Raw genomic sequence first — 72,089 nt, 5'->3', positions numbered from 1 at the left:
AAAAGAGAGAAGAATCAAATAGATGCAATAAAAAATGATAAAGGGGATATCACCACCGATCCCAAAGAAATACAAACTACCATCAGAGAATACTACAAACACCTCTACGCAAATAAACTAGAAAATCTAGAAGAAATGGATAAATTCCTGGACACATACACTCTCCCAAGACTAAACCAGAAGAAGTTGAATCTCTGAATAGACCAATAACAGGAGCTGAAATTGTGGCAATAATCAATAGCTTACCAACCAAAAAGAGTCCAGGACCAGATGGATTCACAGCCGAATTCTACCAGAGGTACAAGGAGGAACTGGTACCATTCCTTCTGAAATTATTCCAATCAATAGAAAAAGAGGGAATCCTCCCTAACTCATTTTATGAGGCCAGCATCATTCTGATACCAAAGCCAGGCAGAGACACAACAAAAAGAGAATTTTAGACCAATATCCTTGATGAACATTGATGCAAAAATCCTCAATAAAATACTGGCAAACTGAATCCAGCAGCACATCAAAAAGCTTATCCACCATGATCAAGTGGGCTGCATCCCTGGGATGCAAGGCTGGTTCAATATATGCAAATCAATAAATGTAATCCAGCATATAAATAGAGCCAAAGACAAAAACCACATGATTATCTCAATAGATGCAGAAAAAGCCTTTGACAAAATTCAACAACCCTTCATGCTAAAAACTCTCAATAAATTAGGTATTGATGGGATGTATTTCAAAATAATAAGAGCTATCTATGACAAACCCACAGCCAATATCGTACTGAATGGGAAAAAACTGGAAGCATTCCCTTTGAAAACTGGCACAAGACAGGGATGCCATCTCTCACCACTCCTATTCAACATAGTGTTGGAAGTTCTGGCCAGGGCAATTAGGCAGGACAAGGAAATAAAGGGTATTCAATTAGGAAAATAGGAAGTCAAATTGTCCCTGTTTGCAGACGACATGATTGTTTATCTAGAAAACCCCATTGTCTCAGCCCAAAATCTCCTTAAGCTGATAAGCAACTTCAGCAAAGTCTCAGGATACAAAATCAATGTGCAAAAATCACAAGCATTCTTATACACCAATAACAGACAAACAGAGAGCCAAATCATGAGTGAACTCCCATTCACAATTGCTTCAAAGAGAATAAAATACCTAGGAATCCGACTTACAAGGGATATGAAGGACCTCTTCAAGGAGAACTACAAACCACTGCTCAAGGAAATAAAAGAGGATACAAAGAAATGGAAGAACATTCCATGCTCATGGGTAGGAAGAATCAATATCGTGAAAATGGCCATACTGCCCAAGGTAATTTACAGATTCAATGCCGTCCCCATCAAGCTACCAATGACTTTCTTCACAGAATTGGAAAAAACTACTTTAAAGTTCATATGGAACCAAAAAAGAGCCCGCATCACCAAGTCAATCCTAAGCCAAAAGAACAAAGCTGGAGGCATCACACTACCTGACTTCAAACTATACTACAAGGCTACAGTAACCAAAACAGCATGGTACTGGTACCAAAACAGAGATATAGATCAATGGAACAGAACAGAGCTCTCAGAAATAACGCCGCATATCTACAACTATCTGATCTTTGACAAACGCAACAAAAACAAGCATTGGGGAAAGGATTCCCTATTTAATAAATGGTGCTGGGAAAACCGGCTAGCCATATGTAGAAAGCTGAAACTGGATCCCTTCCTTACACCTTATACAACAATCAATTCAATACCGTTTGACCCAGCCATCCCATTACTGGGTATATACCCGAAGGACTATAAATCATGCTTCTATAAAGACACATGCACACGTATGTTTATTGTGGCATTATTCACAATAGCAAAGACTTGGAACCAACCCAAATGTCCAACAATGATAGACTGGATTAAGAAAATGTGGCACATATACACCATGGAATACTATGCAGCCATAAAAAATGATGAGTTCATGTCCTTTGTAAGGACATGGATGAAATTGGAAATCATCATTCTCAGTAAACTATCACAAGAACAAAAAAACCAAACACCGCATATTCTCACTCATAGGTGTGAATTGAACAATGAGATCACATGGACACAGGAAGGGGAATATCACACTCTGGGGACTGTTGTGGGGTGGGGGGAGGGCTGAGGGATAGCATCGGGAGATATACCTAATGCTAGATGACGAGTTAGTGGGTACAGCGCCTCAGCATGGCACATGTATACATATGTAACTAACCTGCACAATGTGCACATGTACCCTAAAACTTAAAGTATAATTAAAAAAAAATAAAATAAAAAATAAAGTACATTTCATGCTTAGGTCAAAAAAAAAAAGAAATATAGGGAAATGAGTGTGGTATATTTAGAAGATAAAATATTTGAAGAAGAATTATGGGAAAAGACAGAAAAAAGAAGAAAGAATAAAACAGAGGGAAACTATGTAGCTGGTAGAGGTAAGAGTGACTGGGGGAAAGTGTTTGTGAAATACTCTTCTATAAAAGTTCGTCAAGACATCCACAACTGGTATATCTAAAAATCCCAATATACCTTAGATAGACATATAAATAAATAAAAAGAAGAAAAAATAATACTTGTGCTCTCATTATACGTAGAAGACAAAGACAAAAAAAGATTAACTGAAAGTAAGAACATAAATTAAACACCCAATTTAGTGAGTTATCTCTTGCATTTCACTGCAAGTCAACATGGAGAGCAAGAATAGTCTGGGAATATCTGTGTGAAAATAAAAAAAAAGGCTGATGGCAGGTCTAAACTTAGACTAAAGCCACCATCAGAAAGAGGAAATTCACCTTTTCTGTTAAATTAAAGTACTGTATATGAGAAAGATATTTAAAAATTCATGTAAGATGAGGAGCCAATCTTGGAAAGGTAGCATTTTGGAGGAAAGAAGGTTAAAAGTAAGGGAGAGATGGCCTCTGGGAAACTTCATAATGAAGGAGAAAGAAAAAATAAGGAAAGAAGAGTGAAATTTAAGATCTCCCTTATGAAAGAAAATAAACAAATTCAAGTATGCACTGCCTCTCACCTACCACCTTGCTACAGAAAAAAAAGAAAGAGAGAAGGAGGGAGAGAGAGAGAGGAAGAAAGGGAAGGAAGGAAAGAAAGAAAGAAGAAAGACTTTAATGATAATGGGGAAAAAATCCTCATGGTCCCCAGGCAAAAAAAAAAAAAAAAAAGATAAAAAACTTCACATGAATTAGAATGGCATACAGAGTTAGAGTGGCATAAAATTTATTAGACATTGCTAAACCACATTCAAAGTAAGAAATCAATGAAGCAGAAAATTTAAAATATCTCACAGAGAAAAAGTGGGAAACAAAGCTTTTCTATCTGCTCAAGACATTCAAGATATCCTTCACTTATTAATGTTATAAACAGCTTTAATCATACATGAGCTCAGGGAATTTTGTACACAAGAGTCCGTCTTGAGGGATCTATTAAAATGTGTGCATCCTCAAACTAAGTGGTGACTGGAAAAACTTCAGTAAATAGAGAGATGGTTAACATTTAATATTTTAATTGCAGATATAAGGCTAAATCACAAGTGGAGTGTTCATTTACTCGGGAAACAAAACCAAGATGAAACTACACATGTCAGAGATTTATTAGGGCTAAACACCCCTGAAGGATAAAATGGAGACATTTAGAAAAGACAGTGATACTCTTTACACACAATTCAGGTTTATGAATCACAAGATAAAGAAATGAGGGTTGAGTAGACTCAAATTTCTGCATGCTTCTCAAAAAGTTATGGCTAAGCCAACACGTTCTCAAACAAATTTCCTCATTAAAAGATTCTCACATTCCTCATATCGTAGGAGCATGCAGAAAGCCTTGATGTAATGTAAATTTGTGGTATATTCAGAAGGACAGTTGTTGAGACTATCAGTTAATAATGCTTCCTACTACAGGAGATCTGAGCTATGCAATTTTATGGCTTCCACTGTCCACTCTTTTCAGTATTGTTGTAGGACGTAGGATGAATGGCCCCACAAAGATGTCCCCAGAACCTACAAATGTGTTATATTACATGATAAAGAGACTTTGCAGCTGTAATTAATCAATCAGTTACCATAAAATAGAAAGATTCTCCTGGGCTATCTTCATTGTCTTAAACTAACGTTGCAAGGCCTTAACAGCAGAAAACTTTCTTTCACTGGAGGCAGAAGAGCTGTGGCAGAAGATGAAGTCAGAGAGATCTGAAGAATGAAAAGGACTGATATACCATTGTCAGTTTGAAGACAGAAGGAGCTACGTGATGAATAATGAAGATGGGCTTATGTAGCTGGGAAGGGCTCCTGTCTAAAATGAAAAGCATTTTAAAATGGTAAATTTCAAAGCAAATACATCAGTGATTATGTTAGCTTTAAGTGAACTAAAACTTCTAATTAAAAGACAAAATTAGTAAAAATTGACAGAAAACAATAGATTAATTAAAAGGTGTAGTAAAAGTAAATGAATAGAAAAAGATATGCAATGCAAACACTAACTAAAAGCAAGCTGTATTCATATTTGAGTAAGTAGCTTTTAAAGAAAAGAAGCATAAAATGACCTTAAAAGAAACATAATTATTTTAAAAATATAACTGAAGTAGTAACATGAACAATTTGTATGTGAGTAATACAAAAATGAGAAAATAAAAAGAAAAACATTTCAGAAGCAAAATGAAAAGCAGGCAAATCCATAATCACAAAAGAAAACATTAACACACATCGCTGAGTAAGTTATAAAACATGCAGACAAAAGTTTGAAATGATATATTTATAGAGTAATACCAATATAATTAAAAATTTGACATTATTGACATATATAAAACACTCTAACCACTGTAGATATACATTATTTATAAATATAAATAGAATATTTATCAAAATTGAATATTTGGGGGCAGAAAACAAATTTCAACAAAATTTATACAGAAAGAGTTATTTAGAGTATGTTCTCTGAATACATTGAAATTAACCTAAAATCATTAACAATAGTATAAACATACAATATGAAAATATATGGAAATTTAGTCTGAGGAACATAGAGAGGAAAAAAGAATAAAAAGCTAAACCATCTAAGATACTTGATTAGTTTGCTAGGACTGCCATAGCAAAGTGGCACAAACATAGAGGCTTAGCCTATAGAAAGGTATTGTCTCAGTTCTGGAGACTAGAAATCTAAGATCAAGTTGTCATCAGTGCCATCCTCCCTCTAAAGGCACTCAGGAAGGATCTTTTCCAGGCCTCTTTTAGCTTCTGTTCGTTTTTTGGCTTGTGGTAGCATAACTCCAATCTTTGCATGGTGTTCTCCCTGTGTGCTTGTTTCTGTGTCCGGCTTTTATAAGGACACTTATCATATTGGATTGGGGGCCCACCTACTCAAGTATAATCTCATCTTAACAAGTAACATCTGCTAAGGCTGTATTTCCAAGTAAGTTCATAGGTATAGGTACTGCGGGTTAGGATTGCACCATTTCTCTTCGAGGACACAATTCAACCTACAGCAGGCCTCTGGTGGAAAAAGTGAACATACAATAATAGGATAATCATGCCAATCAAGGAGATGAAAACTCTAACAAGATCTAAAGGAAATACCAGAAATCAGTAACACTGTAACAGTAATAAAGACTCTTTGGTGGACTCAGTAGTAGACTGGATATGAGAAAGTATAAGTGAGCTTGTAGATATGTCAATGGAAACATCCTAAACAAAAATGCAAAGAGAAAAATGAGAAAATAATCCAATATCCAAAAGCTGTAGGACAATTATAAAAATTGGAAATACAAGGAAGACAACAAAGAGAGAAAAGAACAGAAAATGTTGGAGGTTATAATGTCTAAGAATTTTCCAAAATTAGTAACAGATATCAAACCATATGTCCAGGAGGCTTAGAAAACAGCAGGATAAATACCAAAAACAAAACCAAGTAAAATAAAATAAAATTACACCCCCCCCCAAAAAAATTTAAAAAAAACGAAGAGAATATACAAAGAGAAGCCAGAGAAAAATAAAATACTTACCTGTAGAAGAAACAGGATAAAATTATCATTGGACTGCTCTGCCAAAACAATGTAAGCAAGACGTGAGTGTAATGACATATTAAGGAAAAAAACAAACACCAACTGATAATTCCGTACTCAGTGACTAAAAGTGAAAGAGAAATACTTTCTTAGACACACAAAAACTAGAGAATATGTTGCTAATAGACTTGCCTTGAAAGAAATTCTGAAAGTAGTTTTTCAGAAAGAAAAAAATAATATCATATCCATAAAATGAAAGGAAAAATACTAGAGATGGAATAAATGAAGGCAACATAAATTTTTTTCCTTATTTTTAATTGATCTAACATAACTGTTTTTCTCAAGATAAAAGTGGAACAATGTATTGGGCAAATATAGCTTCTGGACAAGTAACATGAATGACAACAATGAGAGATGGGTGGGCTGAATTGGGAATACTCTGGTTTAAGTTACACAAAATATACAGGAAACAATCGAGTTGTATTTGAAAATGGACTTAGATTAATTTCAAATGTACATTGTAAACTCAAATGCAGCTACTGAAAACCTTTTTAAAAAATAAGTATGCTAAAAGAGGAGAGAAAATGGAATAATATAAAATAACCAATTGAAACCAAAGGAAGCAACAATTAGAGGAAATTTTTTAAAAAGAAACAGAGCGCAAGTGCAACAAACCAAACAGTTACAAGTATGGTAGATTTTAATCCAACTATATCAATAATAACTGTGAATGTGAATGATTCAAACACACAAAATAAAAACCAGGGACTGAGAGAGTACATTCAAAAAAGCAAGCTCCAGCTATTTGTTGTCTGTAAGAGACCACATGAAATATCGAGACATAGATAAATTAAAAGTGTAGAGAAGCATATACAATGCTAACACTAATCAAAAGAATACTGAAGAAGCTATATTAACTTTAGAATTTAAAATTTCATAAAAAGCAATATTTTCAGAGACAAAAAAATAATTACATAATGATATAAGGGCTAATTCTATAAGAAGTCATAACAATTCCTAATGTATATTTGCATATGAACAGAGCATCAAAATACATAAAGAAAAATGATTAGAATTGCAAGGAGAAACAGACAAATTTACTATTATAGTTGGATACTTCGGCATACTCCTATTAATAATTCATATATTCCATAGGCAGAAGATTATTAAGAGCATAGTTGAATTAAAAAGTATCATCAATAACCCTCCAAAATTTATGTTGAAACAACTACCAATGTGGCAGTATTAAGAGGTAGAGATTTGAGAAGTCACTGAGTCATGAGGGCTCCACTCTCATGAATGGATTAATCCATTCAGTGATTAATGGATTCATTGGTTATCATGGAAGAGATTGGGACTGGTGGTTATATAAGAACAGGAAGAAAGACCTAACCTTGGTGCCCTGCAAAGTCCAAACCAGCAAGAAGGTCCTAACCAGATGTAGATCCTTGATCTTGGACTTCTTATCCTCCATAACTGGAAGAAATAAATTTCTTGTCTTTGTATGTTACCCAGTTTTAAGTATTCTGTTATATAAGGAACAGAAAACAGCTAAGACATCAATAATATTGACTTAATTAACTTTATAGAATACTTCATCAAACAAAGCAGGAAACACATTCTTCTTAAACTCACATGGCATATTCACCAAGACAGGCCAAATTCTGGGCCATAAAATCAGCTTTCCAATTTTAAGATAATATGAATCTTATAAAGTCTTCTCTCAGACCACAATGAAATTAAACTAGAAATCATTAACAGAACGTTAGCTAGAAAATTACAAATTTAGATGTGAAACAACACAATTTTAAATAACTCATAAATCACAGGAGAACACTCAAAAGAAATTTTAAAATATTTTAACAAAATGAAATAAAAGTATAAAAATGTGTGAGATGCCGTGAAGGTAGTACTTACATGGGAATTTATAACATTAAATGTATATATTTTTAAAAAGACATAAAAATCAATGATTTAAGTTTCTACCTTAAAGAACTAGAATAAGAAAAACATGATCCTTAAGGAAGCAAAAAACAATTACCAAAGTTAAAGCCAAAATTAATAAACTGAATACAGGGAACAATAGAGACACCCAAGAAAACCAATTGCTAATATGATAATTGAAACAGGGGCCGTCACTGCTGATTCTATACACATTAAAGGTTAATAAGGGAAGACTGTGAAAAACTTTGTGCCCATAAATTCGATAACTTGGGTGAAATGAATGAACTCCTGGAAAAATATGATGTAGGAAACCTCCAGGGATAAATTAATAATTTGAATAGGTTGACATCTATTAAATTGAATCAAAAATTAATAATCTTCCCATACTGAAAGTAATAGGAAAAGCTGGTTTAACTGGTGAATTTGACCATGCAGTTGAGGAACAAATAACACCAATTCTCTATAATCTCTTCCTGAAAACAGAAGCAGAGGAGAAACTTTATAACTCATTCTACAAGGCCAGCACTACACAAAGGCCAAAAGCAAATGAAGACGTCACAAGAAATAAATTATTACAACTAATTCATCTTCTGAACATAATTCAAAAATCCTCAATGAATATGAGAAAACGTAATCCAACAATGTATAAAAAATATACACTGCAGGCACATCAGATTTACTTTAGGTTTGGAAAGCTGGTTTAACATTAGAAAACTGGTTAATGTAATTCATCACATCAACAGAATAAAAAAGAAAAATTATATAATAATGTCAATTGATACAGAAAAGGTATTTGACAAAATTCAAAACTCATACATGATAAAACTCACAGTGAACTAGGAATAAAAGGGAATTTTCTCAACTTGATAAAGCCAAATAATTAACAAAAAAGAATGATAGAATTAATAAGTAATTTTAAAAGTTGGCAGAATATGAGGTTAATATAGAAAAGTCAATTTCTTCCTTCTATATCATCAGTGAGCAATTGTAGTATAAAATTAAACACACACCATTTACATTAGCACCATAAAAAGACATGTTTAGTTATAAATCTAATAAAAATATTTAAAAGATCTCTATGAGGAAAACTACAAAACTGATTAAATATATTCAGAAAAATGTAAATAAATGGAAAGACATTCCATGTTCAAGGATAGGAAGACTCAATACTTTTAAGATGTCATCTCTCACCAACTTGATCTATAGATCTATAGATACAGTAAATTCCCAATCAAACATAAAGCAAATGATTTTGTGAATATTGATAAAATAATAGATGGAAAGTCAAATGCTCAGGGTAGCCAATACAGTACTTCAGAAAAAGGCCAAATTTAGAGAACTTACACTACTCAACTTCATGATTTACTATAAGCTCCAGTAACCAAAAGAACATGGTTCTGAAAATAATGACAAACAGATCAATGGAAGGTAATAACAAGCCCACAAATAACCCAAACAAATTTAGTCAACTGATTATTGACCAAGGCATAAAGACAATTCAACAGAGAAAAGATAGTCATTTTCAACCAGTGGGCCTGAAACAACTGAACATCCACAAGCAACAAATGAACTTAGAAACAAATCTTAACACTTTTCACAAAAATTGATGTAAAGTGTAATATAGACTTAAATGTAAAATGCAAAACAGTAAAATTTCTAAAAGACAATATTAAAATTAACAACTTTTGCTCTGTAAAAGACACTGTTAAAGAATGAAAACATAAGCCACAAACTGGGGAAAAAATAGTTGCAAAACATATGTGATAAAGGAAATACTTAAAAATTATGTATACTCTTTAAAAAACCGAACAATAAGACAAAATGCTAATTAAAAAGTGGGCAAATTTCTGGACAGATAACTCACTAAAGAAGATAAACATGGCAAATAAACATATGAAAAAATATGTCATTAGGAAATTGCAAATTAAAACAACAATAAAATACCACTACCCATCTCTTAGAATGGCTAAAATCCAAAGCACTGACTAATACCAAATGGTGGCTAGTATGTGGAGTAACAGAAACTCTCATTTGTTGCTAATGAAAATGCAAAATATTACACCCACTTTGGAAGACAGATTGGCAGTTTCTTACAAAGATATTTATAGGCTTACCATATGATTCAGGAATTAAATTCCTAAGGTTTTTTTTTCTATTGAGTTAAAAGCTTAATGTCCACACAAAAACCTACGCACAAATGTTTATAGCAGTTTTTTTCATAATTGCCAACAACCAGAATCAATCAAAATGTCCTAAAAGATTAACAGATAAATTGATTATATTTATATAATGAAACATTATTCAGTTATAAAAAGAAATGATCAAAGTGCAACACGATATGGAGGACCTTTAAATACGTATTTCTAAATGAAAGAAGGCAGCCTGAAAAAGCTACACAGTGTATAGTTTAACAATATGACATTCCGGAGTAGGCAAAACTATAGAGACAAAAAAAAAATCAGTGGTTTTCATGGGTTTGAGGTAGGGAATGATCAGTGTTTATAAGGGTTTGAAGCAGGTATGAATAGGAGAAAAACAAAGGATTTTTAGGAGAGTGAAACTATTATACATGATACTGTAATGGTGGACACATGAGATGCATTTGTCAAAATCCATAAAACTGTACAACATGATGAGTAAATCCTTATGTAAACTATGAACTTGAGTTAATAAAAAGAAGAAACTTTATATTTGATTTGCATCAATAAATTTTGGTGAATGTAAAATAAATTGCATCTTCACTTTCAAGATGCCTAATATAAATTATTAGTTGCACATTACATCAGCTAAATTATGTAGGACTCCAAAAGAAACTAAAAACTAAAAATTTTGAAAAACCAATCAATATTAATGTTTCTAAGATATAGGCTACAAATTTTTTATATTTGTATTCAATTGATTAAGACTATATCTGTCTAAAATATTGATTTGATTATCTTGGAACCATATGTGTTGTGGGCTGAATTGTGATCCATGCTCAGATTTCAATATCCAGATGTTAAAAACCCTAACCACCAGTACATAAGACTATGTCTGTATTCTGACATAGAATATTTAAAGGGGTAATTAAATTAAAACGAGGTGACTAGGTTGGGCCCCAATCCAATATGACTCGTACCTTCATAAGAAGTGGAGATTAGGATGCACAGAGGGAACACCACCCAAAGATTATGAACTATGCTAAAAGAATATTTACTTCGATTTTTGTTTGCTCCATTGACAGGACTTAATCTAAATTGTGATTTTGTGTGTGCACTATGTCTGTTTGTATATGTTTGTGTAGGTGAGCTTATGTGTGTCTGCATGAGTGTATGTACATAGATATATGTATGCATATATAGATAGTGTGTGCATATATGTCTATATGCATGCACATGTGTATGAATGCCAACATATGGCTATACACATTTCTGTCTACATGTGGGCAAATATGTGTCTGAATGTTTTCATGCATGCACTTTTGTTTGCAGGTGTATGTGTGTGTATGAAAATATATGAATATATATGTGTGTGTACAGATGTATGCGTGTGAGGTGACCTCCTGAGCTCTAAGCATAGTTTTTAGCATGCAAAAATTTTTTGATTGAATGAAATAATGAGTATATGGTTTTCAATTTATTTTATTTTATTTTAGTCTCAAGTTTATTTTATTTTAGTCTCAATATATTTTCTATGTAATTCTGAAATATGTTTACATTGCTTTCATTAAAATAATAATTTTATTGTTTTATTCATACAAGGAATATGACTTTATTTGGAAGAAGTGAACAGGGTTTAAAGTCATATTTTTTCCTGTCCTCTGTTTTCTGTAATTTTTATACATAATATATCACATTTAGCTTAAGATAATACTATGTATTCCAAACATAATGTATGTTACATGACCTCTAACTGGTATTCAAGGTTAAAAAATTAAAACTTAGACTCCAATGAATGGTAGTACTGATGAAAGATCATAATTTTGTAAAGTTTTAGTGTTTGTACATAAACAATGATTGCAAAGCTTACAACCATTGTTCTTTCACTAAAATATGTAAAATAAATATTTTAATATATACTTTAAACATGTTTGCTTCATTTTTTCATGAGTTAAAAACTGATTTCTATTTTTTTTCATTTTTATTTTAAGTTCATGGGTACATGTGTGGATTTGTTATATAGGTAAACTTGTATCATGAAGGATTGTTGTACAGATTGCTTTGTCACACAGGTATTAAGCCTAGTACCCATTAGTTATTTTTCCTGAGCTTCTTCTTCCTCCCACCCTCCACCATCAGGTAGGTCCCAGTGTCTGTTGTTCCCCTCTATGTGTCTGTGTGTTTTCATCATTTAGCTCCCTCTTATAAGTGAGAACATGTGGTATTTGGTTTTCTGTTTCTGTGTTAGTTTGCTAAGGATAATGGACTCCAGCTCCACCCATGTTCTTGCAAAGGACATAATATTGTTCTTTTTTTGTGGCTGCATAGTATTCCATGATGTATATGCACCACATTTTCTCATCCAGTCTAGTACTGATGGGCATTTAGGTTGATTCCATGTCTTTGCTATTGTGAATAGTGCTGCAGTGAACATAAGCATGCATGTGTCTTTATGATAGATCAATTTATATTCCTTTGGGTATACACCCAGTAATGAGATTGCTGGGTCGAAGGGTAGTTCTGTGTTTAGCTCTTTGAGGAACCAACTCACTGATTTCCACAATGGTTGAACTAATATACACTCCAACAGTGTATAAGCATTCCTCTAACTCTGCAACCTCTTTAGGATCTGTTATTTTTTTTTTACTCTTTTTTTTTCTTACTTTTTCTTTCTTTTTTTTTCTTTTTTTAGATGGAGTCTCACTCTTTCCCAGGTTGGAGTGCAATGGCATGGTCTTGGCTTACTGAAACCTCTGCCTCCTGGGTTCAAGCGATTCTCCTGCCTCAGCCTCCTGAGTAGCTGGGACTACAGGAACCTGCCATCACATCTGGCTAATTTTTGTATTTTTTATAGAGACGGGGTTTCACTATGTTGGCCAGGCTGTCTCTAACTCCTGAACTCATGATCCACCCGCCTCAGCCTCCCAAAGTGCTGGGATTACAGGTGTGAACCAACATGCCCGGCCATTCTGACTGGTGTGAGATGGTATCTCATTGTCCTTTGGATTTGCATTTCTCTAATGATCAGTGATGTTGAGCTTTCTTTCATATTTTTGTTGACCACATATACGTCTTCTTTTGAAAAGTGTCTGTTTATGTTTCTTGCCCACTTTGTAAGGGAGTTGTTTGTCTGTGTGTGTGGTTTTTTTTTTTTTTTTTGTAAATTTGTTTAAGTTCCTTACAGATGCTAGATAGTAAACCTCTGTCAGATACATAGTTTGCAGAAATTTTCTCCCATTCTGTAGGTTGTCTGTTTACTCTGTTGATAGTTTCTTTTGTTGTGCAGAACTTAGTTAGTTTAGTTAGATCTCATTTGTCAATGTTTGCTTTTGTTGCAATTGCTTTTGGCATCTTCATTATAAAATTTTTTCCTGTTCCTATGTCCAGAGTGGTATTACCTAGTTGTCTTCCAAGGTTTTTAGAATTTTGGGTTTCACATTTTTCTTAATACACCTTAGGTTGGTTTTTGTATATGTGGCAAGAAAGGGGTCCACTTTGAATCTTCTGCATATGGGTAGCCAGTTACCCAGCAACATTTATTGAATAAGGATTCCTTTCCCCATTGCTTGTTTTTGTCAGCCTTGTTGAAAATCAGATGGTTATACGTGTGCAGCATTATTTCTGGCCTGTCTATTCTGTTCTATTGGTCTATGTGCCTGTTTTTGTATCACTACCATTGCTGTAGCCCTGTAGTATAGTTTGAAGTCAGGTAGCATAATGTCTCCAGCTTTGTTCTTTGTGCTTAGGATTGCTTTGAATTTTATTTGAGCTCTTTTTGGTTCAATATAAATTTTAAAATAGTTTTCTCTAGTTCTGTGAAGAATGTCTTTGGCAGTTTGATAGGAATAGCATTGAACCTATAAATTCCTTTGGGCAATATGGCCATTTTAATGATACTGATTCTTATCCATGCTCTTATCCATGAGCATGTTTTTCAATTTGTGGTGTCATCTCTGATTTCTTTGAGCAGGGTTTTGTAGTTCTCTTGGTAGAGATCTTTCACCTTGGTTAGCCGTATTCCTGGATATTTTATTCTTTTTGTGGCAATTGTAAATGACATTGTGTTCCTCATTTGGCTATTGGCTTGACTGTTGTTGGTGTATAGAACTACTAGTGATTTTTGTATCTTGATTTTGTATCCTGGGGTTTTCCTGAAGTTGTCTGTCAGATCAAGGAGCCTTTGGACAGAGACTATGGGTTTTTCTGGATACAGAATCAAGCATGTCATCTGCAAACAAAGAAAATTTGACTTCCTCTCTTCTTATTTAGATGCCTTTTATTTCTTTCTCTTGCCTGATTGCTCTGGCTGGGACGTCCAGTACTGTGTTGAATAGGAGAGGTGACAGAGGGTGATATGGTTTGGCTCTGTGTCACCACCCAAATCTCATCTCAAATTGTAACCCTCAAGTGTTGAGAGAGGGACCTGTAATCCCCATGTTTTGAGAGAGGGAGGTGATTGGATCATGGGAGTGTTCTTGTGACAGTGAGTGAGTTCTCATGAGATCTAAAGGTTTTATAAGTGTTTGGAAGTTCCTCCTTAATCCTAATTTGCTCTCCTGCCACCTTGTGAAGAAGGTGACTGCTTCCCCTTCCTCCACAGTTGTAAGTTTCCTGAGGCATCCCCAGCCATGCATAATTGTGAGTCAATTAAGCCTCTTTTCTTTATAAATTACCCAGTCTCATGCAAGTTCTTTATAGCAGTGTGAAAATAGATCAATGCAGAGGGCATCCTTCACTTGCTCTGGTTTTCAAGGGGAATGCTTCCATCTTTTGCCCACTCATTTTGATGTTGGCGAGGGTTCATCATAAATGGCTCTTATTATTTTGAGGTATGTTCCTTTAATACCTGGTTTATTCAGAGTTTTCAACATGAAGGGGTATTGAATTGTATGAAAAGCCTTTTCTGGATCAATTGAGATAATTATGTGGCCTTTGCCTTAATTCTGTTTATAATATGTTCAACCAACCTCAAATTCCAGGGATAAAGCCTACTTGATCATAGCGGATAAGCTTTTTGATGTGCTGCTGGATTTGGTTTACCAGTATTTTGTTGAGGATTTTTGCCTGGATATTCATCAAGGATATTAGTCTGAAGTTCTCTTTTTTGTATTGTGTCTTTGCCAGGTTTTGGTATCAGGATGATGCTAGTCTCATAGAATGAGTTAGGGAGGAGTCCCTCCTCCTCAGTTTTTTTGGAATAATTTTAGTAGGAATAGTACCAGCTCTTCTTTGTACATCTGGTATGATTCGGCTGTGACTCCATCTGGTCCTAGGCTTTTCTTTGTTGGTAGGCTGTTCATTATTGATTCAATTTTGGAGTTTGCTATTAGTCTCTTTAGGGATTCAATTTCTTCCTTGTTCAGACTTGGGAGGGTGTTTGTGTCCAGGAATTTATCCATTTCTTCTAGATTTTCTAGTTTGTATGCATGGAGGTTTTCCTAATATTTTCTGATGGTTATTAGTATTTCTGTGTGGTGAATTTCTTTGTCATTATCATCTCTGTTTTCTTTATTATTCTAGCTAGAAGTCTATCATTTTATTAACTTTTTCAAAAAAAGACAATTCCTGGATGCATTAATCTTTTTGAAAATTTCAGTAGTTATTGGGGTACAGGTGGTTTTTGGTTTCTGGTTACATGGATAACTTCTTTAGTAGTGATTTTTTTTACTATTATACTTTAAGTTCTAGGGCACACGTGCACAACATGCAGGTTTGTTACTATACATGTGCCATGTTGGCGTGCTGCACCCATTAACTCGTCATTTACATTAGGTATATCTCCTAATGCTATCCCTCCCTCCTCCCCCCACCCCATGACAGGCCCCAGTGTGTGATGTTCCCCTTCCTGTGTCCAAGTGTTCTCATTGTTCAATTCCCACCTATGAGTGAGAACATGCGGTGTTTGGGTTTTTGTCCTTGCGATAGTTTGCTGAGAATGAGGGTTTCCAGCTTCATCCATGTCCCTACAAAGGACATGAACTCATCATTTTTTATGGCTGCATAGTATTCCATGGTGTATATGTGCCACATTTTCTTAATCCAGTCTATCACTGATGGACATTTGGGTTGGTTCCAAGTCTTTGCTATTGTGAACAGTGCTGCAATAAACATACGTGTGCATGTGGCTTTATAGCAGCATGATTTATAATCCTTTGGGTATATACCCAGTAATAGGATGGCTGGGTCAAATGGTATTTCTAGTTCTAGATCCTTGTGGAATCACCACTGTCTTCCACAATGGTTGAACTAGTTTACAGTCCCACCAGCAGTGTAAAAGTGTTCCTATTTCTCCACATCCTCTCCAGCACCTGTTGTTTCCTGACTTTTTAATGATTGCCATTCTTACTGGTGTGAGATGGTATCTCATTGTGGTTTTGATTTGCATTTCTCTGATGGCCAGTGATGATGAGCATTTTTTCATGTGTCTGTTGGCTGCATAAATGTCTTCTTTTGAGAAATGTCTGTTCATGTCCTTCACCCACTTTGTGATGGGGTTGTTTGCTTTTTTTCTTGTAAATTTGTTTGAGTTCATTGTAGATTCTGGATATTAGCGCTTTGTCAGATGAGTAGGTTGCGAAAATTTTCTCCCATTTTGTAGGTTGCCTGTTCACTCTGATGGTAGTTTCTTTTGCTGTGCAGAAGCTCTTTAGTTTAATTAGATCCCATTTGTCAATTTTGGCTTTTGTTGCCATTGCTTTTGGTGTTTTAGACATGAAGTCCTTGCCCATGCCTATGTCCTGAATGGTATTGCCTAGGTTTTCTTCTAGGGTTTTTATGGTTTTAGGTCTAACATTTAAGTCTTTAATCCATCTTGAATTAATTTTTTATAAGGTGTAAGGAAGGGATCCAGTTTCAGCTTTCCACATATGGCTAGCCAGTTTTCCCAGCATCATTTATTAAATAGGGAATCCTTTCCCCATTGCTTGTTTTTGTTGGGTTTGTCAAAGATCAGATGGTTGTCAATGTGTGGTATTATTTCTGAGGGCTCTGTTATGTTCCATTGGTCTATATCTCTGTTTTGGTACCAGTACCATGCTGTTTTGGTTACTGTAGCCTTGTAGTATAGTTTGAAATCAGGTGGCATGATGCTTCCAGCTTTGTTCTTTTGGCTTAGGATTGACTTGGCAATGCGGGCTCCTTTTTGGTTCCATATGAACTTTAAAGTAGTTTTTTCCAATTCTGTGAAGAAAGTCATTGGTAGCTTGATGGGTATGGCATTGAATCTATAAATTACCTTGGGCAGTATGGCCATTTTCACAATATTGATCCTTCCTATCCATGAGCATGGAATGTTCTTCCATTTGTTTGTGATTCACTCAAGCAATGTATATGCTACCCAATATGTAGTCATTTATCCTGTACCCCACTTCCGCCCCTTCCTCTGAGTCCCCAAAGTCCATTATATTATTCTTATGCCTTTGCATCTTCATAGCATAGGTTCCACTTATAAGTGAAAACATACAATATTTGGTTTTCCATTCCTGAGTTACTTCACTTAGAATAATGGGCATCCAAGTTGCTGCAAAGGCCATTATTTTGTTCCATTTTATGGCTGAATAATATTCCATGGTATATTTGTGTATATGGATACACACATTCACAACACATTTTCTTTATCCACTCCTTGGTTGATGGGCATTTAGAGTGGTTCCATATCTTTGCAACTGTGCATGCAACTGCTACAAAAATGCGGGTACATGTGTCTTTTTCGTATAATAACTTCCTTTCCTTTGAGTAGATACCCAGTAGTGAGATTGCTGGATGAAATGGTAGCTCTACTTTTAGTTCTTTAAGGAATCTCCATACTGTTTTCCAGAGTGGTTGCACCAGTTTACATTCCCACCAGCAGTGTAAAAGGGTTCTCTTTTCACCACATCTATGCCAACATCTGTAATTTTTTTGATTTTTAAATTATGGCCATGCTCACAGGAATAGGTTGGTTACTCAATGTGGTTTTAATTTGCATTTCCCTGATAATTAGTGATATTAAGCATTTTTTCAGGTTTGTTGTCTGTATTTCTTCTTCAGAGAATTGTTGATTCATATTCTTTGTGCACTTTTTGATGGAATCTTTTTTTTCTTAAGGATTTGTTTGAATTCCTTGTGGATTCTGAATATTAGTCCTTTGTCACGTCCATAGTTTGCGAAGATTTTTTCCCACTTGGTGGGTTGCAGGTTTACTCTGCTGATTATTTCTTTTGCTATACAGAAGATTTTTAGTTTAATTAGGTCCCATTTATTTATTTTGGATTTTGTTACATTTGCTTTTGGGTTCTTAGTCATAAATTCTTTGCCTAAGCCAATGTCTGGAAGAGTCTTTCTGATATTATAGTCTACAATTTTTATGGTTTCAGGTCATAAATTTAAGTCTTTGATCCATCTTGAGCTGATTTTTTAATAAGGTGAAAGTTGCAGATCCAGTTTTATTCTTCTATATGTGGCTTGCCAGTTTTCCCAACAACATTTCCTGAATAGGATGTACTTTCCGCACTTTATGTTTTTCTATACTTTGTTGAAGATCAGTTGGCTTTAAGTATTTCATTATATTTATGGGTTCTCTATTGTGTTCCATTGGTTTACATGCCTATTTTTATACACAGTACCATGCTGTTTTGTTAACTATAGCCTTGTAGTATAACTTACAATTGGGTAGTGTGATACATCCAGCTTTGTTCTTTTTTCTTATTATTGCTTTGGCTATGCGGTCCATTTTTTGGTTTCATATATATTATAGGATTGTTTTTTCTAATTCTGTGGCAAATTACAATGCTATATTGATGGTAATTGCATTAAATCTGTAGATTGCTTTGGGCAGTATGGTCATTTTCACAATATTAATTCTACCCATCCATGAACATGGGATGTGTTTTCATTTGTTTGTGTCATCCGTGATTTCATTCAGCAGTGTTTTCTGGTTTTCCTTGTAGAGATCTTTCACCTCCTTGGTTAAGTATATTCCAAAGAATTTTAATTTTTTGCAGCTGTTGTAAAAGGGATTGAGTACTTTATTTAATTCTAAGCTTGGTCATTGTTGGTTATTGCAGTGCTACTGATTTGTGTACATTGATTTTGTATCTTGAGACTTTACTGAATTCATTTATCAGATCTAGGGGCTTTTTCGATGAGTCTTTAGGGTTTTCTAGGTGGATGATCATGTCATTGATGAACAGCTACAGTGTGACTTCCTCTCTTTCCAATCTGAATGTCCTTTATTTCTTTCTCTTGTCTTATTACTCTGGCTGGGACTTCCAGTATTATGTTGAATAGAAGTGCTGAAAGTGGGCATCTTTGTCTTGTTCCAGTTCTCAGGGGGAATGCTTTTGACTTTTCTCCATTCAATATGATGTTGGCTGTGGGATTGTCATAGATGACTCTTATTGCTTTGAGGTATGTTCCTTCTATCTCAGTTTTGTCGAGGGTTTTTATCATAAAGAGATGCTGGATCTTGTCAAATGTTTTTGTCTGTGTCTATCGAGATGATCATATGATTTTTCTTTTAAATTCTGTTTATGTGATGTATCACATTTATTGACGTGCATATGTTAAACCATTCCTGCATCCCTGGTATGAAACCCACTTGACGATAATGTATTATCTTTTTGATATGCTATCGGATTTGGTTAGCTAGTATTTATTTTCTTGAGGATTTTTGCATCTATGTTTATCATTGATATTGGTCTGTAGTTTTCTTTTTTGTTATGTCCTTTCCTGGTTTTGGTATTAGGGTGATACTGGCTTCACAGAATTATTTATGGAGGATTCCTTCTTTCTCTATCCTGTGGAATAGTGTCATTGGATTGGTACCAATTCTTCTTTGAATGTCTGATAGAATTCAGCTGTGAATCCATCTGGTCCTGAACTTTTTTGGTTGGCAATTTTTTATTACTGATTTAATCTCTCTACTTGTTATTGGTCTGCTCAGAGTTTCTATTTCTTCCTGATTTAATCTAGAAAAGTTGTATATTTCTAAAAATTCCTCCATCTTCTCTAGGGTTTTTAGTTTGTGCATGTAAAGGTATTCATAGTAGCCTCAACTGATCTTTTGTATTTTATGGTATCAGTTGTAATGTCTCCTGTTTCATTTCTAGTTGAGCAAATTTGTATATTCTCTCTTCTTTTCTTGGTTAGTTTTGCTAACAGTCTATCAATTTAGCTTATCTTTTCCAAGAACCAGTTTTTGTTTCATTTATCTTTTGTATATTTTTGTTTCAATTTCATTTAGTTCTGCCCTGATCTTTATTATTTCTTTTTATCTGCTGGGTTTGGGTTCAGTTTGTTCTTGTTTCTCTAGTTCCTTGAGATATAATGTTAGGTTGTCTATTTGTGCTTTTTCAGACTCTTTGATGTAGGCATTTAATGCTATGAACTTTCCTCTTAGCACCACTTTTGCCGTATCCCAGATGTTTGGATCAGTTTTGTCATTATTATAGGATATTATTTAATTTCCTTGTATTTTTAAAAGTTTTAAGGATTCCTTTTGGAGTTAACTTCCAGTTTTACTTCACTTTGGTCTGAGAAATTATTTTATATAATTTTGACTTTCTTAAATTTATTGGGACTTGTTTTATGGCCTATCATATGGCCTACCTCAGAGAATTTTTCAAGTGCTGATGAAAAGAATGTATATTCTGCAGTTGTTGGGTAGAATGTTCTGTAAATATCTGTTAAGCTCATTTGTTCTAGAATATAGTTTCTCTGTTGTTTCTTTGTTGACTTTCTGTCTTGATGATCTGTATAGTGCTATCAGTGGAGTATTGAATTCCTGTAGTATTATTGTGTTGCCATTTATCTCATTTCTTAGGTCTAGTAGTAATTGATTCATAAATATGGGATCTTCAATGTTAGATGCGTATGTATTTAGGATTGTAATATCTTCCTGTGGGACTAATCCTTTTATCATCATATAATGTCTTCTTTTTCTGTTTTTACTGTTGTTGCTTTAAAGTCTCTTTTGTCTCATATAAGAATAACCACTCCTGTTTGTTTTTGGTTTCCATTTGAGTGGAATATCTTTAAGTTTATATGAGTCCTTATGTGTTAAGTGAATCTCTTGAAGACAGCGTATACTTGGTTGGTGGTTTTTAATCCATTCTACCATTCTCTATCTTTTAAGTGAAGCATTTAGGCCATTTACCTTCAAAGTTAGGATTGAGATGTGAGGTACTGTTCTATTCACCATGTTAGTTGTTGCCTAAATACCTTTTTTTATCATTCTGTTATTGTTTTATAGGCCCTGTGAGATTTATGCTTTAAGTAGGTTCTACTTTGGTCTATTTCAAGGTTTTGTTTCAAGATTTAGAACTCTTTTTTGGCATTTCTCGTAGTGCTGGTTTGGTAGTAGCAAATTCTCTCAGAATTTATTTGTCTGATCCTTTCTGGCTTGTAAGGTTTCTGCTGAGAAATCTGCTGTTAATGTCATACGTTTTTCTTTATAGGTTATCTGATGCCTTTGTCTCACAGCTCTCATGATTCTTTCTTTCATCTTGCCTTTGGATAACCTGATGACTACAGGCCTTGTTAATGATCTTTTTGCAATGAATTTTCCAGGAGTTCTTTGGGGTTCTTGTATTTGGATGTCTAGATCTCTAGCAAGAACAGGGAATTTTTCCTCAATTATTCCCTCAAGTAATTTTTCCAAGCCTCTAGTTTTTTCTTCTTCCCCAGGAATGCCAATTATTCTTAGGTTTGGCCATTTTACATAATCCAATATTTCTTGGAGACTTTATTTATTTTTATTATTTTTATTTGTTGAGATCTAATTGGGTTAATTCAAATGCTTGGTATTCCTGCTGTGAAATTCTGTCTTCTACTTGTGCTAATCTGTTGTTGAAACTTTTCATTGTATTTTGTATTTCCCTAAGTGTGTCTTTCATTTCTTTCATTTCCAAAAGTTCTGATTGTTTGTTCTTTATGATGTCTATTTCTCTGAAAAAGTTTTCATCTATATCCTGGATTTTTTAAAACTTCTTTAAGTTGGTTTTCACCTTTATCTGGTATCTGCTTGAGTAGCTTAATAACCTTCTGAATAATTTATCTGGCAATTCAGAGAATTTTTTTTCTAGATTTAGATCCATTGCTAGGAGCTGGTGTCATATTACCAAAATTACTTTTCTTATTCCTTCTCATTTGGGTAGAGTATTTTTTCAAATTGTTCTTGAATTTATTTTTGATTGGACTGTGTTTTTTAATTTCTTTTTTTCTCCTCTTAAAAATTGGACCTTAATGTTTATTTTAGCCTAATTTGATTCTTGGTACTTTTGGGGCTGAAGACTCTATGTGAATTCCTTATAGAGAGTCGTTGTTTGCTGGGTTTCCCAGATCCTGGTTGTAGTAGTTATATTCTTGCTGTTTGGGCAAGTTGACTGTCTCCTATGTGATTAGAATGGGAGTGGTTTCTTGAAGCTTACCTTGTTCTCTTATGGTATACTCTTCATTTATTTATTTTATTTTTCTCCAGTATTTTACTTACTGAGTTGATGATTCGGTTTCAGGTCAATAAAGGAGGTATTCCTGGGTAGGCACCAGTCATAGACTAACCAGGAGGTGGGTAGATGTAATACCCAAAAGTGGGCTGAGGTCCCAGCCTTGATGAGGGTTGCTGGGTGAGTGCTCAATTAAACATGCTGAGGTTTTATCAGGGTGAAGATTGGAAGCTACCTCAGCTCCCCTGCCAAGCCAGCAGGAAAGCTATTCACCACAGAGCCTCACTCCCGTTCCAGTGTTTCAGCTATTCAGATCATACAGGCACCTCTTTTCATCTGTAGAAACGTCGATGTTCCAACATCAACTCTGCCTGTCATGCAGGCCTGAATCTAGGTGGTGCTCCTTCTTGGGGCTGTGCTATCCTGGATTATACCAGAAAGGCTGTCTGTAGTTGCATCCATGCTGTGTTCCTGTGGGTGAAGCCCCAGCTGCATCTATAGTGAAGTGACAGGGGAAAGAAGGACCCCTATTTTAAAGCCCTTTCCAATCACAAAGGATGCCTGCTTGTTGGGGTTGAGGTGCAAATTTTCCCTACTACACCCAGCACTGCAATTGTGTCTCCACTGTGAGAAATTTCCCATGAGTGGAACGGTCTGGGACTCAAGGCCTGCTGTTCAGATTCTTTTGTCCAATGGGGTAAGCCCTTGATATGTTGCTCTCCTCCTTCCCCTAGGGATGGGGTTTTCTGAAAGCCAGTCTGCAGTAATTGCTATTGCTGTTCTAGGTCTAGCCACCTAGAGGGGGCTTCCAGTCTAGAATACTGTTGGGGAATGTCTGCAAAGAGTCCATGGTTTTGACCTGTGTTTGGGTGTCCCAGTAGTAGATACCAGCACCTGCTTTGATGGAGGTGGCAGGGGAGTGACACAGACTCTGTGAAAATCCTTGGTTGTACTGAGACAATGGGGTTTTCTAGATATACAATCACGTCATCTGCAAACAGGGACAATTTGACTTCCTCTTTTCCTAATTGAATACCCTTTATTGCCTTCTCCTGCCTAATTGCCCTGGCCAGAACTTCCAACACTATGTTGAATAGGAGTGGTGAGAGAGGGCATCCCTGTCTTGTGCTAGTTTTCAAAGGGAATGCTTCCAGTTTTTGCCCATTCAGTATGTTATTGGCTGTGGGTTTGTCATAGATAGCTCTTATTATTTTGAGATACGTCCCATCAATACCTAATTTATTGAGAGATTTTAGCATGAAGGATTTTGAATTTTGTCAAAGGCCTTTTCTGCATCTATTGAGATAATCATGTGGTTTTTGTCTTTGGTTCTGTTTATATGCTGGATTACATTTATTGATTTGCATATATTGAACCAGCCTTGCATCCCAGGGATGCAGCCCACTTGATCATGGTGGATAAGCTTTTTGATGTACTGCTGGATTCGGTTTGCCAGTATTTTATTGAGGATTTTTGCATCAATGTTCATCAAGGATATTGGTCTAAAATTCTCTTTTTTTGTTGTGTCTCTGCCCGGCTTTGGTATCAGGATGATGCTGGCCTCATAAAACGAGTTAGGGAGGATTCCCTCTTTTTCTATTGATTGGAATACTTTCAGAAGGAATGGTACCAGTTCCTCCTTGTACCTCTGGTAGAATTCGGCTGTGAATCCGTCTGGTCCTGGACTCTTTTTGGTTGGTAAGCTATTGATTATTGCCACAATTTCAGAGCCTGTTATTGGTCTATTCAGAGATTCAACTTCTTCCTGGTTTAGTCTTGGGAGAGTGTATGTGTCCACGAATTTATCCATTTCTTCTAGATTTTCTAGTTTATTTGCGTAGAGGTGTTTGTAGTATTCTCTGATGGTAGTTTGTATTTCTGTGGGATTGGTGGTGATATCCCCTTTATCATTTTTTATTGCGTCTATTTGATTCTTTTCTCTTTTTTTCTTTATTAGTCTTGCTAGCGGTCTATCAATTTTGTTGATCCTTTCAAAAAACCAGCTCCTGGATTCATTAATTTTCTGAAGGGTTTTTTGTGTCTCTATTTCCTTCAGTTCTGCTCTGATTTTAGTTATTTCTTGCCTTCTGCTAGCTTTTGAATGTGTTTGCTCTTGCTTTTCTAGTTCTCTTAATTGTGATGTTAGTGTGTCAATTTTGGATCTTTCCTGCTTTCTCTTGTGGGCATTTAGTGCTATAAATTTCCCTCTACACACTGCTTCGAATGTGTCCCAGAGATTTTGGTATGTTGTGTCTTTGTTCTCATTGGTTTCAAAGAACATCTTTATTTCTGCCTTCATTTTGTTATGTACCCAGAAGTCATTCAGGAGAAGGTTGTTCAGTTTCCATGTAGTTGAGCGGTTTTGAGTGAGATTCTTAATCCTGAGTTCTAGTTTGATTGCACTGTGGTCTGAGAGACAGTTTGTTATAATTTCTGTTCTTTTACATTTGCTGAGGAGAGCTTTACTTCCAAGTATGTGGTCAATTTTGGAATAGGTGTGGTGTGGTGCTGAAAAAAATGTATATTATCTCTTTAAGCTGATAAGCAACTTCAGCAAAGTCTCAGGATACAAAATCAATGTGCAAAAATCACAAGCATTCTTATACACCAATAACAGACAGAGAGCGAAATCATGAGTGAACTCCCATTCACAATTACTTCAAAGAGAATAAAATACCTAGGAATCCAACTTACAAGGGACATGAAGGACCTCTTCAAGGAGAACTACAAACCACTGCTCAATGAAATAAAAGAGGATACAAAGAAATGGAAGAACATTCCATGCTCATGGGTAGGAAGAATCAATATCCTGAAAACGGTCATACTGCCCAAGGTAATTTATAGATTCATAGATTCAATGCCATCCCCATCAAGCTACCAATGACTTTCTTCACAGAATTGGAAAAAACTACTTTAAAGTTCATATGGAACCAAAAAAGAGTCCGCATCACCAAGTCAATCCTAAGCCAAAAGAACAAAGCTGGAGGCATCATGCTACCTGACTTCAAACTATACTACAAGGCTACAGTAACCAAAACAGCATGGTACTGGTACCAAAACAGAGATATAGATCAATGGAACAGAACAGAGCCCTCAGAAATAATGCCACATATCTACAACTATCTGAGAGATATAGATCAATGGAACAGAACAGAGCCCTCAGAAATAATGCCGCATATCTACAACTATCTGATCTTTGACAAACCTGATAAAAACAAGCAATGGGGAAAGGATTCCCTATTTAATAAATGGTGCTGGGAAAACTGGCTAGCCATATGTAGAAAGTTGAAACTGGATCCCTTCCTTACACCTTATACAAAAATTAATTCAAGATGGATTAAAGACTTAAATGTTAGACCTAAAACCATAAAAACCCTAGAAGAAAACCTAGGCAATACCATTCAGGACATAGGCATGGGCAAGGACTTCATGTCTAAAACACCAAAAGCAATGGCAACAAAAGCCAAAATTGACAAATGGGATCTAATTAAACTAAAGAGCTTCTGCACAGCAAAAGAAACTACCATCAGAGTGAACAGGCAACCTACAAAATGGGAGAAAATTTTCGCAACCTACTCATCTGACAAAGGGCTAATATCCAGAATCTACAATAAACTCAAATAAATTTACAAGAAAAAAACAACCCCGTCAACAAGTGGGCGAAGGATATGAACAGACACTTCTCAAAAGAAGACATTTATGTAGCCAAAAGACACATGAAAAAATGCTCATCATTTCTGGCCATCAGAGAAATGGAAATCAAAACCACAATGAGATACCATCTCACACCAGTTAGAATGGTGATCATTAAAAAGTCAGGAAACAACAGGTGCTGGAGAGGATGTGGAGAAATAGGAACACTTTTACACTGTTGGTGGGACTGTAAACTAGTTCAACCATTGTGGAAGTCAGTGTGGCGATTCCTCAGGGATCTAGAACTAGAAATACCGTTTGACCCAGCCATCTCATTACTGGGTATATACCCAAGGGACTATAAATCATGCTGCTATAAAGACACATGCACATGTATGTTTATTACGGCACTATTCACAATAGCAAAGACTTGGAACCAACCCAAATGTCCAACAATGATAGACTGGATTAAGAAAATGTGGCACATATACACCATGGAATACTATGCAGCCATAAAAAATGTGTTCATGTCCTTTGTAGGGACATGGATGAAATTGGAAATCATCATTCTGAGGAAACTATCACAAGGACAAAAAACCAAACACCGCATGTTCTCACTCATAGGTGGGAATTGAACAATGAGAACACATGGACACAGGAAGGGGAACATCACACTCTGGGGACTGTTGTGGGGTGGGGGGAGGGGGGAAGGATAGCATTAGGAGATATACCTAATGCTAAATGACGAGTTAATCAGTACAGCACACCAGCATGGCACATGTATGCATATGTAACTAATCTGCACATTGTACACATGTACCCTAAAACTTAAAGTATAATTATAATAAAAGAAAAGAAAAGAAAAGAAATAAGATATTTTAATAGGAAATAAAATCAGAAGAACTGGAAAGGAAAAAAAAAGAAAATCCTTGGTTGTAGACAGGCTTAGAGTGCTGGCTTTCTCAAATGTTGTTTATGCTAGTAGTGAGTCTGTCAGGTGGACAAACTCAAGACCTCTGATTAGCCAGTTACAAGCAGTGGTGTTAGCACCCATTTTCTCCTTCCTGGGAGCAGTATTATTCTGCCATGAGTTGCTGTAATGGCTTAAGTTGGTTTGCCTCTAGCCAAGAGGTGGTGCTAACATGAGAGCTCCTTAACATAGTACTGGAAGTCCCAGTCAGAACAATCAAGCAAGTGAAAGAAATAAAATGCATCAGAATGAGAAGACAGGAAGTCGTTATTATTTTTGTTTGCAGATGACATGATTCTATGTTAAATAGCAATGATGACAGAGGGCATCCTTGTCTTGTGCCGGTTTTCAAGGGGAATGCTTCTAGCTTTTGCCCATTCATTATGATGTTGGCTGAGGATTTGCCATAGATGGCTCTTATTATTTCCAGGTATGTTCCTTGAATACCTAGTTTATTGCAAGTTTTGAACATGAAAAGGTGTTGAATTTTATCAAAGGCCTTTTCTGTATTGATTGCAATAATCATGTGTCTTTTATCTTTACTTCTGTTTATGTGATGAATCACATTTAGCATGCATGTTGAACCAACCTTGTATCCCCAAGGATAAAGACTACGTGATTGTGATGGATAAGTCGTTTGATGTGCTGCTGGATTTGGTTTACCAGTATTTTGTTGAGGATTAATCTTTTTAATAGTTTTTTGTGTCTCAATCTCCTTCAATTCAGCTTTGATTTTAGTTATTTCTTATCTTTGGCTAGCTTTGGGGTTTGTTTTCTCTTGCTTCTCTAATTCTTTCAGTTTTCATGTTGCGTTATTAAATTGAGATCTTTTTAAATTTTTGATGTGCATGTTTAGTGTTATAAATTTTTCTCTTAACAGTTCCTTAGCAGTGTCCCAGAGATTCTGGTATGTTGCATCTTTGCTCTCATCAGTTTTAAAAGACATCTTGATTTCTCCCTTAATTTAATTACTTACCCAAAAGTTATTCAGGAGCAGGTTACTTAATTTCCATGTAATCGTATGGTTTTGAGCGATTTTTGTAGTCCCAAATTCTAATTTTATTGTTCTGTGGTCTGATAGAGTGGTTGATATAATTCCATTTTTTTGCATTTGCTGAGTATTGTTTGATGTCTAATTATGTGATCGATTTTAGAGTATGTGCTGTGTGGTGATGAGAAAACTGTATATTCTGTTGTTTTTGGGTGGAGAGTTCTGTATATGTCTGTCAGGTTCATTTGATCCAGTGCTGAATTTATGTTCGGGATTTCTATGTTAATTTTCTGCCTCAATTATCTGTCTAGTACTGACAGTGTGGTATTGGATGAAGTTTCCCACTATTATTACATGGGAATCTAAGTCTCTTCATAAATCTCTAAAAACTTGCTTTATGAATCTGGGTGCTCCTGTATTAGATGCATATATTTTTAGGATGGTTATTTCTTCCTGTTGAATTGAATGAACTCTTTACTATTATGTAGTATCCTGGTCTTTTTTGATCTTTGCTGGTTTCGTTTGTTTTGTCTCAAATTAGGTTAGCAACCCTTGATTTTTTTCTGATTTCCATTTGCTCAGTAGATTTTTCTCCATCCCTTTATTTCAAGTCTATAGGTGTCATTTCATGTGAGATGGGTTGCTTGAAGATAGCACACCAATGGGTTTGGTGTTTTATCCAGCTTGATACTCTGTGCCTTTTAATTGGGACATTTAGCCAGTTTCCATTCAAGGTTTGTATTGATATTTGTGAATTTGATACTGTTGTCATGATGTTAGCTCGTTATTATGCAGATTTGTTTGTGTGGTTGCTATATAGTGTCAATGGTCTGTGTACTCATGAGTGTTTTTGTAGTGGCTGGTAATGGTCTCTCCTTTCCATATTTTGTGCCTCCTTCAGGAGCTTTTGGAAAACAGGTATGTTGATAACAAATTCCCCTAGCATTTGCTTGTCTAAAGAGAATCTCATTTCTCCTTTGCTTATGAAGATCAGTTTGGCTACATATAAAATTTTTGGTTGAAATTTCTTGACTTTAAGAATGTTGCATATTGGCCCCTAATCTCTTCTGTCTTGTAAGGTTTCTACTCAGAGGTCAACTGTTAATCTGTTGGGCTTGCCTTTGTAGGTGATTGGCCCTTTTCTCTCTAGCTGCCTTTAACATTTTTTCTTTCATTTCAATCTTGGCAAATCTGATGATTATGTGTCTTGGGGATAATCTTTTTGTGAAGTATCTTAACGAGGTTCACTGCATTTTCTGAATGTGAATGTTGGCCTCTCTAGCTAGTTTGGGGAAATTGTCATAAATGACATCCTGAAATATATTTTCCAAGTTGCTTCCATTCTCCCCATCTTTTTCAGGGACACCAATGAATCACAGATTTTGTCTCTACACAATCCCTTATTTCTCAGAGGTTTTGTCAATTCCTTTTTATTGTTTTTTCTCCATTCTTGTCTGACTGTCTTATTTTTGAAAGCCAGACTTCAAACTCTGAGATTCTTTTCTCAGCTTGGTCTGTTCTGTTAATAATACTTGCAATTGCATTACGAAATTCTTGCAGTATGTTTTTCAGCTCTATTAGGTCGGTTATATTCTTTTCTATACTAGCTATTTTGTTTGTCAGCTCCTGTATCATTCTATTGTGATTCTTAGCTTCCTTGGATTAGGTTTAAATGTACTCCTGCATCTCTATAGCCTTTGCTCCTACTCACATTCTGAATATTTTTTTTTCTGTAATTTCAGTCATCTCAGCCCAGTTCAGAACCCTTGCTGGAGAGCTAGTGTGATCCTTTGGAGGAAAGAAGGCACTCTGGCTTTTTGAGTTCTCAGAGTTCTTGCACTGGTTCTTTTGCATCATTGTGGGCTAATGTTTCTTTAATCTGTGAAGCTCCTGTCCTTTTGTGGTAGTTTTTTTTTCTTTCATCTTATTTGATGACCTTAAGGGTTTTATTGTGGAATAAGATGGATTCAGTTGACTGGCTTGGTTTCTGGAAGATTTTAGGGAGCCACGGCTCAGCTCACAACTCCTAAACTGCACACTTTAACTCTAGGTGACTGCTATTATGTCCCAACTTTGTTCTCTGGCTCCTCCAGGTTAGAAACTCCCTGTGCTAGTGGGGGCTGAGGTGCTCCCAGACCATTAGTTACAGCATTCCAATGGGTGCAGCCATTCAAAGAGTTTCACAGGGTGGTGACAGCAGGATGCATCCTCTTTCACACGTGTCAGCAGCAGTGGCAGTGCCAGTTCAGTGGGGTGCATGCTAGTTGGCTGCAGCAGGCTGCTAGCAGGTGCCAGTCTGTGCACGTGTTCACAGCTGCCATGGAGGCCGCACAGCTTGCAGGGACAGGAGGGTCTCCCACTGGCGATTGCGTGCATGGTTGCCCTGGTAGTGGTGTTAGCATGGGGGGTAGAGTGCCAGCAGGCACAGGACTGTATGTACCCTCTGTGCCCATTCATACAGGCAGAGGTGGCTGCTCCAGGCTGGGGTAGGGGGCACAGAGTGCACTCATGCTGGCAGCAGTGGCAGGGCAGGGTGCACATGCACATACATACTGGTGGGGCAGAGAAGGCAAGATCCACAGGCACAAGTAAAGTAATGCGGGAAGTGGCCGTAGGCAGGGAGGCAGCTGTGTTGGGAGAGAGTGGATGGGCTGGTGCATGTCCATGGGACTGCTCTGGCACAGTCTGTCAGTGCAGGAGCTATGATGCAGCCCCCAGGGCACCCAGGGTGGCACTGCAAACAGAGGCAGCCAGGCTGATGTCCTGGCAGAGGCCAGAAGACCAAGGGTGCTCAGGTCGGAACAGCCCCATCTGATGGGCAAGACCACCCTGCAGAATTGAGGTCTGACAGTTCCCCTAGAGCTAAGGTCTCCTGTGGCAGCAAGTCAAACCTAGGGTAATGGTGTCTTTGGCTGTGCTCCACTATAGGTGCTCCTGCACCAAATCCTCTGGGTTCCACATCACCTGGAGTTCTGCCCCTACAACTTCTCTGAGCAGCTCTCCCTGACAACTTAAGTGTCTGTGGTGGTTGAGGGGTCTCCTTCCAAGATTCCAGAGGCCCATGGCAGGAATGGGTTGCTCTTTGCCAATTCAACTCACCCATTCCTTCCCCCAGAGTCACTGGGGACCAAGAATGTGACCCAGTGCATGGCAGCCCCTTGAAACATTTTCTTCTTCCTCCTTTTTCAGCCCAGCTTCTGTGTCTTTCCTCTAACCACTCAGTGCCTTCAGTCTACTTTTTAAAAAGTTATTTTCACATTCATTGTTTTCCTTTTATAGCTTTCCACCATTTTATAAAAAGAATGCTGTCATTTTTTTCAAAACTATCATTTACTTTCCATTGTGCAATATTCTAGGGAAGACTAAAAATATTTTCACTCTCCAATATATCTTTCTTATTCAGTCCTATTTTCTGACACTGTTGATTTTCCCCTGTTGTTTCTTGAATAATGCTAAAATCACTATGACTATTTATGTTGATCATCCTTTTCACTTGTTTGGAGCAAAATGATCAGTCATCATGAACACACTCTCAGTAACCTAGACACTGGTTCTAGGTGTCTAACAAAAAATATTTGTTAATTTTTAATAACTTTTGAAGTTGAATTTTACTCAAAAGAGCAAAAATAGAAAAAATTTAAAATTCACTTTTTGGTATATTAGACTCCATTAAAGTTTGTGCATTTTTCACAGACTGTTAAATTATTACATTACAAACATTATTGTGTTTTTAATTTTTTATTAAGAAAGAATTACCCAAAGCTGTTATGAAATGCATTACCTTAACCAGTATGTTATCTATGCTTTATTACTCATCTCAAGACTCATGATATTCTGAACATAACTCACTTTATTAAGAACATTGTCTAGCATATCTGAATATATATTGTTTGTTTGAATAGGTGTTTGGTTCCTAGAGAAAGATTTCTTCCCTTAAACAGTATATTTATCCATTTATTAATTAATTAGGTTCTACAATTACTACATTGCTTAATGTTGGGCCTACAAAATTAAATAAAAGAGATAGTACTTTTTTTTGAAGCTGTGGTACATGGAATAATTTCCAATTTATTTTTAGAACCATCCGATTTTCCAAGAATATGACATACAGTGAATGGGGGTAGTGAGAGAAAGCCTAGAAAGGTGGAAAAGTATCAGCTCTTAGAACAGCTTTAAAAGTGTATCAAGCTGATTTTTTCTTGGGATACTGATAGACTCCTCTGAGTTTGGGGACAGAAGAGTAACATGATCAGATCTAAATAAGTTAGCAGGTTTAAGGATATGCTGAGATTGGACATGGGGAGATGATTAATGAAATCACTGCTAATGTTCAAGCGACAAATGATAAATTCAGAACTAAAGTTAGTGGTGATTAAATTATGGAGAAGCATGTGATGTTGAAACAGATGAAACTCTGAGGCTGTTAAGAATTAAAATCTAGAGGACTTGGCCAGGATAAGGTTAAAGTCAGAATGTTAAAAAAAATAAATTACCCCCAAAGACTATTGTAGTCTTGCCTAAAAAAGACATGGAAGCAGTACCCAAGATGTGGAATTTTATAGAAAGAACAAGTATTAGTGAAGAGATGACTAATTTGTTCATTCAGCAATATAAATGTACGGTAATATTTATGTCATCTGTTGCCTCTTTAATTTGGAGCCTAGTGCTTATGTAGTGGTTAATATAGTGGATAAGTATGCAGCATCCCCATAAAGTCAGACATAGGCAAAGGAGTCTGCATCTATATAAATGCATCTTACAATTTTTATATTTCAGGATTAAGAATCTTTGCCTCAACTTTAATATACTGTAAAACACACATGTCGAACAAAGTCTGATTATAGATAAGTTTGTCCTGAAAACATTTTGTTGCTGGCAAATGTATAAATAACAAACATTTACTCCTTCGCTTTAGTTAAAAGTCAGTACTTCTCTTTTTTCAACCCTCCATCCCTCCCTCCCTTCTTTCCTTCTTTCCTTCTTTCCTTCCTTCCTTCCCATCCATCTATATACCTATACCACACCCAAATGGTCAAGAGTCCAGGAAAATGTCTCCAAATCACAACAAATCCTCCAGAGAAAATACATAACATGTTTTTTTTTCTTTAATGGGAGATTAACATAGTTTTGTAATTAAAAATGTGCAAATGGGGTAGTAGATATTCATGTTAATATTTTGTTTAATAGAGTTCAAATAATTCATTACAAACATTATGTGAATACAATGCTGTCATTTCAGTATATTCCTTAAACCATATGAGTATTTGAAAAATAATTTTAAAAATATGTGGTAATACTCCAAGTGTCCTGAAGAGTTTGAATAAAATATTTATTATTTTTTCCCAGATTTAGTTTTCTACATCTAGCAATTCAAAGTTCAAATTATAATTATGATTCAAAAAAGTAGTAGAATGCAATACATTCATTCACACAAGACACTGATTAAGTCAAAATTCCTAAAGAATTTTATTAATGCCTAAACCCCTGCAAAAATGCCTAAATGAATATTGCTATATTGCAGTTGGAGAGGGCAATCTTTTTATACTCCTGTAATGGAATACAGTTGTCTTCTATTTCTTTATGCATCTATTGATTCTACAGAAAGATGCACTTACAAAAATCAGTGTGTAAAAGACTTCTTTTTTATTCTTTTATTTCCTCACAAGGTTGTTTAATGTTTCATTGGAAAGTTTAAGCACTCCTGATGATCAAAATGTAAACATTGTTTCTAAAATTTTACAAATAAGAAATGACATAATCTTGATGAGAAAAGTTACTACTTCCATCTCCCACATGTAAATATACCATATTCAAGAATTTATCTGTATTAAGAAAAGACTTACTTTTCACGAATTATGTCTACCATTTTTACTCAGCAACTCTTATTAGTTAATCAATTTGCATTAATTAATTGGAGTATTTAAATCCCCCTCTCCACAAGGTACCATATAAGACACTCATTGAATAATAGTTATGATTGAGCATTTTATAGAAGTTAGTATATTATATTTCTTTAAGAAAATTTTGTTCAAACATATGAGATTTGGGGGAATTTAAAGGGAGATTTTTTCCTTTAAAAATATACTACACTTGTCCCAACATAGATTGAGACAACAGAAAATATCCTAAAAATTAAAATACCCATGCCAATGACAGAGCATTTTCTTTGCTTATTTAAAAAAAATTATCTGCACAGATGAATTTTAAAATTGAAGTTCAAAACCCTCTCTGCATGTCTCCACTGGAATCACATACACTTGGACACTTTTTTAGTTAAATGTGTGTTTTGTAGGTATTCATTTATGTGGCCAATTTGCAGTTCCTACAATCCACATAAAATTGGCTTTTTCAAATGCATAATGAAAGAACTGCAACTGAACTATAATGACAAAAAAGGTTAGTCTTCAAAACATTTAGTTACCTTCAAAAGCGAATTCAGGGGGAGCAGTACAGAGACCCTTTCTGATTAAGCTTCATTAGTAAGCCTTTATTTCTCCCACTGCACTTTCCCTATACTTTGTCTTCTTTTCCCTTTGCTCTTCTCTCTTTGTTATTTTGATTTCTCTGTGTAAGAAGTGAAAGTTCAATGTAAAATTGTTTGAATTTGTTGGGAAAAAAAAACCTGTTGAAAGATTGTGATTGCACTTGAATTCAATGGTTCTGAAACTCAAAAAAAGAAAAGTGGCAGATGGGCAAAGATGGATGATTTCTGACCAGGAAGATCATTGATAGCATAATATAAACCATGGGCTTGAAGGGATTTCTGTAGGTAAAGTGTTTAGATAATAAAACAATTTTTAAATGAGGCAAACTTTTGCCTTCCTTGTTCTAACATATTTATAATTATGTCTTTACAATATCTGATATGAAAGAAGTTATATTTGATTGGTTAAAATGATTCTTACATTATAATTCTAAAAGTAGAAATCTTTTTTTTGCTTATTTGGGTTTATTTTTAGCTTATTTTGAATTGGTGTTATCCAGATTCTTTAAATTATTTCATTTATTCATTGACTAATATGTATTAATCACACATGAAGAGCAAAGCACCATTTCTTGTCCTAGGAATATAAGCAGTTAAAAAACCAGACAAGGTTGTCAGTCGAAGAACTGAAGATATTACTGGTTTTCTTTTTAATGAAATACACTGTCTAGTGGTATCCCTGAAAATTATCTGATTCTATACAGGTGTGTATTTTAATTGACTTTGACATATGGTATAAAAATTAAAGTCTATAAAACTGATAATGCAAATGATTTCTGTTTATGACAATGCAAATGAACATTGTCCAATAGAGAATATAAATCTCTCTAAGTCAAATTCTTAATCCAACAGATTGTAGCTTGTTACTTGTTCCTTCATTAATTAATGAGTTAAATAAAATATTTAAAACATATGCATTTTAATATTTGATGACAGTCATGATTTTATCATTTTGAAAATTTTATTTTAACAAAGCGTTTGTCTTTTTGGAACTTATTTTCTACTGATTCTTATGCAAATGCCTGCACAACTTAAAAAAGAAGAATTCTTCCATTGTCATTATAATAACATAGCCTCTCTAGGAAGGTAGAAAGTCTTTATTTATATTGGCAGAAAAATATAAGCATAAAAATATTTATTATATATATCTGAAAATTTATAAAAATATAAATACATTTCAAGGATCTGGGCTTCCAAACAAATATATATTTTTTGAAAGATCCAAAAGTAAGGGTAGACGGTTTCCTGGGTTTCCCGTGCCTCTTTTAACTTTGGCACAGAGCATAAGATTATAGTTTTTAGACAATGATTTTTACTAGTTAACCTAAAACGAAAGTATACATATTGTTTATAGAGTTATTGGTAAATATAGTTGAACACCCACCATGCAGTTTACAGGATCCAGCTGGTTATTATAAGCTTTTATGAGTAGTCAATAAAACTTAATAGATACCAATTTCTAGTACTTTGCTTCCAGAGCCACAATCATGTAGAAAATTAGCCCACTTGGAACAGAACATAACATCATTTAGTCATGAATCCTGACAATATAAGGAACTGATATTCAGCAGTGATATCTGTGAATGATAAAACAGTTAAAAGAAACGCATAAGCTTAAATAGTGTGATAACTGAACATATTGGTGTAAAATCTTTTCTGAAAATATGACAAATTTTACCAAATTCTTTTGAATTATTCTTGTGGCTAAGTTCCTTAGTCTTCCTTTTTATTATTTAGTTAGTTAGGTTGTCAGAAATCCATATACATTAACATTAAAAATATTATAAACTGATCAGGGACCAGTTTAATAAGATTACTCATTTGCGGGAGATTCTACATATAAGCCATGTTTAGATGATAAAAATATTGATAATTGTAAACAAGTGTATATTAATAAATTTAAAATATTCTTAGGATTTCCCAAAATAGAGTTAGCGTATTGTACTTTTCCAACAGCCTATGAATCCTGACTTTAAAATTTGCTAATCATATGGTAAAATAATTTAATCCTCTTTTTCTCTTACTCTTCAAAGCACATAAATAAATAGCATTTTATTCACAAAACACATTACAAATTATAACATATTGAACTAAGGCTAAATGAAGCAATTATTTAGTGACCGACATCAGGACACTTCATTGGTCAGGAAACAAGGAGCATAAATATCAGCCATGTTAAATTGTAATTTGAAAAAGGTCTCAGTCCAAATTAGCAGAATGCATTGAGAGAGTTTTAGGTAGCATCACCTCTCCCTTTCAAATTTAACTTTTTAAAGAAGTATATAGCTAAACTAACAATCATAATAATAACACCAATAGTTAAGATGATTGGTTGTTTTTCTAGACTGAGGAAATCAAAAATGAAAGTAATTATATATTTTTAATGTATGTTTTTTTCCCTGCCCATCAGCTATTATACCTTCAACTACAAACAATCTTACCAAGTTATCAGTTTTCTCTTTTATTTTATAAAATGTTTATTTTGAAATAATTCTAGTTTTACTGGAAGTTGCAGATAGTACAAAGAGGCTCTGCATACCCATCACCTAATTTCCTCCAGTGGATACACTTTACATAATTATAGGGCAATATCCAAACCAGGAATTTGATGTTAATACAATGTGTGCATATAGTTCTATGTTGTTTTATCATATGTTTAGGCTTTTGTAACCACCATTGCAATCAAGGAATGGGATTATTCCATAAACACAAAGATCTCTCTCTCTTGCTATCCCTTTACATTCACACCCACCAACCTCCGCTTCAACCATCTCTACTCCCTAACAACTACTAATCTGTTTTAGAATTTTGTCATTTTGAGAACGTTATTCAAATGGAATCATATAGTATGTGTCCCCTTGAGACTGGATTTTTCATTCAGCATATCGTTGAGATCCCTACACACACATTGTTGCATGTAACAATGGTCCATTATTTCTTATTGCTAAGTAGTAACCCATGATATGGATGTGCCACAGTTTATTTAGCCATTCACCTATTAAGGGAAATCTGTTTTGTTTCTAGTTTTTAGCTACAATAAATAACACTTTTTAGAACAAGCCTGTACAGGTTTTTATGAAGATAAGTTTTCATTCTTTTGGGTCAAATGAGCAAGGGAATAAATGTCTGCTTATATGGTAAATGTATGTTCAGTTTTTTAATATTGCAACTACATAGAGATTTTTAAAAAATATATTATTTGTTGTTTTTATTTCAATAGCATTTAGGGTACGCGTGGTTTTTTTATTATATAAATGAATTCTATAGTGGTGAATTTTGAGATTTAGTGCACCCATCTCTTGAACAGCATACACTGTACCCAATATGTGGTCTCTTATCCCTCACACCCCTGCCAACCTCCCCTGCAATGAGTCCCCAGAGTCCATTACATCAATCTGTATGTCTTTGTGTCCTCATAGCTTAGCTCCCACTTATAAGTGAGAACATTTGATGTTTGGTTTTCCACTCCTAGGTTACTTCACTTAGAATGGCCTCCAGCTCCATCCGAGTTTCTACAAAAGACATTATTTCATACCTTTTTATGGCTGAGTAGTATTCCATGTTGTACATAGACCACATTTTCTTTATCCACTTGTTGGTCAGTGGGCACTTAAGTTGGTTCTATATGCAATTACGAATTGTGCTGTATAAACGTATGTGTGTATGCAATATAAGTCATAATGTCTTATTTTCCTTTGGGTAGATACTCAGTAGTAGTTTTTAAGAAACTGTCGGCCAGGCGCAGTGGCTGACATCTGTAATCCCAGCACTTTGGGAGGCCAAGGCGGGTGGATCACCTGAGGTCTGGAGTTCGAGACCAGCCTGGCCAACATGGTGAAACCCCATCTGTACTAATAGTATAAAAATTAGCCAGGCATGGTGGTACACACCTGTAATTTTAGCTACTCAGGAGGCTGAGGTGGGATAATCGCTTGAACCCAGGAGGCAGAGGTTGCAGTGAGCAGAGATTGTGCCATTGCACTCCAGCCTGGGTGACAAGAGCAAAACCTCACCTCAAAAAAAAAAAAAAAAAAGTTTTGTTTTGTTTTTCTTGTTTCCTTGTAGATTCTGGATATTAGCCCTTTGTCAGATGGATAGATTGCAAAAATTTTCTACCATTCTATAGGTTGCCTTTTCACTCTGATGATAGTTTCTTTTGCTGTGCAGAAGCCCTTTAATTTAATTAGATCTCATTTGTCAATTTTGGCTTTTGTTGCCATTGCTTTTGGTGTTTTAGTCATGAAGGCTTTGCCCATGCCTATGTCCTGAATGGTATTGCCTAGGTTTTCTTGCAGGGTTTTGATGGTTTTAGGTCTTACATTTAAGTCTGTAATCCATTCTGAGTTAATTGTTGTATAAGGTGTAAGGAAGGGGTCCAGTTTCAGTTTTCTGCATATGGCTAGCCAGTTTTCCCAACACCACTTATTAAATAGGGAATCCTTTACCCATTGCTTGTTTTTGTCATGTTTGTAGAAGATCAGATGGTTGTAGATGTGTGGCATTATTTCTGACACCTCTGTTCTGTTCCATTGGTCTATATATCTGTTTCGGAACCAGTAGCATGCTGTTTTGGTTACTGTAGCCTTCTAGTATAGTTTGAAGTCAGGTAGCATGATGCTTCCAGCTTTGTTCTTTCTGCTTAGGATTGTCTTGGTTATATGGGCTATTTTTTGGTTTCATACAAAATTTAAAGTAGTTTTCTAATTCTGTGAAGAAAGTCATTGGTAGCTTGATGGGGATAGCATTGAATCTATAAATTGCCTTGAGCAGTATGGCCATTTTCACGATATTGATTCTTCCTGTCCATGAGCATGGAATGTTTTTCCATTTGTGTCCTCTCTTTTTTCGTTGAGCAGTGGTTTGTAGCTCTCCTTGAAGAGGTCCTTCATATCTCTTGTAAGTTATATTCCTAGGTATTTTATTCTCTTTATAGCAGTTGTAAATGGGAGTTCACTTATGATTTGGCTCTCTGCTTGTCTATTATTGGTGTATAGGGATGCTTGTGATTTTTGCACATTGATTCAAACAACCCCATCAAAAAGTGGGCGAAAGATATAGACAGACACTTCTCAAAAGAAGACATTTATGTGGCCAACAAACATATGAAAGAAAGCTCATCATCACTGGTCATTACAGAAATGCAAATCAAAACCAAAATGAGATACCATTTTACCACAGTTAGAATGCTGATCATTAAAAAGTCAGGAAACAACACATGCTGGAGAGGATGTGGAGAAATAGGAATGCTTTTACACTGTTGGTTGGAGTGTAAATTAGTTCAACCATTGTGGAAGACAGTGTGGCGATTCCTCAAAGATCTAGAACCAGATCCTTTGCAGGGGCATGGATGAAGCTGGAAGCCATCATTCTCAGCAAACTAACACAGGATCAGAAAACCAAACACCACATGTTTTCACTCGTAAGTCGGAGTTGAACAATAAGAACACATGGACACAGGGAGGGGAACATCACACCCCGGGGCCTGTCGGGGGCTGGAGGAAAGGGGTAATTTACAAGGGTAAATTGCGTGTTGCAGGGGCTTGGCATACTTGTTATTTCATTGCCCAGGTAATAAGCACAGTAGCTGATTCTCACCCTCCTTCTACCCTCCACCTTCAGGTAGGCCCCAGTGTCTATTGTTCTCTTTGTGTCACTGTATTCTCAGTGTTAAGCTCCCACTTTTAAGTGAGAACATAGGGAATTTGGGTTTCTGTTCTTGTGTTTACTTAGGATAGCAGCCTCCAGCTCCATCCGTAAGCTTCAAAGGACATGATTTAGTTCTTTTCTGTGGCTGTTTAGTATCCCATGGAATATATGTACCACATTTTCTTTACCCAATCTATTGTCGATCGGCATTTAGGTTGATTCCACGTCTATGCTGTTGTGAACAATGCTGTGATGAACACAGATGCGCATATGTCTTCATGGTAGAATGATTTATATTGCTTTGGGTACTTCCCCCATAATGGGATTCTAAGATAAATGGTAGTTGTGTTTTAAGTGCTTTGAGAAATCTCCAAACTGCTTTCCATAGGGGCTGAACTAATTTACATTCCCACCAGCAGTGTATAAGCATTCTTAGGGTCACATTTCTCTTCATTGAGTTTTCTCATGAATGCATATCACATTTTCTTGTTTCTTCATAGGACTAGGAGTTTCTAACTGGATACTGGACATTTTGACAATATATCATAGGAGATCTTGATTATATTATATATCCCTAAAGAATGCTTGGTTTCGTTTGTTTTTTTTTTCATTTGTTTCATTGGTGGGTTTGGTTTTTTATTCTATCTGGCAATTCAATTGGTTAGACTCAAACTTAAAACTCTGTTGCCCCTGCTTTAGATAAGCTAAAGTCTTTTCTAGTTGTTTTTGTTTTACCTGTAGATGTTTTTCAACCAGGACTATTAGATTTTTTCTACACATGTATAGATTAGGTGTTAGCCAAGGATTAGAACAGAACTTAAGTATGAAATTTGAGCTCCCACTCTTAACACCCTGTTCTATCCTTCATTTTTTCTCTCACTTTCCAGTCGTTGTGGCAAAACCAAATTCTGTCTGCTAATTTCTTAGGCAAGTAAGAGTGAGTATTAGTCAGCTTTCTGACTGAATTTAACCTACCTTACATCAATTTAACTGGGTAATACCCTTGGAGGAAGGGCACACACATATAGAAAAAGATAAATTTTATCCAATGTTGTTTCCTTCCAAGAAAAGAGCCATTCAATTTCTGCCTATTTTCAGTCACTTTCAGTGCCTTCGAATTGTTCATGCATATTTTATTTACAGTTCATAATTGTTATCTATACGTGGATGTATCAAACATAAGCTACATTTGATGTTTACTGAAACCAGAATTCCTCTTTCTGTTCGTTCAGTGGGTCTTTTCCCTTAATTAAAAATGCCTTTCTCCGTGAACCCGGGAGGCGGAGCTTGTAGTGAGCCGAGATCGCGCCACCGCACTCCAGCCTGGGCAACAAAGCGAGACTCCTTCTCAAAAAAAAAAAATGTCTTTCTCAAATGTTTGATGTTATTTGGCTATCATTTCATATATTTACGTGGTTGATAGACCCCCCAAAAGATATGTTCACCCATAACCTGTGAATATAGCCTTATTTGGAGAAAAGATATTAGCAGATGTAATTAAGAATTTCAAGATAGGAGATATACCTAATGCTAAATGACGAGTTAATGGGTGCAGCACACCAACATGGCACACGTATACACATGTAACAAACCTGCACGTTGTGCACATGTACCCTAAAACTTAAAGTATAATAATAATAAAATAAAATAATAAAATTTAAAATAAAAGAATTTCAAGATAATCCTCTGGGATTATCTGAATGGGCCATAAATCTAATGCACTGTTCACAATGGCAAAGACTTGGAACCAACCCAACTGCCCATCAATGATAGACTGGATTAAAAAAAATGCACATATCCACCATGGAATACTATGCAGCCATAAAAAAGGATGAGTTCATGTCCTCTGCAGGGACAGGGATGAAGCTGTAAACCATCATTCTCAGCAAACTAACACAGGAACAGAAAACCAAACACAGCATGTTCTCACTTATAAGTGGGAGTTGAACAATGAGAACACAGGGAAGGGAACATCACACACTGAGGCCTGTCAGGGGGTGGGGGTGCTAGTGGAGGGATAGCATTATGAGAAATACCTGATGTAGATGACCGGTTGGTGAGTGCAGCAAACCACCATGGCACATGTATACCTATGTAACAAACCTGCACATTCTGAACATGTATCCCAGAACTTGAATTATAATAATAATAATAATAAAATATTTAATGACTGGTGTTCTTACAGGAGAAATGAGAAGGAGATTTGAAACACATAGAGGAGAAGAAGGACATAAGAAGATAGAGGCAGATAGTGCAGTTATGCAGCTGGAAGTCAAGGAAAACTGGGAACCACAGGAAACCGGAAAATGCAGTAATAAATTCACCCCTAGAGCCTTTAGAGTAAGAACAGACCTGATGATATCTTTTTTTTTTAATTATAAATTTTATTTTAGGTTCAAGGGTACATGTGCAGGTTTGTTAAATGGGTAAACTGCATATCACAGGGGTCTGGTATATAGATTATTTCATCACCCAGGCAATAAGCATAGTACCTAACAGGTACTTTTTCTGATCGTCTTCCTCCTCTCGTCCTCTTCCCTCAAATAGGCCCGAATGTGTACTGTTTTCCTTGTGTCCATGTCTTCTCATTGTTTAGCTCCCACTTATAAGTGTGAATACGCAGTATTTGGTTTGCTGCGTCTGCATTAGTTTGCTAAGGATAATGTTCTCCAGCTCCATTCACATTACTGCCAATGCAAAGGACATTATCTCATTCTTTTTTATGGCTGCGTAGTATCCCATGATGTATATATACCACATTTTCTTTATTCAGTCTACCATTGATCACTAGTTTGATTCCATATCTTTGCTATTGTGAATAGTGCTGCAATGAATGTATACATGTTCCTGTGTTTGTATGGTGAAACTGTATAGGCCTTTGATTATATACCCAATAATGGGATTGCTGGGTTGATTGGTGATTCTGTTTTGAGTTCTCTGAGAAACCACCACACTATTTTCCACATGACTGAGCTAATTTACCTTCCCAACAGCTGTTTATAAGCGTTGTCTATTCTCTGCAAGCTCGCCAACATGTTATTTTTTGACTTTTTAAAAACAGCATTACTGACTGGTATGAGACGGCAGCTTGTGGCTTTGATTGGCATTTCTCTAATAATTAGTGATGTTGAACATTTTTTCATATGCTTGTTTGCTGTGTGTATGTCTCTTTTTTAAAAATGTCTGTTCATATCTTAAATTTAGGCAACTTTTAATGTGGTTGTTTGTTTTTGCTTGTAAATTTAAGTTCCTTAGAGATGCTGGATATTAGAACATTGTTGGCTGCATAGTTTGAAAGTATCTTTTCCTGTTCTGTATATTTTCTATTTATTGATAGTTTCTTTTGCTGTGCAGAAGCACTTCATTTTAACTAGGTCCCATTTATTAATTTTTGTTTTTGTTGCAATTGCTTTTGGCATCTTTGTCATGAAATCTTTGCCAGGTCCCATGTCCAGAATGGTATTTTCTAGGTTATCTTTCAGAGTTTTTATAGTTTTGGGTTTTACATTTAAGTCTTTAATACATCTTGAGTTAAATTTGCATATGGTATAGCAAAAGATCCAGTTTCAACCTTCTGCATATGGCTAGTCAGTTACCCTAGCACCACTTGCTAAATAGGGTGTCCTTTCCCCTATTGTTTTCCCCCAAAGAACAGATGGTTGGAGGCATGTGGCATTATTTCTAGGCTGTCTATTCTGTTTCATTAGTCTATGTGTCGGTTTTGTACCAGTACCATGTATTTTGATTACTGTGGCTTAGTAGTAGAGTTTGAAGTCAGGAAATATGATGTCTCTAGCTTTGTTCTTTTTGCTAGGATTGCCTTGGCTGTTTGGGTCTTCTTTTTTTTTTTTTTTTTTTTTTTGCTGTTGTTCCATGTGAATTTATAAATTATTTTTTGTAATTCTATAATGAAAATCATTGGTAGTTTAATAAGAACAGCATTGAATCTATAAATTGCTTTGGGTAGTAGAGGCATTTTAACAATATTGATTCTTCCTATCCCAGAGCATGGAATGCTTTTCTATTTGTTTGTGTCAGCTCTGATTTCTTTGAGCAGGGTTTTTAAATTCTCATTGTAGAGATCTTTTATCTCCCTGATTAGCTGTATTTCTAAGTATTTTATTCTCTTTGTGGCAATTATGAATGGGATTGCATTCTTGATTTGGCTTTCAGTTTTCACGTTGCTGTTGTATAAGAATGCTACTGTTTTTAGTACATTGATTTTGTATCCTGAAACTTTGCTGAAATTGTTTATCAGATCAAGAAGCTTTTGGCAGACAAGGGATTTTCTAGGTATAGAATCATGTCATTTCCAACCAGGGATGGTTTGACTTTCTTGCTTCATATTTGGATGACTTTTATTTCTTTCTCTTGCCTGATTGCTCTGGCCAGGACTTCCAGTACAAGGTTTCACAGGATGGTGACAGAAGGCATCCTTGCCTTGTTTCTCGTTTCAAAGGGAATGTTTCCAGCTTTTTCCCATTCAGTAAAATGTTGGCTATTGGTTAGTCATAAGTGGCTCTTCTTATTTTGAAGTATGTTCCTTCATTGCCTAGTTTGTTGAGGGTTTTTAATATAAAGGAGTGTTAAATTTTATCAAAAGACTTATATGCATCTATTAAGATAATTGTGCGGTTTGTGTTTTTAGTTTTGTTTATGTGATGAATCATATTTATTAATTTGTGTATGTTGAACCAACCTTGCATCTCAGGGATAAAGCCTACTTGAATATGATTGATTTTGATGTGCTGCTGGATTTGGTTTGCTTGTATTTTGTTGACGATTTTTGCATCTGTTTATCAGCCTGAAGTTTCCCATTTGTGTGTGTCTCTGCCACATATTGGTATCAGGATGACGCTGGCCTCGTACTGTAAATTGGGCGGAGGAGTCCCTCCTGCTCAAATTTTTGGAATAGTTTCAGTAAAAATGGTACTTTTGTACCATTCTTTGTACATCTGGTAGAATTCGGCTGTGAATCTGTTGATCCTGGTCTTTTTTGCGTGGTAGGCTTTTTATTTCTGATTCAATTTTAGAACCATTACTGTTCTGCTCAGGGATTCAGTTTCTTCCTGGTTCGGTCTTGAGAGGTTGTATGTGTCCAGAAATTTATCCTTTTCTTCTAGATTTTCTATTATAGTTTGTGTGCATAGATATTTTCATAGTAGTCTCTGGGATTTTTTGTATTTCTCTGAGATCAGGGATAATGTCTTCTTTGTCATTTCTAATTGTGTTTATTTGGATCTTCTCTTTTTTTCTCTGTTAGTCTAGCTAGTGATGTATCTATCTTATTAATTTTTTCAAATAACAAACTCCTGAATTTATTGATCTTTTATATGGTTTTTCATGTCTCAATTTCCTTCAGTGCAGCTCTGACTTTGGTTATTTCTTATTTTCTGCCAGCTTTGGCATTTGTTTGTTCTTGTTTCTCTAGCTCCTCTAGTTGTCATTTTAAGTTCTCAATTTGAGACCTTTCCAACTTTTCAATGTAGGCATTTAGTACTATAAACTTACCTTTTAACATTCTCTTAGCTGTTTCCCAGAGATTCTGGTATGTTGCATCTTTGTCTCATTAGTTTCAAATAGCTTCTTTATTTCTGCCTTAATTTCATAACTTACCCAAAGCTCATTCAGGAGCAGGCTGTTTAATTTTCATTTAGTTGTATGGTTTTGAGCTCTTATCTTATCGTTGATTTCTATTTTTATTGCTCTCTGGTCTCTGAGAGTGTGATTGGTATAATTTATTTTTTTTTTGAGGGGGGAGAATTTGCTGAAGATTGTTTTGTATCCAATCATGTGGTTGATTTTAGAGTATGTGCCATGTGGCAATAAGAAGAGTGTATATTCTGTGGATATGCATGGGGAGTTCTGTAGATGTCTATTAGGTCCTTTTGGTCTAGCATTGAGTTTAGATCTTGAATATCTTGTGAGATTTCTGAATTGATGATCTAAAACTGTTAGTTATGTGTTGAAGTCTCCCACTATTATTGTGTGGGAATCTAAGTTTCTTCATAGATTTATAGATTTATAAGAACCTGCTTTATGAATCTAGGTGCTCCTGTGTTGGGTATGTGTATATATATATACATATATATGTACATATATATGTATATATATGTACATATATACACATATACATATATACATATATACACATGTATATGTACATATATACACATATATATGTATATATATATGTGTATATATATGTCTTCTTGGTGAATTGAAGCTTTTACCATTACGTGTGTACTTCTTTGCCTTTTATCTTTGTTGGTTTACCATCTATCTAAAATTAGGATAGCAACCCCTGCTTTTTGCTTTTATTTCATTTACTTGGTAGATTTTTCTCCAGCCTTTTATTTCGAGCCTATATGTGTCATTGCATATGATGTAGATCTCTTGAAGAGAACATAACACTTGGTCTTGCTTCTTAGTCCAGCTTGCCACTCTGTGCTTTTAATTGGGGCATTTAGCCCGTTTACATTCTAGGTTAGTATTGATATGTGCAGATTTGATTCTGTTATCATGTTGTTAGGTGATTATAATGCAGACTTATTTGTGTCGTTGCTCTATAGTGTCAGTGGTCTATGTACTTAAGTGTGTTTTTGTAGTTTTCAATAACAGTCTTTCCTTTCCGTATTTTGGATTCCCTTTATAACCTTTTGTAAGACAGTCGGGTGGTTACAAATTCCATTAGCACTTGCTTGTCTAAAAAGGATCTGATTTTTCCTTCACTTATAAAGCTTAGTTTTGCTGGATATAAAATTATTGGTTGGAATTTCTTTTCTTTAAGAATGCTGAATATAGGCTGCCAATCTCTTCTGGCTAATAGGGTTTCTGTTGAAAGGTCCACTGTTAATGTGATGAGATTTCCTTTGTAGGTGACCTTTCCCTACAGAGGGATCCTGCCTAGTAATGAGAAGAGGGACAGCCGGGTCACAGGGGAGACAGGCTGGTCTCTTCTCCTTAAAGCACCTGCAACTTGCTGGAGTTGTATTTAAAGCACTCAGGGTCTTTTCTTCTTCCCCAGTCCAAGTGCAGCAAGGGCAGTACCACTGCAGTGGCAGTGGGAGAGGGATTTTCAGTTGCTTCTGGGAGTTCCATGTCAGAGAAACATGCAGACACTTCAGCTGGAAATATTCAATCATGGGGTGGGGTGCCAGCACTGTTGGCCTTAGCTTGGGGCTCTGCTTTTTGTGTAGCAGGGGCCGAGGGCTTACAGAGAGGAGAGAATGAGTTCACTCCATGTAGTTACTGTGGCATGCTAGAGGTGTGAGTGAAGACCTCAGGCTCTTTCTTTCTTCCCCAGTCTGAGGGCAGCAGGGGCAGAACTGCTGCTGTGGGAGTAGCAGAGGGGCTGTCTGTTGCCTCTGGGAGACTTTCCCCAGGGAAACTCAGACCTACTACCAGTGGGCTCAGTTAGGGATGGGGTGGCTGATCTGTGGTCCTGAGCCAGGGGTCCTGCCTGGTGGAGTAGGGGTTGGAAGCTCACAGGAAAGAAGGACTTGATTCCTCTACATATGGTGACTGTTGAGTGCTGGAGGTGCCAGCATACTGGCTAGGGCCTTTGTTTCTTCCCTAGCTTAAGAGTGGTTAGGGTGGTACCACTGCAGCTGGAATGATGGAGGGGTTGTGGGTTGTCTCTGGGATTTCCTCCTCAGAGAACTGTAAAGCTGCCTCCAATGGAATGAAATGTTTGGGTGAGGGCAGGGTACATGTGATGGAGTCCCAGGTCAGGAGATACTGCCTAGTAAGGAGAAGCAGGATCAGACACCCATGTGGAAAATAGTCTGGCTGGTTTTCCTGTGGGGCTGTGTTGTGCTGGGGATCCATGCGAGTCCCTAGTCACTTCACACCCTCCGTAGCCTGTAGGCAACAGCAACAAGAGCTGAGATAGCAACAATGTGAGCTCACCTCTCCCTGTGGGAACTCCATCCCAAGGAAGCACAGAGCTGCTACCACATGAGAGCCTTAGTGGGGGAAGTGGGTGGAGTCCTGAGTCAGGAGGTCTTGCCCAGTGAAGAGAAGAGGGATTGGAAACCCACCTGAAAAAAAAAACAGTTTGCTTTTCTGTGGGGTGGCTATGCTGTGTTGGGGAACTGTGCCCAACCCGAGTCACCATTCACCCTCTAGTGTCTGAAGGCAACAGCCATGAGGGCTGTAAGACAACAAATATGGCATCTTGCCTCTCTCTGTAGGGGCTCCATTCCAAGGAAGTGCAGAGCCGTTACTGGCCTGAGGGGACTGGCCGTGGAGTGGGCAGGTGGCTGGAGTTCCAGATCAGTCGGTCTTATCCTGCAACTTGCAGAGGCAAGGCCTGAAGTCCCTCGGGTCATGTGAGGGAGTCTGATCTCCCCCCATTGCCAGAGCTCCAGCCACTAATGCCGGGATGCCCAGGGATTTAAGGCTCCAGGGACTCCATATGTGCCTGAGCAGTGGCTCTTTCCAGACACCACAAAGCTCTGCAAGACAGTATGAAGGCCCCACTGGGGGTGGGCTTATGAGGGGATGTCCTGAGTCCGGGGATGTCCTGAGTCCAGGGTTGCAAAGGTCTGTGGAAGAATTATGGGTCCCCAGAGACTCTTAGTTTCTCACCATTTCCCTGCTATGGGGAAGCCTCCCTTGGCTCCATGCCATTCTTGAGTGGGTAGTCGTTCTGTCTCGCTACTCTCCATTATCCATGGGTTGAGTTGTTTCTTTGATGAATCCCAACGTGTCCTCCTAGATTTTTCAGTTGAAGATTTAGTATTTACTCACCACTTTTTCTTCTCTCTGTGGAGTGGCACTCACCAGCTGCTTCTAGTCAGCCATTTTGGCCCTGCTTCTCTGCTGATATCTTGATTTTGAACTTCTGGTCTCTAGAACTACGACAAAATAAATTTCTGCTATTTCAAGCCACCCAGGTTTTGATGATCTATTGCAGCAGTCCTAGGAAACTAATATAGTATTTAAGAATGAGCAATGGAAGGCTAAACATTAGCTAATGCGGATAGTTGTAGGTTCTGATTGGGGTATGTTCTTGTAAGTTGAGTCATTATTCTATGACATTCAATTGCCAGAAAGAGAAAAAGCTTTTACTCTGAGGCAGCAGGGCCTAGATCAACTATTTTAGTTTATTAACCTAAATTATCTTAAAAGAATACTCAAACATTAGCCCTAAAGGTAAACATCTCTTTCTAAGAGATTCATTCCATAAGAGGGGAAAATGTATATGATTATATTGCTGGGGTTTTTTTGCAGCTTTTGTGTTTTGATACATTTCTAAGTAATTTTTACATATCGGTTCAAATTTCTTCTAGATAATTTAGGAAACATATAATGACCTAGAAGTCAAGATTTGTTCCTTTCAATTTTCTGGTTGTTGTTGTTATTGTTCTCATTTTAAGATGTCTAAGAAGGAAACAAATTCAAATAAGACTATTTTTCCATCTTAGGATAAAATGCTACAACATATTTAAGTATATTATCTCATTAAATATTTTAAAAATTTGCCCCATTTTATAAACAAGAGCACTAAGAGCTAGATGTTTTAAGTAGGATGGTACCCTCTTATCCACAAGGGTTATCCCAGTGTATGCCTGAAACTGCAGATAATACGAAACCCTATTATACATACTCTGAGGTTTTTTTTTAAATCTCATAATCAAGATGGCTACTAAGTGAGTAACAGGTGGGTAGAACATATGGAGTGGATACACTGGATGAATGGATGATTGACATCCTGAGTGGGATCATGAGGAATGACACAAGATTTTTTCATGCAACTTCAAATGTTTACTTCTGGAATTTTTCCTATATTTTTGGACTGTGGGTAACTGAAACCATGGAAAGGAAATGTACAGATGAGGGGGGACTACTGTAACTTGCTCAAACATACAACCAGTAAATGGCAACTCCAGAATTCTAGTTCAAGTCTGACACTATTACTCTTAGCAGCTTTCTGCCTCGCATTCTTTCAGCAAGAATTTACAGAGTACCAAATATATACCAGTCAATAAATATCAATATTTAACATATTTTCTCGGTATCATCAAAAATAAGAGAATGCATAATGTGGTGTTTCTCCCTTCAAGGTGGCTATAGTTACATAGTGGATAAGAGGATATTAGAAAAGATTTTGTTTCTATGGAATTAAGAGCAATTCATATTTATATTATGCCATAATCGAATATCCTGGGAAATGTGTTCTATATATGTGGTTATGAGATTACATAGAAAAGAACTATAAAATAGTATCCTAAAATATTTGTCATTTGTTAGAAGAAACAAAAATAACTTGTTCCATGCATTTCACCTACTGGCTTTGTGATACAATAACCAGAAAAAAGCCACCCAGTACTTCTGACAACCTGAGTCTGTCTGCACTACATCTGAATTTATTACTTGCCATTTATTATATTGCTAATAAAAACAATATAAAATACTATCTAGTCACGTTAAATCTGCATGGAAATCTTGTTACATTTCAATAAATGATTTAACATTTTATTATCTAAAATACTGATGTGGAATGAAGTTTACCACCATTTCTGTGAACTGTTAACTAAATATTGATTGGACTAAAAGTTGCAACATTAACTGGGGGAGAAAAGCTTTTCGACTTTTTATGGTACAAAAAGGCACTATGTGCTTAGGTGCTTTTTGACTAAATTGATACAGCACAGCCATGGTTCAGGATCCCACATAATATTCATGAGTCATACAGTGATGTTTCTAGTTATCTTTACTCAATAAAAGTTGTACATGTAATTAAAATTTTTAAAGTAAAAAATAACATTGGATGAAAATGAAACAATCATACCTTTGATCATTTCTTTAAAGTAGTTACATAAAAATGTCAACAATACATTAACCTAGTTTGAAGAAAAACAAAGCGGTTTACATTTGTATTAAGCCATTAAGTAATTGGTTTTTGCTACTTAGAATTTCTGTAGTTGATACTATATTGTAGGGTTTTATCTACAGTTAGCCTAGAGTATATAAAGTGTGTGTGTATATAAATATATACATACATATATAGAGAGACAGTATATAAAAATCTTTAAGCAAAAATATTTAATGATTGAACAATTGTCTTCCTTTCAACATAATACTGTTATCAACATATAAAATATATTAGACATAACAACAGATTTTGTAGTTCTATTTAGCATATATGAAACTAAGGTTTAAGGTGAATGACAATCACCACTTAGCTGTTTTTTTTTTAAATCCCATCTCTATTCTAGACTTTATTGATGGCAAAACATTAGCTCTCGTTCTATGACATACATACATTCTGTGATATATCACATGAGAAACATAAGTTTTCCACACCCTTTCCATCTTAAATTAAATATATATCTACATATACGAAGCTGCAATTATTACCAACAATGTAGATGACTTCCAAAAATAAAACATTCTCATGATTTTTAGGAAACATCTTTAAAATGCTCATTTTATCAGAGAATGAGAAAAAATAATTCAAGGAAAGCTATTCAATATCCAGTTCCATAAAAACTCACCCTGTGACTTGTCTATGTACTTATTTTGTCCAAATATTTATTTCATCTTTGTTATATTAATATCCTGCTCAAAAACTTAATATTCTTATTTGTTAGGAAATTAGGAAGTTGCAAAGAGAAGTACTTTGCAAAGTAGGTCAAATACTGTATCACATCTCCCTTTGATATTACAGTGTCTAAATCAGACCAAATAGTTCTTATTATCAGAGAACTACGTGTCTACCACACATGGTGTGGGACCACCATTGTATATGCAGTACATCTCTTTGTACTTTACAAAGTACACTTGGAATTTTATTTCTAGTACATAGGCTTCCATTTTGATAATCTTATTAAGGAAAAAATATGAGAGAAGGAGGAAGGAAGGAACTAATAATATCCAGAATTTCCCATGGGAAATAGGGGACATCACTGGTAAACAGCTTGGATTTATTTTAGGGAGTATCACATACCTATGTCCCTGCTTAAAAAAGGGAAAAAATTACGTGTATTATTTTCCCCAATGCTTAGGTTACCTCATCTAAAAGGCTGTAAGTGATTATTTCTAACGCTGATTGAACAGAGAACAGAAAGACATGATTCAGTAAGTTATTCGTAGTATGGGACAGAGCGGCCTTTCAGATTCTGCTGTAGTGCTGTTATGAAGAACCTGCCCCTAAATCCTTAAGATATGTGTGTAAGTGCGTGTGTGTGTGTGTGTGTGTGTGTGTGTGTGTGTAGTTTCTATGCTTCTGTTTCAAATAGCCTACTCTAGGTCTACAAGGGAATATGAGAGTCAAATTTGGTATATCTGAGTCACTATAGAATTAAAATATTATATGTTCACAAAGGTACATTAGTAAATGTACATTGTTAAAGCCTACAACTAATTTTTCCAAAAGTAAAAACTTCATCAATGCCAACTGCTGCAAGATTCTTATAGAGCTCTGATAAATGTTGACTTTGCCTTAAATATAGAGAAGGCATCATCATTGTTCTGCATCACCACTTTCACCTACACTTTCTGAGGAAAATGATTATCTTTTACTCTAATCTTTTTTTAGTTTTTTTTTTCCTGGCAAGACCAAAGCAAATTTCCTCACAAAAATTTTGGAAGGTAAACAGATAAGGATTAGATTAAACCCACAAACACCACGAGCTAATCAACTAAATCACCACCTCTCAATCACTGGTGAACTGCAAATTTCTATTTTCATGGCATTTCTGTTGTTGGTATTACCATTGACTCAAGGCAATAAAAGTCTTTCTCCAAGAGTGCACATTATGGATCAATTAACCCACCAAGTTTGTCACCTACTCTAATTTATGTACACTTGAATTTTTCATATTGTATAAATGAGGTGCACAAAACTGGATAGTTAAAACAATTATGAACCCATGCTCCACCTTGTTTCTGATCTCGAAGACTTTAAACAGGCTTATGCGCATCAACCCTTCCTTGTATGTGAAACTGCTGTGATAAATCCCACACAGGGATTTGCTGTTTAGGCACCAAACTTCACTAAGACAATGCCTTCCCGTTCCTACCTCAGTGAATTCTTGAAACTGGGATATCATTTGCTCCAAAAAGATCCTTAAAAATTACCAGGGAGAAAGCATGGGTTTTGAAGTCAGACAGCTGCAGGAACAATTTCAAGCCCTGCCACTTACCAGGTTAGGGATTTTGAAGAAGACATTTGATCTAGGGGGGTCAAATTTCCTTTGATGTAAAATAATAATCATGAAATAATAACAATAATAACTTATTTTCCAGATTGTTGTGAGGACTGTACTACAGGTAAATAGGTCAAATACTGTATCACATCTCCAACTTATATTACAGTATCTAAATCAGAGCAAACAGTCCTTATTTTACTGGAGAACTAGGTGTCTACCACATATAATGTGGGACCACCATTGTATATGCAGTCTGTCATTGACAAAACGTTATTCTGTGTATGTGACTGTACAAGCAATTGGCCAGTCGTTAATTTCTACTTTATATCAAGGCCATTAGGACCTCTGAGTGATGAGCAATAATTTCTACACTAAATGAAATGTCTCACTTAGCAAACAGGGCAATGCAATTAATTACCAATTCACCCAGCAACAAAGACCATGAGTTAAACCAGGGAACGGTGGATGGCCTCTCTCCAAACTCAGTAATAGCAAAGATAGACTTTTCTTTATTCAGTCAGGCTACTTTGATTCTCAGAAGATTCCCTTAAGATCAAGTAAAGTTAACTAAAGTTAGCTTTGATTTTAAGATACGATTCTTTTCTGAATTCCATCAGCAACTTATTGCTCTTGACACCTAAAATTAACCATCACCCAAGATTACAGTTAAGTTTACATCTACAAAGGCAAATCATTGAGGGGAAATCTTTCAGATTTTCAGTGTAAGGAATGTTTACTAAAAACAAACAACATTGCTAGAATGATTAAAATAACCCAAAGCTCTAGCAGCAACTCTTAATGGGCTTTGTCATAAATTCTATGGACCAAAACTTTAATCCTTCGCCTTTTTTTCTCCACTTACCTTTGTATAGCTGATTTGTCATGATTCAAATTTCAACCCAAAGGTTGTCTTTTACTGATCACTCAGCATAAAGTGGTCACATAATCTATTTGCATAGAATTTACAAGTAGCTGATATTATTTGTTCCTTTTTATTGTCTTAGTTCAAGACAATGTCTTAGTATCTAACATTGATATAACTGCTATGTACTTCTACTTCTTAAGGTGTTTTAAATCTCAATTTTCATGACATACTATTACTTGTTTTTTTATCCCATAGAGGTCTAAAATCCTGAGTAATAATTCAGAGTGACCTCAATTCCTACCTCTTGGTGGTTTTAAATACCTAATTGTATAAAGTAACTCCTAAAGAAGACAGCCCTTCTATTTTTGAGAAAAGTTAATTTACTTACCAGTAATATGGTTTCCCCAAAGATCTATTATCCCTGGGAGATAAAAGGATAATATGATTTTGCTACTCCATAATACAATGATGATTATAAATTGTCTACTTTGAGCAGCATATCAGCTTTTCCAAAATAACTTTTACATTTTAAAAGTTAATATTACTTATTTCATAGATAGATAGATACACAGACAGATAGATAGATAAACAGATGCTTCTTGACTGACTATGGAGTTACATCTTAACAAAGCCATCATAAGTTGAAAATATTGTAAGCTGAAAATGTACTTAATACACCTAATCTACCATACATCATAGCTTAGCCTAGCCTACTTTAAACTTGTTCAAAACACTTACAGTAGTCTTCAGTTGAGCCAAGTTATCTGGCAACACAGTGCAATGTACAGTACTGGTTGTTTACCCTCCTGATTGCATGGCTGACTGGGAACTACAGCTCACTGCCACCACCTAGCATCATCAGACAGTGTCATACTGCATATCTCTAGCCCAGGAACAGATCAAAATTTAAAATTCAAAAAGGTTTCTATTGAATGTGTATGCTTCCACACCATCATCTAGTTCAAAAATGGTAAGTCAAATCATCATAAGTCAGAGACCATCTGTGTATACACACACACACATACACATACACAATCTTTTATAGATATGTAATTGTTTGTACAAATATATTGATAATTATCTGATAAAATTGATGTTTTAAAGAATACAGTTTGGGAGATAGTGGATTGTTGTTTTTATTTTGAATTTTGATCTAAGTATTAAAGATAAATTCTGCTACTTTTATTCTTTCTGTACCATTTGGTAACTAGAACTTTCCCATATGAACATGAAATAAGTACATGAAGACATTTTAATTCAGAGAATCATACTAAGTTATCATGGTTTTTGTTGTTTTTGTTTTGGCTTTATTACCATCATCTGACTTGTTAAAGCCTGGTCTGTCTTCTCATGAATTGCGTTTGCTCTGTTCTCCATCAGGTGTTAGAAAAACTGGATAGTAATTTTGGTTATATGTCTCAAAACATACCGATATCTACCAGAGTAAGGCTAAAACAACTTAGAGAATAGATTAAATCAATTATAATGTGTTTACATCGTCCTATTGACTTTGTGCTATTATATATTTTATTTTATTTCATTTTCCCATGCAATAGGCAATCTAACAGCCAGTATCTGTGGATTCTATTTCCAGAACATATCCTCAAACAATCCACTTCATTCAACTCCAATGCCACAGGGCTAGTGAATTCTACCATCATCTTTGCCTATTGCTATAGCTTCATAATTCCTTGCTGATAGTTGTACACATACCATAAATTTTGCACAGAATCATCACTCACTGCTTAATATTTCAATGGTTTACAAATTCCTCAATCTGATTTAAATGACCTATCTGCTACTTATTTGGCTTTTCCTCAACTTCTATCTCTTTCCCGTCCATTTCTCCAGTCATATTGAACTATTCTTCTTTTTTTTTTTTTTTTTTTTTTTTTTTTTTGAAACAGGGTCTCATTCTCTCACCCAGGCTGGAGTGCAGTGGTGCAATCTCGGCTCACTGCAACCTCCACCTTCCAGGTTCAAGAGATTCTCCTGCCTCAGCCTCCCAAGTAGCTGGGATTACAGGCATAAGCTACCATGCCTGGCCACACATTGAACTATTTCTCCAAGCTATTACCTTTTACTGATCACCCCATGTAAGGTAGCCACATAACTATTTGCATAAAATATAGAATAGCAGACATTATTTATTCTTTTTTACTGTCCATATTTTTCCAATAAAATATAAACTCAATAAATGCTATTTTGTTCTTTGCCATCTTGGACAGTGTCTAATATATAGTAGACAATAAATATTACAATTATAATTACAAGTGGTGAATGAATTATTATAAAAAGGGATAAAGAAGATGTTTTCTATTATACAATAATTTTGACTCTGTTAACAATTCTGAATAATATAGAGCTTCATAGTATTGAGCATTGTGAAATGCTTCAGCTCACAGCCATAGAAAATGCTCCCTATACTCCCTAATTCAGGACTGGAGGGAAATCGTCCTCTTGTTATAAACAGAAACTATTTTTATGTGAATCATCATGTCTAAATTGTACTATAATAAAGTATTATTTCAAAAATAGCTTTGTCAAAATGAACACACTAGTGAACAGTCTTCTGTATATCACTGCATCAATGGTACTGATAGATACTAATATATAATTATTTGAATCAAACTTTTGAAATGAGAATCTTTTAGCAATTTTTCAATATTACTATTTCATGTTGAGTACCAGATGTCAGAAGAGTTGAAAACATGTTTATTTTGGTCCTTTGGTCCTTCAAGATTTTTCTGACTCAGTATCTTCCTCATCTTGCATGGATATGTATTTAGCCTCATTGAGTGAACAGGCTTTGAGGAGCAGCAATCTGCATACTTCCAAAAGAAATGATTTGGCCACCTGCACTTTTGGAAAATTGTAAAAAAGCTACAGAAGGCTTTCTGAGGCAGAAAATATCAATAAATAATATTTAAAGGTTTTGGATCTCTGAAGAATATAGAGCCTCATTAAGGTGCAAGTTCTTTAGAATGTTTAGAGAGAAATAGATGTGAACTCAGCTGGGTGATTTACAAATCTGGCAGAAAAGAAGTTAGTAAAGTTTAATGTGATTTTTATTTCAAAAGAAATATTACAATATACTTTTGCAATTTCCAAACTGCATGTTCAAATTAGTTTGGATTCCCAATATTTATCTCTGTCTCTCTCTTTCTACCTCCCCTGCTCTCCTACTCTACTCTGCCCTTCCCTGTCTTTGATTGTCAATACACATAAGCTATTAGAAGTCCTGGAAGTTCTATGTAAAAAACTTAACTTTGTCCCACTCACGATTGCTTTACCATGGATCCTACTAACATATGTATGCATAACACACTCTAGGAAATAATGCTCTACATATTAATATTTGGTTAATTGAGATGCATTAGGACATAGAAAAGACTATGCCTGAACTCAGAAATTACTCTTCAAAGCTATCAGATGAAATTAAACAAAGCTTACAGATTTTACAGAGCTAATTGGAAGTAACCTTTGGAACTTACTATAAAGTCTTTGTTATCTTGAGTTACAGATTAAGTTATAAATTCATTTTCATTTCCTCGGAAATGCTAAAGCTTTTCATTTTGTATTTCTTGTTTTAAACCTGGAAAAACTGGCATTAATTTATGGCAGGAAAAACATGAGGTTATAAAGCCTGTATTCATTCCAGGTTTACTCTTTTGGAGAATTAAAAACTCAAAATTCCTTCAAATTTATAATTTCTGTTACTGTTAATTTCAACAAGTGTTTTCCAATTGCTCCAATAAATTTCAGAACCATTTCTACTTATGTAAGTACTGATAAAATTTTACATATTTTAAATATGCTTATTATTTAACAAGGGTTTCTTAAGATTTATCTTTCTACATTTATATTTTGGGAAAGATTTTTATTCTTCTTATTTAATAACTATCCTATATGAAGCTACTACAAACTTTACCCTTCTATATGTATGGGGCTTTTTCAAGTTATGCTGACAGTACCATTAGAAGTCTAATTAACTAGTTAAATTTAAAGGTTTACAATTGTAAGCCACTGAATTTCAACAAAATGCTGATATATTGATTGTCTGCTTAATACAATTATGCATAATTGTGTATACTTGAATAAAAATATCTGCAAGTCTTATCAATTTTAATGTGATTTTTCTCCCTTGAATTAATTTTGCCCATATGGGTAAACCCTCTTGGCCCAATGCAGGAATTTAAAGATCTTAGTACAAGTGAATGAGAATAATCATATTATTATACAATTTTCAGGCTATTCTAATTAATATTTACATGTGAGTTACGTTATGATGGTTAAGTAATTGTCAAAAGTTTTTACCTGCATTAAGCAGCAAAATAAAAATGTTACTTTCCAATTCAGGTGATAAAAGAATTTGAGATGATAAAGACAAGCAATCTGATGCTGGGGATATGGTCATTACTATCTGCTTTAGGAACAGGTTTATGATGATTATCATTTGACCTGCATATGCACCATACTTTTTATCATTATTTCTCAAAGTGCTATCCTTGGACCACATAAAGCAGAATCAATTGGGAATAATTAGGTTACAAGTCCAAGTTCTAGACCTACTGAATGACAGGTTGAACAGTTAAAAATAACTCATTAGTTGCAATTAATACACAAGGTTTTAAAACATAGCTCCAGTTAAGGGAATTTTACATAAGAAAATTACTACATATTATTGATTCAATAATTAAATAAATGAATTGGATGACAATGAAGATAAATCCACAATTATTTTCATTTTGCAAGATTAGAAGTTGTTGAAAACCACAATATAGTCAGTCCTGGTGATACACTGATAACAAAAAATTCTCAACAAAAGTTATAAAAATTCCAATATCTAAAAATACAAATGTGCAGTAAGAGCTCTACTGTGATCTCAAACATTGTATAGTAGTGAGATTTCTTGCCCAAATTCTAAATTAAAATTATGAACATGTTTACTGAATTGATAGTTTTGTTCAGCATTGTGAATACTAGTACTCTGAAATCACTTATTTAGTAGTTATTGGTAAGTAGCCATTAGTCATACGTAAATGTTAAAGTCTAAGATCTTGTACAAACTTGTCATTAGGAAACAGCAAAGGGATTTTCATTTTGTTAGCATAAGTCATCCAGTCACTAATTTGATAACTGGTTTACATCCCAGTAATTTTAGCTCTCAGTTTTCTCATCTGTCCAGCGATGAATATATTCTCAGCTTAAACTACCTGCCAAGAGTTTTACAGAACAAAAACACAGAGTTAGCATTATGCCAGCCAGCATCCCACCCCTGTGTTGACACCACCACTGGCATGAACACACACACAGATGCCAGTGACCCTGACCCCTACCACACACAACCACTGCTGCTGGCATTAATGCACACATAGAGGCCAGCAGCCCTGTGCCTGCCAGCATCCTGCCTCTGCACTGACACCGCCATCAGTGCAAATACACACACGGACTCCTGAAGCACAACTCCCCACCCAAAGCCATCACCACCACCACCACTGCAAATGCATGCATGGAGGTGAACAGCTTGACTCCAGCAAGTTTCCCACCACAGCCAACAAGTGTGCACCCTACTCTGCTGTTGCTGTTGCTGGCATATATGGAAGAGCACAGATCTCACTGGCCCTGCTCTGACAAAGTGCTTTGGCTGGTACTATCCATCCACGTGCTATGGCCAGCAGCCTAGGAACACCTCAGCCCCTCCAGTGCCTAATCTTAAGGTTAGGAAGCAGAGAACAAACCCAGGGGCCTGACACGAATCCCCCAGAGTTAGAGTAGGGCAGTTGAGGATTGCTGAGCTGAACCTTGGCCCCTGAAACAAAGCCAGTCGACTGAAACCACCTTATACCACAATCAAGACCCAAAGGTATCAAAGAAGATAAAAGAAAAAATTGCGAAGTACAGCAACTCCAAAGACTAAAGGAACATAAGTCCACACAGATGAGAAAGAACCAGTGCAAGAACACTGGCAATTTAAAAAGCCAAAGTGTCTTCTTACCTACAAATGACTGCACTAAGTTCCCTAGCAATTATTCTTAACCAGGCTGAAATGATTGAAATGAGAGAAATAGAATTCAGAATATGGATAAGAATGAAGATTATCAAGATTTGGAGTGGTCAAAACCTAATCAAAGGATTCTAAGAAATACAATAAAATAATTCAGGAGATGGCCATTTTAAGAAACAACCAAACTGGTATGATAGTGCTGAAAAACTCACATCAAGAATTTCAGAATACAATCACAAGTATTAACAGTAGTATGAACCAAGCTGAGGAAAGAATCTCAGAGTCTGAAAACCAGTTCTCTGAAATAACTTAGTCAAACAAAAATAACGAACAAAGATTAAACAAGAATGAACAAAAACTGCAAGAAATATGGGATTATCTAAAAGATCAAATCTATGACTCATTGCATCTCTGAAAGACAGGGAAAGAAAGCAACTTGGAAAAAATATTTCAGAATATTGTCCATTAAAGTTTCTCCAACCTATGTAAAAAGGCCAACATTAAATTCGGGAGATGCAGAAAGGCCCTGTGAGCTACTACACAAGAAGACCATCCCCAAGACACATAATCAGCATATTTTCCAATGTCAAAAGGAAAGAAAAAAATGTTAAAAGCAGCTACAGCGAAAAGCCAGGTTATCTACAAAGGGAGCTCCATCAGGCTAACAGTGGACCTTTCAGCAGAAACCCTACAAGCCCGAAGAGATTCGGGGCCAATAGTTAGCATTCTTAAAGAAAAGAAATTCCAAAGAAAAATTTTATGTCCAGCAAAACTAAGCTCAGAAGGAAGGAGAAATGAGATCCTTTTCAGATAAGCAAACACATTGTTAAGGAAATTTATTACCACCAGGCTTGCTTTATAAGAGGCTCTGGGCTGGGGGCGGTGGCTCACGCCTGTAATCCCAGCACTTTGGGAGGCCAAGGCAGGTGGATCACCTGAGGTCAGGAGTTTGAGACCAACCTGGCCTACATGGTAAAAACCTGTCTCTACTAAAATACAAAAATTAGCCGGGAGTGATGGCAGGTGTCTGTAATCCCATCTACTTGGGAGGCTAAGGCAGGGAGAATTGCTTGAACCCAGGAGGTGGAGGTTGCAGTGAGCCAAGATGGCACCACTGCACTCCAGCCTGAGCAACAGAGTGAGACTCTGTATCAAAAACAAAAAAAAGAAAAAAGAAAAAAAAAGAAAAAAAAAAAGAAAAAAAAAGGCTTTGAAGGGAATGTTAAATATGGAGAGAAAGACTGCTACTGGGCACTACAGAAACAAACTTAAGTACTTAGACCATTGACACTATGAAGCAACCACACAAACAAAATAAAGTTTAAATTAACAAAGATCGGAAAAGACAAAGAAAGGAATTACATAGTAGTGAAGGCCCCCAATACTGGAGCACCCAGATTCATAAAGCAAATTCTTAGAGACATATGAAGAGATTTAGATTCCGACACAATAATAGTGGGAGACTTCAACACCCAACTGACAATACTAAACAGATAATCGAGACAGAAATCTCATGATATTCAGGACCTAAACTTGACCCTTGAGCAAACAGAACTAATATACGTCTACAGAACTCTCCATCCAAAAATAACAGAATATATATTCTTCTCATCTGCACATGGCACATATTCTAAAATTGACCACACAATCAGACATGAAGCAATCCCCAGAAAGTTACATAAAATGAAATCATATCAATGACACTCTTGGATCACAGTCCAATAAAAATAGAAAAAAATACTAAGAAAATCAAATTGAACAATTACTGGAAATTAAACAACCTGAAAGACTCCTGAGTGACTTTTGGATAAACACTGAAATTGAGACACAAATCAAGAAATTATTTGAAAGTAAAAAGAATGAGGTTATGACATACCAATATCCCTGGGACACAGCTAAAACAAGAGGAAAATTTACAGCACTAAATGCCCACATCTCAAAGCTAGAAATGTCTCTTTTCCTTTTTTTTTTTTTTTTATTATACTTTAAGTTTTAGGGTACATGTGCACATTGTGCAGGTTAGTTACATATGTATACATGTGCCATTCTGGTGCGCTGCACCCACTAACTCGTCATCTAGCATTAGGTATATCTCCCAGTGCTATCCCTCCCCCCTCCCCCCACCCCACAACAGTCCCCAGAGTGTGATATTCCCCTTCCTGTGTCAAAGGTCTCAAATCAACAACCTATCACACCTAGAGCAACCAGAGAAACAAGAACAAATCAACTCCAATCCTAGCTAGTAGAAGAGAAGAAATAATCAAATCAGAGCTGAACTGAAGGAAATTGAGACATGAAAAATGATAAAAGATCAATGAATACATGAGTTTGTTATCTGAAAGAATAAATAAGATAGATAAAATACTACCTAGAGTAATAAAGAAAAAAGATACCAATGAAAACACTCAGAAATAACAAAAGAGATATCACCACCAACCCCACCAAATTATGCAAACCCTCAGAGACATGATCAACACCTCTACGCATGCAAGCTAGAAAATCTAGAAGAAATGGTTACATTCTTGGAAACATACAACCTCCCCAGATTGAACCAGGAAGAAATTAAATCTCTGAATAAAACAATAAAAAATTCTAAAATTGAATCAGTAATAAAAAGCCTACCAACATGAAAAAGCACAGTACCAGATGATTTCACCGCCAAATTCTACTAGATGTAAAAAGAAGATATGGTAACATTCCTGCTGAAACTATTCTAAAAAAAATTGAGGAGGAGAGTCTTCATCCCAACTCATTCTATGAGGCCAGGATTATCCTGATACTAAAACCTGGCAGAAACGCGACACAAAAAGGAAACGATGCCAATATTCTTGATGAACTTAGATTCAAAAATTCTCAACAAAATACTAGCAAACCAAGTCCAGCAGCACATCAAAAAGTTAATCTAACATGATCAAGCAGCTTTTATCCCTAGGATGCAAAGTAGGCTCAACATATGCAAATCAATATATGGGATTTATTACATAAACAGAGTTCGAATAAAAAAACCATGTGATCATATCAATAGACGCAGAAAAGGCTTTCGATAAAATTCAGCATTCCTTCATGTTAAAACCCTCAACAGACTAGATGATAAAGGAGCGTACTTCAAAATAATAAGAGCCATTTATGACAAACCTGCAGCCAACTTCATACTGAATGGACAAGAGCTGGAAGCATTCCCCTTGAAAACCAGAACAAGACAAGGATGCCCTCTATCACCACTACTAGAAGTCCTGGCCAGAGCAATCAGGCAAGAGAAAGAAGTAAAAGGCATTTAAATACGAAGTAAAACTATCTCTGCTTGCAGTCAATATTATTCTATAACTAGCAAACCCCATAGTCTGTGCCCTAAAGTTCCTTGATCTGATAAACAAATTCAGCAAGTTTCAGGATACAAAATTAATGTACTAAAATGATTAGTATTCCTGTACAACAATGACAACCAAGCTTAGAGTCAAACCAAGAACACAATCCCATTCACAATAGCCTCAGAAAGAATAAAATACCTACAGATACAGCTAACCTGGGAAGTGAAAAATCTCTAGAATAAGAATTACAAAACACTACTCAAAGAAATCAGAGATGACACAGCACATGGAAAAATATTTCATTCTCATGGACAGGAAGAATCAATATTGTGAGCATGTACCCACTGCCTAAAGTAATTAACAGGTTCAATGCTATTCTTATAAACCGCGAATGAAATTTCTTTTTCTTTTTCTTTTTTTTTTTTTTTTTTGAGATGGAGTTGCACTCCTTTTGCCCAGACTGGAGTACAATGGTTTGATCTCACCTTACCGCAACCTCCGTCTCCTGGGTTCAAGCAATTCTCCTGCCTCAGCCTCCTGAATAGCTGGGATTACAGGCATGCACCACCATGCCTGGCTAATTTTGTATTTTTAGTAGAGACGAGGTTTCTCCATGTTGGTCAGGCTGGTCTCGAACTCCCGACCTCACGTGATCTGCCCACCTTGGCCTCCCAAAATGCTGAGATTACAGGCATGAGCCACCACACCTGGCCTACGAATGACATTTCTGACAGAATTAGAAAAAATGATTTAAAAACTCATATAGAATAAAAAAAAGAGCCTGAATAGCCAAAGCAATTCTAGCAAAAAGAACAAAGCTGGAGGCATCACACTGCCTGACTTCAAACTATACTACAAGGCTACAGAAACCAAAACAGCTTGGTGCTGGTACAAAAACAGACACATAACCCAATGGAACAAAATAGAGAGCCCAGAAATAATGCTGCACAACTCCAGCCATCTGATCTTCAACAAAATTAACAAAAGTAAACAATGGGGAAAGTACTCCCTATTCAATAAATTGTTCTATGATAACTGACTTGCCATATGCAGAAGACTAAATAAAATTGGACCCCTTTCTTATACCATATACTAAACTAAATTTAACTTAAATGTAAACCCTAAAACTATAGAAACCTGGCCGGGTGCGGTGGCTCACGTCTGTAATCCCAGTACTTTGGGAGGCTGAGGCGGGTGGATTACCTGAGGTCAGGAGTTCAAGACCAGCCTGACCAACAGGGAGAAACTCTGTCTCCACTAAAAATACAAAATTACCTGGGTGTGGTAGCATGCACCTGTAATCCCAGCTACTTGGCAGGCTGAGGCAGGAGAATCACTTGAACCCAGGAGGCAGAGGTTTCAGGGTGCCAAGATTGCACCACTGTACTCCAGCCTGGGCAATAACAGTGAAACTTTGTCTCAAAAAAAAAAAAAAAAAACTGTAGAAACCCTGGAAGACAACCTAGCAAATATCACTCTGGAAATAAGAATGGGCAAAGATTTCATGATGAAGGTGCTAAAAGCAATTGCAACAAAGAAAAAAATGAACAGATGGGACTTAATTAAAATAAAGAGCTCTGCACAGCAAAAGAAACTATTAACAGGGTAAACAAACGACCTACAAAATGGGGAAAATATTCACAAACTATGTATCCAACAACAGTCTAATACCTGGAATCTATAAGGAACTTAAACATATTTACAAACAAAAACAACCCTATTAAAAATTGGACAAAGGGTATGAACAGACTCTTTGAAAGACATACCTGTGGCCAACAATCATATGAAAAAATGCTCAACATCACTAGTCATAAGAGAAATGCAAATCGAAACCATAATGAGAGAGCATCTTACACCAGTCAGAATGGTATTATTAAAAAGTCAAGAAATAACAGATGCTGGTAAGGTGGCAGAGAAAAGGGAATGCTTATACACTGATAGTGGGGATATAAATTAGTTCAGCCATTGTGGAAAGCAGTGGGGCAATTTCTCAAAGAGCTCACAACGGAATTTCCATTTGACCCAGCAATCCCTTTATTGGGTATATACTCAAAGCCATATATATCATTCTATTAATAACATACAGACAGATGCATGTGTATATTCATTGCAGTACTGTTCACAATAGCAAAGGCATGGAATCAACCTTGATGCCCATCAATGGTGGATTGGATAAAGAAAATGTGATACATATACACCATGGAATACTATGCAGCCATAAAAAAGAATGAGATCATGCCCTTTGCAGCAACATGGATGGAGCTGGAGGCCATTATCTTTAGCAAACTAAGGCAGGAAAAGAAAACCAAACATTGCATGTTTTCACTTCTAAGTGCAAGCTAAAGACTGGGTACTCATGCACACAAAGAAGAGAGCAACAGACACTGGGGCTTACTTGACTGAGGGTGAAAGAAGGGTGAGTATCAAAAAACTATGTATTGAGTACTATGCTTATTACATAAGTAACAAAATAATCTGTACACCAGTCCCCTATGACATGCAATTTACCTATGTAACAAACCTGTATGTGTACCCCTGAACCTAAAATAAAAGTAAAAAAAAAAAGACAGTTAATATGAAAATAAAAGTCAGTAGGTAGTTACCATGATAAATGATAAGCATACTTAATTCATTTAGTTATATTAGGAAATATTTAGTGATCACTTTTTACTTTTCTTGGAATCAAGCTATCTTTATATTTGCTTTTCATTCATTTATCCATCCAACAAATATGTATTGGGCACCTACTATATGTGAGACATTCTGATTGTTACAGGAAATGAGCCCAAGATATGATCCCTTGGGATTATCAGTCTGGTGAGAAAGACAGATAATAAAATAAATTGATAAATGTTATAAATTACAATGATTTTAAGTGCTATAATTTAATGTCATATAGAGTGTTAAGCACATTTACCATTGAAGTCGAAGTCAGAAAAGCTTGCGCTGAGATGTGAAAAGTGAATGAAACTTAACTCAGCAAATGGAGGTGGTAAAGTGCAGGAGTAGACAGAGCATTCCTGGCCGAGTGAGCAATTATTTGGGTATTCCTGAAATATTTAGGTTGAGTAAATCATGATAAAATTTTCTTGAGATTCTATCAAATGACAGAATTAATTATCTATGGGAATATTTGGTAGTTTTCAAGGATAAAATAAGGTTCAATGTGTTTTTACACTTCCATTTATTTAGTTAACTTGTCTTTCAGTGTCCAACCTGAAAAGACAATTGTGTATTTAATATATGAAGAGCACTATCAAACTGAATAATGTTAATTTAGAATGCCATAAATGTTAGCTAATTAAGTCATCACAGATAGTGACAAAATTTATGTGCTACTGTATCACTTTATATAGATATCTTAGGAAAGAAAATGGAAGAATCTGTTTAGCTGCAGTGCAGAATAAATATTAGAGAAGTTGTATGATCACTCAGATTTTTTCTTACTTTAACTAATGCCATGAATTTATTTTAATTCAACTATCTTGGTTTGATAAAATAAAAATGACTTTCAAGCCAATAAAATTTATATTTGTTATTCTTTTTGTCTATCTATTAAAGGCATCTGTAGCCCCCTTTCTTTGAGGAATTTCCTCACAAATGCCTGTCACCACAGAAGCTGAAAATGACAGATACTCATTTTCCTAGTTGTCTTGTCAGTTAGGATGGGGCATGTGACTTAAGTTACTTCAATCTAATGCCTCATGCTAGCCCCGGCATCAGAAGGATCGTAAGATAACCATATAACCTGATTTACCTTGGACAGCCTTGGTTCATACCTGTTGTCCCAGTGTAGTTATTAATGTTATTAACCTCTTTCACTCTCAAGAGTCCCGGTATGAATGATGGATTGTATGGTCCTTTTAATCATATGGAATCATCTCTGGTGGTGGTAGGTGTAGCAGAACTAAATTCAGAGCTCAGCAGTGGCAATGGATCTGGGGTAGTTTCTGATGTCCTATGCAAGCGTTGTAGGCTGTACCTTTTAGGCCATAGTTACTGGTTGTAGTAGGGCTTCTTCCAGTGAACCAGCTCTTGGAATTGTTTCTCTACCTATCTGCCTTTGGCTACCCAATTGTGTACTGTAGGCCTTCCAGTGGTGAAGTAAATTATACAACACCTTTCTTTTCTTCTTTTTTCTTTTCCATTTCAAAATGGAAACAGTTTATTTCACTGCTCACTTGGGGACACTGCCTTGCTAAGGACATTTCAGGAGGGAGAAGCGGGTGAAGAGAGCCAAGGACAGTGGCACACAGTACCAAAAAGCCCCGGATAGGCTACCTATGTACAAATTATTTTCTTATCTGTTAAAATGTAGACTATTTGCATTTTCTTTTAACCACTTTGAATTAGTCTCCAGTCATGGAGCCATGGGAATAGGATTTCTCAATATTCTGTAATACAGAAATTAATTTTTGTGGTCTTTTTGAATGTTACACATTCCTGTTTTTCAAAAAGAACTTATTTGTTTACTTTTACAGTATTCTTTCTGTTATAATTTAATTGTAAATACTCTTCAATTAAAAGCCTTTTTGATACGCCTCTGTAATTGTTATTTGTAATAGTTCAAGTGTAAAATGTCTGAGATGTCATAAATATTTTCATGTATACAAACTCCCTTTAGTGTTTTTTGGTATAACCATCTTACTTATAAATAATCAATAAATTATTAAGATAATTATGATAATTATGAGAAGTAATACCTAAAAAGAGCATATACTAATGATTGACAGAATATTTACAAATGTTTTCAAATGTTGACTTCACATAAGTCCAAACCTTGACCTCTTTGAAACAATTTTTTTTTATTGAGAGATCAACAGGATTAAATTCCAAAATAATACAAGGGAAAATTATGTTTTCACCCCTTAGTTGTTTCAGGAAATCATTTTAACATAATGAAACCCTAGACCTTGATTTTAAGCAAGACTATGCATCTCTTTCCAACTCTGCATTTGGTGATGTCACATGAGTAGCTTGAAATTGGCCATGGTGGGAGGATTTATACCATGAAAATGAACGAACTTATAAATCATCATTTCCTCCCTACTGTTAGAGAGTTAGTTAAACATTTGCCAATATACCCCTGATTTAAAGTTCCTCAGGAAGTACACCTCTTTATCTGTATAAATGGAGAAAGGGCATTTATTTAGACTCAATAGACAAAATTACTTTAATCTCTGCTCTTGGTTGTGGTACAGTAGATCATGTCAGGACAATGCTCCCACTGCAAAACTAAGAATATCCAATTAAATTATAACATAATATTTTAAAAAGATCGGAAAGATATGATTGTAGCAAGAACTTGATGAGTGAAATTCCAGAGAGTAAAAAGCCTTTAATGGCAAGCAGACTTCCAGAGCCATTTCTTTTTCCTAAAGGCGTTTGGTACTTGTGGGCTTGAGTTTAAGATTATGATTAGTACAGCTGTAAGTCTCCACTAGGGGAAAGAAAAACCAACAAAGCCATAGCTGCATGAAGCTGGAGTAGCAAGCTGGAATCTGGGGGCCAATACAGTATGCTGGAGAGCTAGGACAAGAAACACTTCTAAAATGAGTAAATCTCCCACAGTTACAATGAAAGTTTCAAGCACAGGGTCAGTTTCACTCTCAAGATATTTGCCAGAGTTTGAAATTTTGGAGAGTTTGAGGATGGAGGACTATTCTAGAACAGAGCTCAATCTCCAATATTTTTAGGCCTGAGGAGAAACCACCCATGAGACTGAGTGGGTCTTGAAAGCTTCAAGGCTCACATTTTAGAATTAAGAACTAAACAGAGAAAGACCTAGTTTTATTAAAACTGCAAAATATCCTTTACTGCCTCAGTTACTAACTAGGTTGTGGTGATCTGTGTCTCGTCCTAGCTACCTAAGAGAGAAGAAAAGAAAACTCTCAGGTGGAAGATGATATCATCTGAAGCCCTTGTTAATTTACATACAAGTTCTAGCATACATCTAAACATTACTATGAAGGTAAAAAGTAAAGAAGCTTTGAGTATTATTTAAATGAAAAAGAAAAACAAAGAGAAAATAGAAATAGACCCATTAGATTATTGATATTTATAAAGTAGCAGAAAAAGGCTGAAATAGCTATCAATAACATGTTAAACAAAATGTAAAAAAAGATGGACAAAATAGAAACAATAGAATAAATGGAAAATAAAAGTCTACAAAGAATAATAAAATAATATAGGATTAAAAATATCTATATTAAGAACTCATTGGTTGAACATCAAACTGGATACAGATGAACAAAAGATTAGTGAACTTGAAAAGGGATCAAGAGAAAGCAACCAAGAAGAAAATAAGAGAGGGAAAGGAGAAGTAATGGGCAGAAGTAACATTGACAAAATAATAGAGAAATTTCCACAAACTGATCGTAGATACCAACCTACATATTCAAGAAACTTAGCAACCACCAGCAAAATAAGTAAAAAGACTATAATTACACACATTATAGTTTAACTGCTGAAAACTGAAGACAAAAGAAAGAATCTCAAAAAACACCCAGGGAATAGACACATTTACCATTGAAAGGGTAGAAAAGATGGAGAGAAATTGAACTCTGACTTCTCAGAAGTCATGGTGCTCTGATGTCAATGGGGCAAAATATTCAGAATGGTGAAATAAAAAGTAACTGCTAACTCAGAATTCAAAACTCAAAACGAACTTCCAAAAATGATGGCGAAATAAAGTCATAAACTCAGTTTTCCACAAATAAATTGAGTTTCCCCATTAGGCCTGTAATAAAGGAACAAAAAATAAATATAAAATATAGTTCTTTGAAAAGTTAATACAATCGAAATATCTTTAAAAACTAATTATGAATAAGGAGAAAATCACAAATTATTCGTCTCAGAAATGAAAAAAAATCGGTAAGATTATACACATTATTATATTGACTAGCAGGTATTATCTACTGCTTCATGCAAATCAATTCCACAATTTGTATGAAATGGAAAAACTTCTGAAAAAAATTCCTCTTACAATAACTGAAGGGAGAAAAGGCAGTAAATACAAATAGTGATAGATCTGCTAAAATATTTAATCTGTTATTAAAAACTTTTCCTCTTTTATTCTCTCTACCTCTCAATCTCTCTCTGTCTCTCTGTCTCTCTGTGTCTCTCTCTCTCTCTCCCTCTCTCTCTCTCTCTCACACACACACACGCACACACAAAATCAGGAACCAATGGCCATACTGCCCAAAGCAATTTATAGATTCATTGGTATTCCTATCAAACTGCCAATGACATTTTTCACAGAATTAGAGAAAACAATTTTAAAATTCATATGAAACCAAAAAAGAGCTCCAATAGCCAAGGCAGTCCTAAGCAAAAAGAACAAAGCTGGAAGCATCACATTACCCAACTTCAAACTATACTATAATACAAGGCCATAGTAACCAAAACAATATGGTACCGGTACATAAACAGACACAGAGACCAATGGAACAGAATGGAGAGCCCACAAATAATGTTGCACACCTACAACCACCTGATCTTTGACAACGTCAACCTAAAAAAGCAATGGAGAAAAGACTTCCTTATTCAATAAATGGTGAATAACTGTCTTAAAGTTAATTCTTCCAAATATTTGAAGTAGAAATAAGACCAGATTTGTACAAACTCAGAGAATAGAAAAAGAGAAATCATTGTAATATTGATTTTAAAACATTGAAAGGACATTATACTGAAAGCAAATTATATTATAGATCCTCTCTGATATATAGATTCAATTATTCTAAACAAAATATTAATAAAAGAAATCAAGTGATATGCACGTGTGTGTATTCCACAAGTACAGGGGAATTATCACTATTGTACATTTGAAAATCAATCAATTTTACTCATAATATTAGTATACAAATAAAGAAAAATCATGTGATTATCCCAATAGATGCAGATTTAAAACCCCTGTATGATAAAAACTCTAAACAAAATAGGAATTAGAGCTTTCTTAATCTAATAACAAATATTACTTTAAAACTCTACTGTAAATAGCATACTCATCAATAAAATATTGATGCAAGTGCAATGAACTAAGTAAACAGAATTAAAGTCATAAAAAAGTAAAAGAAAGAATGAAACTGTCATTATTTGCAGAAACATAACGGTATACTTAGAAAATTCAAAAGAATCTGCAAACTACTCAACAGTAAATTTAGAACAATAGTTGAATGTAAGTCTAATATAAAAATAAATTGTATTTCTATATGTCAAAATCAAATACGATAAAAATTTAAAGTACTCTGGATTTTGGGGACTCCCAGCAAAAGTAACTGCAACTCCAGAAAAATGGGAGGTTAGATCCCCGTACATACCCTGATATGGTTTGGCTGTGTCCTCATCCAAATCTCATTTTGAATTGTAGTTTCCATAATCCCCACATGTCACGGCAGGTACCAGGTGGACATAATTGAATCATGGGGGCAGTTTCCCCATTCTATTCTTGTGATAGTGAGTTAGTTCTCATGACATCTCATGGTTTTACAAGAGGCTTCCCCCTTCA

The sequence above is a fragment of the Gorilla gorilla genome, chromosome 4 (assembly GCF_029281585.2).
Source record: "Gorilla gorilla gorilla isolate KB3781 chromosome 4, NHGRI_mGorGor1-v2.1_pri, whole genome shotgun sequence".
NCBI classification, from domain to species: domain Eukaryota; kingdom Metazoa; phylum Chordata; class Mammalia; order Primates; family Hominidae; genus Gorilla; species Gorilla gorilla.
The sequence above is the reverse complement of the archived record's forward strand: the minus strand, read 5'-3'. Positions refer to the sequence as shown.